Source organism: Echiichthys vipera, assembly GCF_963691815.1.
Source record: "Echiichthys vipera genome assembly, chromosome: X".
Classification (NCBI taxonomy): Eukaryota; Metazoa; Chordata; class Actinopteri; order Perciformes; family Trachinidae; genus Echiichthys; species Echiichthys vipera.
In genome coordinates this window covers 39,335,615-39,407,193 of record NC_139825.1, presented here as the reverse complement: position 1 = coordinate 39,407,193, position 71,579 = coordinate 39,335,615, and the positions used below count along the sequence as shown (strand labels likewise).

The 71,579-nt window shown below is 42.2% G+C and overlaps 4 protein-coding genes across 7 annotated transcripts in view; 1 reads left to right on the top strand and 3 right to left on the bottom strand.

Moving 5' to 3' along the window:
* Nucleotides 1-18,043: 18,043 nt before the first annotated feature.
* myh7ba (myosin, heavy chain 7B, cardiac muscle, beta a) lies at nt 18,044-33,703 on the top strand. The gene is made up of 44 exons (XM_083938860.1): nt 18,044-18,083; nt 18,380-18,539; nt 19,044-19,147; nt 19,242-19,385; nt 19,548-19,704; nt 20,043-20,070; nt 20,369-20,465; nt 20,973-20,996; nt 21,128-21,220; nt 21,343-21,406; nt 22,118-22,216; nt 22,301-22,404; nt 22,500-22,638; nt 22,728-22,846; nt 23,188-23,337; nt 23,581-23,751; nt 23,836-24,015; nt 24,103-24,235; nt 24,326-24,402; nt 24,719-24,806; nt 24,890-25,007; nt 25,110-25,233; nt 25,403-25,539; nt 27,643-27,898; nt 27,998-28,240; nt 28,372-28,548; nt 28,639-28,784; nt 28,871-28,961; nt 29,042-29,431; nt 29,534-29,660; nt 29,746-29,864; nt 29,985-30,181; nt 30,273-30,456; nt 30,637-30,802; nt 30,902-31,026; nt 31,146-31,261; nt 31,364-31,556; nt 31,673-31,876; nt 32,172-32,297; nt 32,423-32,593; nt 32,721-32,825; nt 32,963-33,058; nt 33,203-33,337; nt 33,581-33,703. The coding sequence occupies exons 2-44, from the start codon at nt 18,443-18,445 to the stop codon at nt 33,590-33,592; spliced, it is 5,826 nt and encodes a 1,941-aa protein (XP_083794986.1). The 5' UTR covers nt 18,044-18,083; nt 18,380-18,442; the 3' UTR covers nt 33,593-33,703.
* Nucleotides 33,704-33,853: 150 nt separating this feature from the next.
* Nucleotides 33,854-62,473, bottom strand: trpc4apa (transient receptor potential cation channel, subfamily C, member 4 associated protein a). The gene is made up of 18 exons (XM_083938861.1): nt 62,325-62,473; nt 48,474-48,602; nt 48,255-48,371; nt 48,007-48,064; nt 47,825-47,880; nt 47,495-47,623; nt 45,670-45,871; nt 45,366-45,551; nt 45,140-45,282; nt 44,909-45,040; nt 44,750-44,808; nt 44,477-44,662; nt 44,224-44,314; nt 43,983-44,123; nt 43,752-43,863; nt 43,216-43,328; nt 42,791-42,997; nt 33,854-36,596 (listed from the first exon to the last, which is right to left on the bottom strand). Exons 1-18 carry the CDS (start codon nt 62,448-62,450, stop codon nt 36,459-36,461), a joined length of 2,325 nt encoding a protein of 774 aa, XP_083794987.1. The 5' UTR covers nt 62,451-62,473; the 3' UTR covers nt 33,854-36,458.
* A 1,371-nt stretch (nt 62,474-63,844) lies between these two features.
* sla2a (Src like adaptor 2a) lies at nt 63,845-67,343 on the bottom strand (the record flags this gene model as incomplete). The annotated part of the gene is made up of 8 exons (XM_083938867.1): nt 67,231-67,343; nt 66,237-66,328; nt 66,028-66,127; nt 65,855-65,941; nt 65,537-65,640; nt 64,691-64,843; nt 64,469-64,598; nt 63,845-63,968 (listed from the first exon to the last, which is right to left on the bottom strand). The coding sequence occupies exons 2-8, from the start codon at nt 66,307-66,309 to the stop codon at nt 63,845-63,847; spliced, it is 771 nt and encodes a 256-aa protein (XP_083794993.1). The 5' UTR covers nt 66,310-66,328; nt 67,231-67,343.
* A 3,311-nt stretch (nt 67,344-70,654) lies between these two features.
* ndrg3a (ndrg family member 3a) overlaps nt 70,655-71,579 on the bottom strand; it is a 34,673-nt gene continuing 33,748 nt past the window's right edge. For 2 of the 4 annotated variants that reach the window (XM_083938862.1, XM_083938864.1), the window contains 2 exons: nt 71,388-71,426; nt 70,655-70,862 (listed from right to left, as the gene is read on the bottom strand). In XM_083938862.1, the coding sequence (XP_083794988.1) occupies nt 70,690-70,862; nt 71,388-71,426 (212 nt within the window). In that variant the 3' untranslated portion in view covers nt 70,655-70,689. The remainder of the gene's footprint in view (nt 70,863-71,387; nt 71,427-71,579) is intronic. The other 2 variants (XM_083938865.1, XM_083938863.1) reach the window with 1 other exon arrangement.

The window sequence follows — 71,579 nt, the reverse complement described above, 5'->3', positions numbered from 1 at the left end:
TCCTCTCTGTGTCCTTCTGGGTATTGCCTCACTCTGGGGCTAGTGCAACTGGGGAGCAGAAGGAGGGAGAAAATAAACCTGACTTCTACCCTGGGACAGGAAACAAGAGATTCTCAGAGAGTATCCTGACCCTGCTTTCTTAACCTTTCTTAACGTATCGCTACTCCCAAATTCTTGTGTGGCATCTCAGCGAGCTAAAGAGCAGCACAAAAGCAACCAAAACAGATTTTCTTCTTACCACGACAGAAAGAAAAATAAAGACGATCACAATTCTAATGTGACTCTTCCTAACCAAACAAGACCAGCCACAACTATGCTAGCAGCTCTGTGAGGCTGTACTTACACAAGACACAATGGTACTGTGAGCTAAATGCTAAAAAAATAAGCCAGCATGCTAAAGTGCTCCCACTGAAAAAGCTAACAGGCTGATGTTTAGCGGATATATTTACCATGTTCACCCTCATAGTTTAGAGTGTTAGGATGCTACTAAACGTAAAGTACATACAAAGGAATTTCAATAGCTTTGAAGGTATTTGGTCCTAAAAAAACGTACTAATTAAAATTTTGACTAAAATTAAAGGTTCCAGTTTCTTTGTCTAAACCTTTATTCTCCCTGTGTCTGAACTGCTCCCTGTTAGCGCCTGTGTCTTTAAATCGTCCTACTGAAAAAGTCTAATCTGCTCTGACTGGTCAGCATTTCCACACCTGAGATCTTGGCGTCCTGTAACTGCATTGTAGCAGCACTTTCTACTTACATATAGTGTAGTTGTGACATCGCAACCATACAGAAGTCCTGACGGCTCGTTTAAAAGTACAGTTTCTGAATACAGGCTGTGTGCATTTCTTTGGGGATTGAAAGTTTTGACACCTCAACCTCAACAGAGTCAGTAGAATTCATCCTCTGGACACAATTAATGTCAAAATTCAATTGCTATCTATCCAATGGCTGGTAAAATATTTCAGTCTGGACCAAAGTGGTCAGCCAACATCGCCATCCATGACGCTAGCATGGCTAAAAACAGAAAAAGTCACTGTATCCAGCTAACTCAATCTCGAAAACAAGTGGTGGATAGATTTGTTAACCTTTGACAAAGTTATGATGTAAAAAAGCACAGTCACCTGTTTGCCACACAGGACTGCACCTGAGTATTTTTTCCCAGGCAAGGTGCAAAAGGACGTTGATCTGTTGCCGGAGGCCTACTCAGGCCCTGACAGAGTATTATGAAAGAGGTAATGTAGATTTGTGCCCACCTGTTAGGACATGTCATGGTGTAACAGTGTGTAAACAGCATCAGGCAGTAGATATTGTCTCCCCACTTGTTCCTTACGTTTGAAGATTCTGATTTGTTGAAACTAAGAAAGCTGTGTGTGAAAAGGAGGAGCACCTACTCGGGCAAGTCACATCATGCCATGACTAAATGTGTCGCACACGAATATCACTGACAGGAAGAGGATTGCTAATTGAGTCATGATAGCGTCTGTGGTGTGTCATTTCCCATGAACAGCCTCACAAGTTCACAGATTCTTAAAGCCACACCGGTATGAGAGATAGAGGTGTCGAGTGCTTCCCATTTGTTCCAATTGAGATCAAAGCAGGTTAAGACTACAAACCAAGAACAGATGCATGGCATCAAAACACTCCTACACACAGTAAACACCAACAATCTGCTTCATGTACGCCCTCACACTACAACTGTCATATTGTCATAGATCACCCCGCATGCTGTCACAACTGTCTCCAACATCCTCAGATACAAACACAGACAGAGGTGAACACAAAGCGGTACACACTCTTCTGTGTGGGAGGCCTATGCAGCAGCTGGTTATGATGGAAAACACCCGGCACTTCCACCGACACCCCACAGGCCGTCCCTGTCATTGTGACGCACCAGGGGCTGCTGATTCCCCAAAGCCTCCGAGGCTCCAGACCTGGGGGTGAGCGGCTTATTCATCAGTGGTCCAGCTTTCAAACAACTCCAACCAAACAGAGAACCAGTTGATTCTGCACAGTTGGTTCCCAAACAATAGGCACACACACATGCACGCAGGCCAGCAAGGAAGCACTCCCGCAATCCCAATTCTATGCACGCACACAGACACATGCACACAGTCCTGCACATGCTGAAGCCATTATCCTGTTGCTTGTTAAGTCATTACTCTATAGCTTGTTATTTTCTCAAGCAAGAGAAAGCAATCTATCCACAAAGGAGTGCTGAGAGATTTGCCACCCGACTGAGCCTTGGGATATGGGAAGTTACCCTGAAATTTGAGGAATGTGGTGAGGTCTGAAACCTAAGGAACATAGAAAAAAGTCATCATCTGGAACAGTGAAGCTTCTTTCCCGAAGTCTCCAGGTTGTAGCTGCAGCCAAGACTGTATAGATGTCCACAGGGAGGGAGTATTATAGACATTACTGATGACAGTGCAAAAACCTTTCAGTCCACCAATGAGACACGGAGGAACTGACATAGTCTGAGAGCTTTGACATATTCATGGTGGATCTCGGACATCTGGTTTCCATTTCCCTCCTCTCTCTCTCTCTCTCTCTCAAGACAGTGAGCGCTGGCAGAGGGGCTTTTCAATGAAATCGTCTATTCCACTTCCTGTGCTATCAGTTTAGCATAAGTGCGTGCAGGGAAAGCGATGCTCAGCACAAAGGCTGTTAGTAGCACAGTGAACTGCATTGCTTTCCTCTAGGTTTTTTCTTTTTCCAGCTCCCCACCCCCAAGCCCTGACGCCACCCTTAGGGTTTATTAGCAGGAACACCCCATAAGCAGCCATTTTCACAGCATCCTCTCCACTCTGCTCCAAGCTGCGAGCCAGCACACTCTCACCACACTGCTAATGAGTGACACATGCCCCCTAGCTCCGCCACTGACACCTAAGATCAAAGCCCTGGAAGAGAAGGGTCCTGGTTTAAACATTAAACCAGGACCCCCCCGTCCCCATCCTCCTCCTCTTTGACACCCATGCGATATGTCTGAGGGCAGCCAAATGGTGACGCACCTGTCCTTTCTACATTTAACACAAGTAGCAGAGAGCAGCCTGGCCGTCTCATTCACCAGGACCAATGTCAGGGTGAAGTAATGTGTATTCCAGCTGTGTATGATAAGAGATCAGATAACACCACTCAGATACGTTGCATGTCAAAGTGAGACGTGAATGAGACATTGTGCACAGTCTAAACTATCTGCACTAACTCCTGTAGGCAGACAGATTAAGGGAGGGAATGAAATTGTGGAAATCTGATTGTAAAAGTCTGGATCAACACTGAATTTGCCCGTGATCCCCGCAGTCCTTTTCATTAAGTCACTCGCTTCACCCATCTCCGGCTGAAATATTGCCCGAGCAGTTTCCATACTGCTGAAGGGCGTTGAGAACAGAGTGGGTAGACAGGAGAAGGAGGGGGGGCAGCCAGGGCAAAGGCAGGAAATCCCAGTGCAGCATGAACTATTTTCCTCCATAGTTCCACCAGAACAGCTCTTTGTACCACTCCCCCACCCCCTCTATCAGGCCTCTGTGTCTGACAACCATCCACTGCTGTTCTACGAGGCAACCGCACTACTACCACCACCGTGAAAAAAACAATCCAAACCTCTGTCACACACACACACACACACAAACACACACACACACATGCATACACACCCACACCCACACACACACACACACACACACACACACACACACACACACACACACACACACACACACACACACACACACACACACACACGCTGTTCAGTTGTGGGCCGTTACTCAGCAGTGCTGGGGTTGTGGAGTGGGGATCAAAGCTTGGGGTTCCCCTCCATCTCAGTCCAAAGTCCCACTGTGGTTAGGCCATAGACAGAGAGGCACCTTATTTTACACAGAGCCCCCAGACGCCAAAAACACTCAAGTACACAAAAGACGGTGCACAAATGTACGCTGAAAACTCTTCGTTTCCTGCTATACAAATTCAAGACAAGAGGAAAATGATCTGTGGCAAATCAGGGCCTTTTTTTCTTTCTCGTCCTTCTCGTCAAACATTCCTTGGCAATAACTCTGAATCCCCTCACTGTATCACTTAATCATTGAGGACGCGCATGCTCTTCATGTGACTCCAATGAAGAGATGGTTCTCTGCTGAGGCACATCACAACAAAACTCAATTCTGTCCAGGACGCTCATTTCCCAGTGACACACATTCCACTTCATTAAGACTGAACGGTTAGAGGAATGAGAGAAATTCAGGTCAGTGACACCCGTGAAGGGCCGGGAAAGCAAATTTTAGTGTTTGTCTCCCTGCCACAACACGATACTCACTGAATGTGTGTTTCCATATTGCAACATCGAATCCAGACACAGTGCTGATTTGTTGCAGAGCAGGAACCAGGCCTGTGATTGACTTGGATTTATTTTATGCACCAGTGAGACCCCATGCAAAGACTAGAGGCCTCCAAAAAAGCCCACAGCCAAGTCTGTTTTTTTTCTTTCCCTGAGACAAACTCAAAACTGTGGAAGAAGCAAGTGTGAGTATAGTGGGTGGGAGCAGGCAAGGCACCTTGCAACAGCTGGTCTGAATTATCCGTGGGGTCGGGGGTAGTTGGCTCTGGGAGGTGGAGGGGAGGCGTGGAGACTCCTGGCGCCAGGATCGGGCCAGCAGGTCAGGGAGGATGACGATTACCAAAATACTAGCAGGCAGCCATGGCCCTGTGGAGAGGGGGTGTTCCTGGCTCACACCGCTAACAGCTACAGGATGGGAAGGCAAGTGGACGACCGTGGGGGTGTGTGAGAGAGAGAGGGACGCTCCTACTTCCACTTCCTATGAGATAGCCCCTTCCTGTCATTGAGAAACTTACAGAAATGCCATGTTGATGACTGTTAGGTGGACTTACCTTTATTCTATCAGTGACTACAACAAGGCAAGCGCATGAGGGTTTACATGAGCCCAACGCTGGCTTCCAACATGCTGATATACTAAACGCTTTAATCAGTAAAAATTTAACTTTTCTTTTGTTTCTGTTAAAGCTAGCAGCTGCTTGCAAGGTGCAGTTCACTCACAAGGTTCCTTTTGTGCTTCCTCTCAGATTGAACTGACCATGTGAACAGAGTCAGAGCATGAGGTTCATGGTCACATACAGGAACATGGCTCCCTCTGCTGGGGAAGATGTAGCTCTGCACCAATAGACATAGGATAAATGTAATGCTACAACATGTCTTATGGGGAGTGCTTGTGTCGCTTGTCTGTGGTAGCATTCATTTATAAAAAATGTGTTCAAATAATCCAACAAAACAAAACATGCAATGTCATCTTCGCTGTTATACAATCTCTTTGTCCAAATCAATAAAATAGGCATTTTCTTTATTTGTAGGGCTTACTCTTCCTTTTTCAGGCAACGATGAATTGTGAAAATGAGGCAGAAATGCAAAATTAAGTTTATCACTGAGAAAAGATAGAAAGTTTCACTCGTGGACATCACAGACCCTGGAGGCAAATCTCTTCATTACATGCACATTTGTATCAATGTCCAATTGTATCAAGTTTGTCTGGCTTGTTACTGAAATGAAAAGAAGGTTTTATAAGCTGTACAACAGTAAAGCCAGGAATTAGCCTCACTCCCTTCTTGTTGGGTAAAAACCAGGATTTAGGCCTAGTTATGGTACCACAACACGTTATACTATACTGCGGTACAGACAGTTATTTAACCCTGCAAGAACACAAAGTTGTAGTTAGTAAATATGAAGTAAAACAAAGTAATAATCTACTTTAATTCTCATATATGTGAAGATTCAGCTCATAAGAAATGAGCTGTAACCCTAACCCTGTGTTTTAATCTCACCTTAACCTTAAGGGAATACTTCACCCTCAAAATGACATTTTTTATATCAATTACTGACCCCATGTTACTTACTTATAGTAAAGTAAGTCAAGTGGTCACCTAATACTTCAATTCATTCTCTGTTTCTGGAATCTCTGTTTACCACGGACGCATGTTAGAAAACATTTTTCTTCAAGAATTCAAGGTAAAACAGGATGAGAACCTGATATAAAATGATCTTGATGAAGCAAGTTTTGTTCAGTATCTCGCTGCCTAACAACATTTTAACATCTTCTCTCTTTTTGACCGAGACCTCAATCTGGTCAACATGCTGGTTGGGGGTCAAAAGTCACAAGAGGAGTTTTTTTCCATAGACTGTAACCCATCTTAGTGAGATCCAGTTCAAACATCAGTTTCATTATGCGTATCATGTCAGCCATAACTTTGAAACTGAAATCAAATACAGGTCATGGCTTCTTTCAACAGCACATTTTTGTTCTTTGCTGGACTGAAAAACTCAAAATTCTGAATACTGAATAAGAAAGTTCATACATAACTTTCTAAACAATGTACCAAGAAAAAAAAAAAGACTAATTTAGCCCAAAATGTTCTTGTAGTGTTCATCATCTAAATTCGCACTGACATTGAATAATCCACTGACCCAAAACATGATGGCATGATAACACCTGGTGTTAATGCCTCCGTGTCACAGGATCAAAAGCTCAACAACCATTTTAGTGTTTGCTATTGTTCTAATATGAGAACAATTTTAACAAATAGCAACATCTCCTCCTCTAACGCAAGCGAGAGTCATGCCATGTAGATGTGTGGCTACGGTCATATGAATAAATAATAAAAATACTAATAGAGCTTTCATTTGAGACAAGTCATCATTTCATCTGGGCAACAATGAAAGTGGGACATGTGATTAAAGCTCTGTGGCAGCAGAGGGTAGCATTGGTCAGTTGTTTCACCAAAAGGGCAAATTTGATTGACATAAAGTTGACAGAAGGACCTGTAACACTCTCAGAAGTAAATATATTCCCCTCTACAAAAAAAATGCAATTTGTTTTTGCACATTCCCATTTTCTTTCACGTCTGTTCTGTCTTCAGCTGCAGGTAAGAAGACCCCAACCTCTGATGTTCTCACTATTCTGATACCGCCAATTAGTAGACGACAACAGACTGCTAACACACTCGTATTGTGTGCTAAATGCAGTGTGAGAGAAGATGGGGATTGAGACACACACCGTGCCAGCTGTCCAAGTGTCTGGCTTGCTGCCGGGAAGTAGCACTTCTCTGAATGCCAAGCTGATCCTTCTGTTACGTCTCGGTCTGAGAGTGAAGGAGCACAGGGCTTTCCCTCAGGACTCTCTTCACCTGCTCCTGCTCCAGCTTCTTACTGCTCAACATCCTGGGGCCCCACATAGCTCCGACTAGCTGTTAAATGTTGGCAGGATCTCTGAGAGGCCTGTGGCAGAAGCTTAAGGTGGGACTGAGGCTGATGCCCTCTACTGGTAAAGCTACTGAGAAAACTGGAGCAAAGCAGCCATTTGTAAATCTGAGCTCTTATTCTGGTAAAAGAAACATTTACATTAAACTTCTTTCTCAATTGCTGAAAATAAAAAGGAGAAATCCATGAGAGATGGGAGGAGGATAAAGGGCCGACACATGGCAGCCGCTCTTGGCTGGATTTAAACCTAGAATGCCTTGAAATCTGTCAGCTGTTCACGCCTTAAACCAGGATTCCCAAACATTTTTATTTTTTAGACCCCCCGCATTCACATGTACATCAAAGAATGGACAACACTTTTGGTTTAAATGGATTACAGTGAGTACAACAATGTAAGAAGAGACATATTTTCCATAGGCTGCAGGTGACATCATACTACACAATAAATACCTATAATATCAATCAATCATCAATAGAATCGCCCCACGTGAAAAACACAAAAACTGACACAAATCATAACTTAGATGACAACTTACAAGTGTCACAAAAAACATACTTTGACCTTCTTTTTCTTTTTAGGGGCAGCAGTAGCTCAGTCCATAGGTGGAGAGTCGCCAGTTCGAGTCCCTGTGTGGACCATGAATGGAGCGAGGACTGGTGGCTGGAGAGGCGCACTTCATCTCCTGGGCACTGCCGAGGTGCTGTTGAGCAAGGCACGGAACCCCCAACTGCTCGGGGTGCTGAGCCATTGGCAGTCCCCTCGCTCTGACATTTCTCCATTAATTGCATGTATATAGGTCCTGTCTGTGCATGTGTGTATTTCAGGCCTGTGTGTGTAACATGATTAATAACAGAGTGAAAAAAATTTAATTTCCCTTGCGGGATAAATAAAAGGAATTCTCTTTCTACTTCTTCTTCTTCTTCTTCTTCTTCCTCTTCTTCTTCTTCTTCTTCTTCTTCTTCTTCTTCTTCTTCTTCTTCTTCTTCTTCTTCTTCTTCTTCCTCTTCTTCTTCTCCTTCTTCTTCTTCTTCTTCTTCTTGTTCTTCTTCTTCTTCTTCTTCTTCTTCTTCTTCTTTAAACTTGTGGTGGTTAATTATTTTTCAAATGTGCAAAGGTCACATATTCTCATCCTGGTACCAAAGAATCTAAAGGATAACAAGTAGCAACACTGGTGTTATCGGTATTATGACAAATCACTGTATATAAGGAACAATTGGAGAAAGACTTTTAGATTTCATGTTCCTCACGTTTGATGTTCGCTTATGCAAAAACAATCTATATGTCTCCGCTGTGATGCCCTCACAAACTCCTGTCAATGTCCCATTGGCCCTGTCTCTGCATGTCTCTAACGTCTGCCTCCATCATAAAAAGTATATACATTAAGAATAACATGAACTTTATTATTTGAGACATGTATTTGTCGCTTAGGTTTCTGAGGATCCTGTTTGCTTGTTTTTCTTTTTTTGCTTTTATTTTACTGCTCATTCACTTTATTTAGTTTGTATTATTATTTTTTTTAACATGTTCAATAACGATTCAAATCAATCAAAGAACTCTCCTCTGTAAATGTATTAGGGAATTGAAAGAACAGGATTTTACCCTCTAAACTAAAACTAAGGTCAAGAGTTCCTACCTTAATAATGTCACCAGGTCAGCAGTTATGCGGAGGGTTTAGTCACAAAATTGTATCAGACTTTCTGATGAATAAGGAGATAGATGTGTATTAATGAAAAACATTTTCCCACAGTCTAACAACCCAACAATGGTGGAAGGCTTATTAGTATTCAGATATTTAATTTGGGTAAAGTCGCAGTACTACAGTAGGTAGTAAGTCCAGCATTCAAAATCTAGTAAAATTGCATTAAAATATACTTAAAATACCAAAAGTAAAGGTTCTCATTATGGAGGATGGCTTATTACTGCATTATAATTATAAATGCATTGATGTGTGCATCACATGTCATGGTGGCAAAGGTGGAGCTAATTTGAATTACTTTAAATCATGCCGTGTAGCTCAACCTATAATGATATTATATTTTTATAATTAATTATTGATTTATATTTTTTTATTAAAAACCTGAGTTTTCAAAGTAACTAAAGGCTTCAGTTAAATGTAGTGGAGTAGACGTATTAAGTAGCATAAAAAATAGTCAAGTAAAGTACCTGAACACTGTAATTGAGTAAATGTACAAAGTTACATTCTCCCACTGCAACCCAAGTGTTGTTTTTGATAATATGACTTATTAATGATGCAGCCTTAACAAATGATTTGTTAGCCATCAATAAGGCCATATTTGTAACTCTATAAAGTATGACTTATTAGAAAGCTGTTGTCAAGCTTGTCCATCCTTTACATTTTTATTTGTTCTTTGTGTTTACTCGAAGCGTCTCTCTGCTTCAGCCGGTATTTCAGAGTGATCTGTGTCACTTTGCCTGGCAACACAGTGAACTAATTGAACCCACAATTTGATGGTGTAACACGTGCTGCCAGACGGCCGCCTCTCTCTATTTGAGCAGTTGCCACGAGCGACAGGTGACGTCCTCTGGGGCGAGAAGTGGTGATAGTGTTTGTGTGTATGCATGCACTTTGGTGTATGCATGTGCATGTGTGTATAAAGGAAATATAGGAGGGCTCGGAGCCTGTGTAAACTGTGAAAGAGCTGCCAAGCAGCTCGCTGAAATACCTCTCATTGTGACAGCAACTCTGTCTAAACAGCAATTACACTACGGTCAGAGGGGGAGCACTGCCACCTGCACCCCTGCTGGTCGTCTTTAACAGACCCCCACAACGGGACTGACAGTAAATTAGGTGAAGCTATGTCTGCTCTGACAGTGAGATGCTGTAGGTCACTAACCGAAGGACTTTCCAAGCAGCTAGACAGGTTTCCGTCCAAGTCTATTTAAAGTCAAGCAGAACAACTGTGACGGTGAGTACGAATCTACAGTGAAAACACCAGTATGAAAGTGTCACTGGTGTGATAGTAAATCATATTATTTCAATTTTTTTTTTCTAGGTCATGGAAATAACATGTTTTTAATTTAGGTGATGTTCCCCTCTAACTGTTAGATCTACAGCAAACACATCACAAAGTCCTGTGTCAGCCTAAAAAGCTGTATTCTACCTTTAAAAGGGATAAATAAAGTGGATAAACTGGAGAGTTTAATCCTCACTACATCCCTGTCTGTTATCACACATCACACAACAAATGTATCTCTCCTTGAGTGGATTGCTCATGGAAGGAGGAAGCCTTGGAGCTCCTGAGTGATGTGTCTTAGTGTGTGCGCAGCCTCGTTAACCCTTTCCTTCTCGCTTTATTGGACAGGAGGGGCTGCAGCAGGGCTCTCACTGGGATCCTGGAGTGCGTCAGATTGTCTGCGGGCCTGTGTTTGGATAAGGCAGCATGCCCATTGTCTCTGATGCCCCAGCTGGGCTGTGGTATGCCTCCATGCTCCTGAAATAGAAAGACAGCTGAAGACTGCCATGCATACTGAGGGCAGGGCAGGCCGGGCCCACTGACCCAGACCACAATTTAGTACAATGAGAGACAGGGTATTGTCTGGAGCCAGAGGCTAATAGCTGAGGTATCAAACCCCCAAAACGACTCGCTTAAAGACTGATTAACCCTGCTGTGTGTATGGGTGGATGTCAGGAGGGTGGAGTGGGTGTGGAAGAGTAAATTGGGGCTTTAGAGTGTGTTTGTGACACGCGTCAGCCCGTCTCCACTCTGATGAACCGGTGGCTAAGACCTGAGCCCACACAGTTGCTGCAAGGTATTGTGGGCATGAGGCGATTACAGAAATATCCAGCCTGGATGAATGCTTTGATCCAAAATGAAACACTGCTCCACTGCCCATTTTTAGGTTACTGCTATAGAGCAAAACAAGGATCTTAATGTTCTCTGAAGCCAGCAAGAAAACCCATGTCGCAACTTATATCTTCCCCCAACCACTCAAGACAGATGGCCGTCCTCCACAGAGCTGGGTCTCTTCGACGTTCCTGCCTGTTAAAAGGAAGGTTTTTGTTGCCACTGTGTAGACAATATTGCAGGATAAATACTGTATACAATAATTATAATAATTATTACTCCTTTTTTTAAAGCTAGTGCAACTTGTTGCTGCTCATGGGGGAATTGTTGCGTCTCTGTAAATCATAAATAAGTCACAGAGTGTGGTCTTTATCTACTCTATATGTAAAGTGTGTTGTACTGTAAATTAAATTGAATTGAAAAAGAGAAAAAAACATTCATATTAGACACGAGCAAGACAATGTATAAAAACAGTGACAAAGAGTGCACAAAGCACAATGTATATAGTTATAGTAACATTACTTGAACTGTTGTGCACAGTTTTGACTTCTCTGAGAGTTTGTTTGAGGCAAAAAAAGAGTAAATTAACATTTTTCAATTTTTTAACACTCACTTTACAGATCTGAAACACACACACACACACAATAATTTAAAATTTTAGTTTTGAAAGAAGGAGAGATAAATAATAGTGAAACAAACATTATATTGTTATAAGCTGAAACATTCAAATGATGAAGACATTAATGTATCAATAATTAGAATCCAATATTATAATATAAATTATTATCAAATGGGCCATTCTGCAGAATGTTGCTTTAAGTATATTTTGATACTTATACTTTTGTACTTTTAAATGTAGATGTTTTATTTCTAGCAGAGTATTTCTACACTGTGTTATTAGTACTTTTACTATTTGATTTTTAACACTCACTTCACAACTCTGAAACACACACACACACACACACACACACACACACACACACACACACACACACACACACACACACACATATATTTATAATAATTTTAAGTAGTAGTTTTAAAAAAAGGACAGATAAATAATTGTAGTGAAACAAAAATCAAATATTAAAATACACACCAAAGGCACTTAGGGTAACACAGCTATAAAAGGCAAGCATACTGATATTGTTGATAATACAACAACATACAATAATACAACCTTCTCCATTTAACAGTGTAATCTTCCCCTCTGCCAGTCTTTCTATAGAAAACATGAGGCCACCTTTCCAAGTTCTAGGAACCGTTCCTCTTTTTCCGTCCCCTTAATAAAGTCTGTTTACCCAGCATTTTGACAGTTTGGATCAGTTCTGCATTTTCAACAGAAACAGACAACGAGACGAACACCAGAACTCCGGGAAATGAGGAGAAAACCCTTCGGAAGTGTATATGCGGATGGGAGAAAGTGACCACATTCAGGGGCTTGCAAATCCACCAGTGGAAGCGAAAGTGTGGGCAGAAGGGCCAACAGCAACCTTGCACTGCCTTGGCAGGTGAGGCAAGAGGGACCAAAAACCAGGTCGAAAAACCACAGAGCTGATGGACCCAATGTTGCAGAAGGCAATGACAGCACAGAGGAAGAAGGCGGAGGATGACCCCCCATGCGAGCTCCTAGACCCCGTCACCACCAACTCACACAGAGAGCAGTACAGTGATCCAGCAAAGAACGTCCCATTAGGAACACGGCCTGCACCTCCAGTTACTGAGTTCAACATCATGCCCCCGAAGCTCAGTGTAGTTAGGCAGGTCGTGAGGAAGGAAAGGTCGTCATCACCACCAGGCCCCAATGTCCCCTATATGTCCAATGACCCCTACAAGCTATAAAAGAACTGCCCTAAGGTAGAGCTAGAGCTGCTACGGTACCTCATGAGAACGGCCTGGAAAAAGCAACGCATTCCATCCAAATGGCAAAGAGCTGTAGTGGTCTTCAGGCTACAATGGTGTAGTGGTTAGCACTGTTGCCTCACAGCAAGAAGGTTCCAGGTTTGCATCTTGGTTTGGGGCCTTTCTTTTGCATGTTCTCCCCGTGTCTGCGTGGGTTTTCTCTGGGTTCTCCGGTTTCCTCCCACCACCCAAAAGACATGCACGTGTTAGGTTAATTGATGACTCTGAACTGCCCGTAGGTGTGAATGGTTGTCTGTCTCTGTTCGTCTCTATGTGTCCTGTGATAGACTGGTGTCCTATCCAGGGTGTACCCCGCCTCACGCCCAATGTCAGCTGGGATCGGCCCCAGCCCCCCGCGACCCCGACAGGGACAAGCGGTTGAAGATGAATTAATTAATGAATGTAGCAGTCTTCATTCCCAAGGAAGCAAACTCCAAAGACATCAGCCAGTTCAGGAACATCGCCCTGCTGAATATGGAAGAAAAAATATTTTTCTCCATGCTGGTTGAAGGTAGGCATCGCTATGGGCTGTGCCATCTCTCCCATCTTGTTTGTGGCAGCATTTGAGGTGATTCTCATCAGTGCAAGACAAATGATTGGAGGGATCAGGCTCCCAGCTGGGAAGAGAATGGACAACATCAGAAGCCTCCTTCAGACTGCAGCATGTACATCAAGACTGCTGAAAAGGATGGACGAGCTGATGTCGTGGGCTCGAATAAGGATCAAGCCCTCAAAATCACGGAGCCTGTCTCTCAGAAAAGGAGTCAGAACCGACAGCATCACCTTCATCGTAGAGGGAGAGAAAATTCCACTCCTTCCTGAGTAACCCATACAAAAGCCTTGGGAGGCATACATGGCAGAACTTTTGGACAAACGGATGGGGAGAACCGTGTTGAAACAGCTCTCAGAAGGCCTGGCAAAGATCGAACAAAGCCAACTCCCAAGTACAAAGTCTGGTGCTACTAGTTCATACTCTACAGAAGAGTGATGTGGCCGCTGAAAATGAGTGAAAAACCCTCATCCACCAAAAGTAAGATGGATGGAAAGGCCAACTCATTCATCAGAAAGTGGTTGGGGCTGCCATGATGCCTCTCTTAAATGGGCCTGTTCGAAAGGAACACCCTACAACTACGCTCCAATCCAACAGTTTGGGCTACAAGCAGGAAAAGACCAGTCCACCGACAGGCCAGACATGGAATGCCCAAACTGAGGTCGACAGAGCCATCAGTTGCCTGCAACATCAAGAGATTGTCGGCAGAGTCCAGGCAGGACTAGGGTGGGGAGAAGCACCATGGTTCTGGTCCAAGAGAGGAAGGAGATGGTGGTGGCAGATGTGACAAGGTTGTAGGAAGCTATAAGATCAAGGCCGTGTCACAAGGCAGACAAGGAAGCAGGACAACCTGGGAAGGAGTCATCAACCGAAACATGAGTTGGACAGACCTTTGGAAGATCCCGCAGGCAAGGCTCAGCTTCCGTATTGGTGCAATATATAAAACGCTTCCCTGCCCTCGGAACCTTCACCAGTGGTTTGGGAGCGAGGAATGCTGCACACTCTGCAACACCCCTAATGCAAACCTCCTGCTCATCCTGTCAGGCACCACCTGCAGAGAACCACAACTTCATCGACCAATCCAACAGGCCAAAAGAAACACCTAGGCCGTTCTCCCCTAACCAAGAGTGGAACATGAGAGTCATCATCAACAGGCAGCTTCCCTTCCCGGTCGAGATCTCTGCTACATCGCTCCAGCCGGACATAGTGGCGTGGTCCTCTAAGGCAAAATCCCTGCTCCTCATTGAGCTCACGGTACCAGCGGAGGAGGGGATCGAGGCAGAAGAAAAAAGAGCAGCAGCCTGGCAGAATATTTTAGAATAGTATTACGAGGCCTCATGACACAGTCTAAATATTTTTTTATGATATCAGAGAGCAGTTTAGATTGCTGAGGGGGTACTCTCGGACAGCCGAGCACAGTGGACAGCTTGTTCCTCTTTTTTCTTTCATCTCTAAAAGGCTTTAAATTTAGATGAAACAACTGACAACAAGTAAAAGAAAAGAAAGCAGCCAATACATATTTATCATTAGACTGTTGACTATTTTTTTTTACAGAAAAGAACAATAGAACAATATTATTCCAAACGTGAAAGCTGATTTTAAGTCAATTCAATTCAATTCAATTTTATTCATAGTGCCAAATCATAACAAAAGTTATCTCAGGACACTTTACAGAGTAGGTAAAGACCACACTCTATGACTTATTTATGATTTACATAGACCCAACTATTCCCCCGTTGAGTACAGTGGCAACAAAAACCTTCCCTATAACAGGCAGGAACGTCGGACAGACCCAGCTCTATTTAGTGAACATTGTATATTTCTTCTGATGAACAGTCCCACCTATGCAAAGAGAGATGACTATGCCGCCTTAATAAAGGCTGCTGAGAATGACTGCTGTCAAAATTCCCAATCTCTGTCCATCCCGCTGCCTAAGCCTGCTGGCATTCAGTGCATGATGAGCTAAAACAACTGTGACAGACCCCTAGATCAAGTCTTGATGCCCAAAATGTCGGCTGCTCACTTGCACATCACTAAACTGTCGACCGGCCAATCCACCAGAATGAATGAGGACTTTGCCGCAGCATTTTTGGGCCAAGGCCTACAGCCGGACGCCAGTCTGGTCATTTTATACTGGGAGGTAACTCAAAGCTGCACAAATGTCTGATAATCAAAACAAGAGCATTAATGGACCTTGCCACATTAGGGTCTAAATGATTTTGAGGAACACTGGGGATGTAAGGAGAGCTGTTGCTCTCAGAAGTCAGCTGTTGCAGTGGGCTGCAGTATAGCAGTGCAGAGAGATGTGCTGGGGGACTATACGCTAACACTGCATGCACTTCACTACGAGTTTGTGTGTGTGCCTGTTTACGTGCCGGGATATGTGGACTTATTTAAAGCCAGCAGCCCTGGGGACTTTGGGATTCATCTCCTCCTCATGTGTTATCAGCATGCCAGCTTTTCAAACGGTGCAGCAAGTGACATAGTACATAAACCAGCCTCTGCCTCTCTGAAGAGCCCCCTTTTCCCAGAATAGATTCAGCCCGCTCTATCTAACTGATGCCCAAGAAAGTTTGAGCCATCACGGAAACACCTCTCAGTCTGCCACGGCAACAGATAACAACGTCAACAAAGATGGCCGTCCCTTTAGGAGTTTGTTTTCTTGTTTCTGTGTGTGAACGCGTGTTGTGAGAAAACTAGAGAGAACCCTCTATGTCGTATTAAAAGTAGGTTTATCGCCTTTCAGGGTTTTTAAAAGTTGCAGTGTCTCAGTTGGCAGCAGACGACAGTCTTCAGCTTATCTACATGGCTTTTGCAGTATTCGACGCAGCCAACAGTTTGCAGTCAATCTCCCTATCAGGAATGCTGGACTCTGGCTTTGTCTATTCTGAGAAACTGTGGTCCCCTTTCCCTCCCCCCATGCTGCACTGTCACCCTGCTCTCATACCAGGCACCAACCTCTCCCCTTGCTCTGAAGGTCAGATCTGGTGGAGCCAGAGTGTGAGAGGCGCAGTGCTAATGCCAGAATTAGTGGATACACAAAATTACAGCAGCTATGTGTCACAATATAACGCAATGTGCTACCAGTGGATGGTTACCAATATACTTTTCACTTTTCATCTGAGGCCCAAGGTGCTAAAGCTCGACGTATTGCTGGACACAACTTCGTAGAAATATTACATTAAGAATCTTTCATCACATAAATGAAACGTCACTCATGTTTATTGATTTTAAATTAATGTGAGGCACATTACTGTTTGGGAAGAGAAGTGGTGGAAAATAACAAAGTACATTTACTCAAGCATTGTAATGTACAATTTAGAGAAGCATATATTTACTTAAATATTTTCATTTTCTGTTTCCTTATACTTCTATTCCACTAAATCTCAGAGGGAAATACTTTTTACTTTACATCATTTATTTAACAGCTTTAGTTACTTTACAGATTTAGATTATTAAAACAAAATAAAATCAACAAATGGATTGTGATGTAACATCATACATTAAACTACCGAGCCATTTATAAAGTAATTAAAATAAGCTCCATTGTTTAAAGCTTCAACATTAAAGTGATGAACATATTAATGTATTAATAATTAGAATCCAATATTATGACATAAATGATTCTGAAATGAGCCATTCTGCATAATAATACTTTAACCTTTGTTACTTTAAGTATATTTTGGTGCTAATACTTTTTTACTTTTAAATGCAGAACTTTTACTTGTAACAGAGTATTTCTACACTGTGTTGTTAGTACTTTTACTATAAGTAAAGATCAGAGTACTTCTTCCACCAGGGTACAAGCACGCGCCATGTTTCTCTCTATTAATATAAGGCTGTGTATTTATAGTAGCATGTTTAATGCCACACAGCTCCTGAAATAATCTCTTCTAAGGTTGCATCCTCTGTGAATACACACAATAGCAACATCCCTGTTTAACAGCACAAAAGCAGCAGGGCTACTACTTAGAGGCCAACATGAGTTCATAAGCATCAGTCACCTTAAGTGGGAAGAGTTCATTTTGTGTTTATCAGGAGGTCGATAGTGAGGAAAAACAATAACCAAGTACTATGTAGGCAAACTTAACACCATTGACTATAACTTTAACTTCCTTTTAATATTATATGCATACAATTTAGTAGTACTCCTGAGAGTATACCGTTGAATTTCCACTCTTTGTTTTTTAGGAGTGGACACAAATCCCTGTCCTGTCAATGATGCACTGCCCTTCACAATCCACAGAGTGAAAAAATTCCACCCTTGCAGGGATGCTTCACATGCACCTCTCTCCCACTCCCTCAGTGTGTACAGTGCATAAAATAACTGGGATACAAAAATAGCCGGCTTGGGTTTAGCGCAATGACAAAAACGTAGCTTTCCTTTTGTGTCAATTGAGACAGGCGCTCAGCACCAATAGGCGTCGGAGGAGGTGGCATATGCTAATGGGGGACAAATGTCCACTGACCGTGACCTTGAGAAGCACAGTATAAAGGAGGGCACATCTCACCAAGCTGTCATTTCGTTGTGGTCGTCCTGAGGCCAGTGGACACCTTCTTGCCTTTGTTTGGTAGGTTGATCACTGCGCAGTTTACGCGCGGGCTGGCTGCTCTTTAAAGCGTCTTGTAGAGTGATAATTTCAGTTACAGCAGTAAAGTGATACTGGCTACTTTTTTCTGGCACGTGTCAGTTAACAAGCAAAAGGTTTCTATATTTTTGTTTTCACTTGGTGATAGTGGATTTGTTCTTTACGCACAAGCAGTGTTTTCATGGCGGTGTTTGGTTTGGAAGGCTGAAGTAACAAAAACAGCTGTAACATATTAATAAGTACTGACCCTAACGCAAAGCTTTGTTTTCTCACCAAAGGGATTCCTCTCCTCGTCTGTCTCCCTGCTGTCTGGTTTTTGGAGCCGGTGAGGAGCTGCCACCATGCCGCGCTATGAAACCAAGGAGTTCGGGGACGCTGCACCGTTTTTACGCAAATCTGAACAGGACCTGATGGCGTCTCACACTGTCGCTTTTGACGGTAGGCCTAATAAGGATAGTTCAAAGAAAGGGAACATTGTAGGGAAAATCACATGAAAAATATTCATGTTAGAAAGTAATTCCGTTTTTGATTCAATCGTACATTCAAATCTGTTTTTAAATAAGGCAAAACTTCTGCCAGTGTGTGTGATTCTCCTTCGTCATTGCAGTTGCATCTGTTGCAGTGTTTTAAAGATATAATTAACAGCCTGAAACATGGAAAAAAATGACAAATTAAAATGTTACAATTTATCTCTCTTTAATAATAAACTTGTTTTGTGAAAATTGCTCTATTAAAAAGGTTTTAAAATAGATTCTACAATAACACACTTGTTGAGGTTTAATATTATCACCACATAGCCTAATCCAAGTAATACTTTTATTTAGAGATGGTTTGCCATATTTCTTTCATCTGTTGTTTATTTTTAACATCTCCAACATTTGTATTCTGGAGAGTTGTGCTGCTTCTTAACATGCAGGCCCTCTGCTTTACTGTTACTGTTAGGTAAGAAGCGAGCCTGGGTCCCGGATGAAAAAGAAGCATACATTGAGATTGAGATCAGGGAGCGCAGCGGTGACAAAGTCACGGTTGAAACCAAAGATGGGAGGGTAAGACATCACCCTCTATAAGCAGTATAGAAAGAATACACTATGTACTACCCCATGTTCCTCTCCTCATGTCTGCCTGCGTCCATCCCTTCAGACCCTGACAGTGAAGGAGTGTGACGTCCAGCAGATGAATCCTCCAAAGTATGACATGATTGAAGACATGGCCATGCTTACACACCTCAACGAGGCTTCTGTGCTGTACAACCTGCGCAGACGCTACTCTGCCTGGATGATCTATGTGAGTATCCCATTATGGACCCCCCCCCCCCCCCCTTAAGAGGCTTCATTATCAGATTCAGTGACATAGTTCATCTGTCAACCTTTCAGTAGCAGAATTGGCCATCTCTTTCTCTTAAGGTGATGCATCATAGTGGCCTAATGTCATGCCCTGTGTCCTCAGACCTACTCCGGGCTCTTCTGTGTGACGGTGAATCCATACAAATGGCTGCCCGTCTACACAGCCCAAGTGGTCAGCGGCTACAAAGGCAAACGCCGCTCTGAAGTGCCGCCACACATCTACTCCATCGCAGACAGTGCATATAACGACATGCTGCGCAGTGAGTATACACAAAGATATTATAACAGCATACAATACACACACTGATGCAATAACTAATGAAGGGTAAATTTGCAAGAACAGATAATAAATCAACTCTTTGTGTCCAGTCCAAAGAATATCAGTCAAACTGATGTTTGGTTGCTTTGACAAGAGATCTCTATTATTATTTTTCATGACTCCTGTCTTTCTTTATTGTACATTAAAGGGAATATCAATCAAATTGATGTAGGTTTATTCCTATTTAGAAAGGCTGTTTTTTTCAAATAAACTCTTCAAATATCAAAGCACATACATCAGTCGTATGTTACAAGCCTTGTGTTGTTTTTTCTTCCTCAGATCGCGAGAACCAGTCCATGCTCATCACGTAAGTATCACTTGCTTCAAATTAATATTGTCTTGTCACAAATTAAAGAAGAAACAGACCTCTTGTTACCGTATGAGCAGCCATATAACACACGTAGACCGTCCGCACACAGCCACTTTACAGACTTGATTTTTTTTTTCTTACAAAGTTTTTACTGAAACCTATTCTTCACTTTTTCTTCTTCTTTCTGTTTTGTAACATGCAGTGTAGTTATTTCCATTTTCACTACTTTTATCAGTTTTGTGACCAGTTTTTACCTGTTGTATGTACACTTTGTTATTTTTTCACACTCCTATAGCGGAGAATCCGGTGCTGGCAAAACTGTCAACACGAAACGTGTCATTCAGTATTTTGCCATTGTGGCAGCTCTTGGGGACACAACTGCCAAAAAAGGAGTAAGGCTGATGTGGCTACACTTTTGTTTCCCAGCTTTTTTTGCTGTATTTTTTTTTTTTTTTGGTCCCAGGAATCCTGCAGTGTATCCCCTTTAAACCATACATTTTCCTCACTGTCAAAATGGTGAATGTGAGAACTGATTAAATCCATGTCTGAGTCTTTCCCTTCATGTGTTGTGTAGCCCTTTCCAGCCACTTTACTCCTCTTTTGATTTTTAACTATTTTTCTTTTTCCCTTTCCATGTCATCTATTTTTTTTTGGCTCAAAATTTTCCATTATCTTTCCCTTTGCTTTGAGTTTTGTTCTGGACTTTTCTTACCTTTTTCTCCCCTGCGTTCACCACACTTCATCATATAAAACAAGGTGGCCATTCGTTTTTACCACAGCTTTAACAACCACTATCTAATTTTCCAGTTTGTTATATTTCCCTTTGCTTGTGAAAGCATCTTTCCATCATATTTTATACAATATGACACTCACAGGCTTCTCACCTTATTCTTTTGCAGCAAGGTCCTGCCACTAAAACAGGGGTGAGTTTAAGCTGCAGAAGTAAATAATAACGCAGCTATATCATGTTTAACAGAGATTTAAAACAAACTTTAAATTCAATTTAAAATGTGCCTTGGCTGCTTGACATTTTACGTTTAATTTTCTCTCCCAGGGGACTCTGGAGGATCAAATCATTGAGGCGAACCCTGCCATGGAGGCGTTTGGTAATGCCAAAACCCTGAGAAATGACAACTCATCCCGTTTTGTGAGTACCTGTAAAATCCTGTTTATAGTACAGTATATACATGTATTAACTTTCAATGGGTTTGATAATCCTGTCATTCATAGGTCGATTTATGAAGCATTTAAAATATATTTCTCCCACAGGGAAAGTTCATCAGGATCCACTTTGGACCGACTGGAAAACTGGCCTCAGCTGATGTTGATATATGTGAGTTAATGGTCAAACATTCATCATCATCATGTTTTTCTCTTGCATGTAATTGATTTACTATATATTATATTACACTACTTTTTTTCACATGTAAGGAATCGAGAGGTGTCTACGTCACCAAGTCAGGGTTTAAATCTCCGTTATGATCCGCTCGCTCCACATTATCCTGCTTATTATCACTAATAAAATATTAATTTAAAAATGATTTTATTGATTTAAATATGGTCCATCAGAGTTAATGATCCGAACTGTGACCAATGAATAAAATTACGTAACTGACCAGTGAGAATCGAGTATTCACCAAAGCCATGTACTATATATCGTATCCCATACCATCATAATTTATCATATTATATTATATTATGTTAATATGTTCTGATTTCTGATGTTTTCATAAATAAAGTTATTTACATCTCTATATTAATGCAAACAAGTGCCATATTGAATTAATCATATCAGTCTGGTGTACTGTACACTGGTAACATAGAGTTAAACACTGCAGCTATAAATCACTTAACCATGCGATTTTTGTCTCCATATGTATACTTTTCTTTTTATTCTATTTTCATTTTTTTATTTATTATTTTACTTTCCCTACAAATCTGTCCTACTGCTGTCTTTATGCTGCTGTAACAGTTCCTCTAGGGATCAATAAAGGTTTGTCTCTCTTCTTAAAAAGAACATGCCACTCTCCTTTCTGTCCTTCAGATCTTCTGGAAAAATCCAGAGTGATATTTCAACAGCCCGGTGAGAGGAGCTACCACATCTACTACCAGATCATGTCTCAGAAGAAACCAGAACTGTTAGGTTAGTCATCGCGGCTGTTTTTGGATATTTCATTACATATTTCTGCAGGACTGTGACGTGATCCTGTCCACTTTCTCTTTCCAGACATGCTGCTGGTGTCCTCCAACCCGTACGACTACCACTTCTGCTCGCAGGGCGTGACCACCGTGGAGAACTTGGATGACGGACAGGAGCTGATGGCCACTGATGTAGGAGCTTTTATTTCGTGCACACAGAGACAAATCCAGCTACAATGAGTAGGTTTGTGATGTAGTGAGATGACTTTTTCTTTGCCTCTTCACAGCATGCCATGGACATCCTCGGCTTTATGTCTGACGAGAAGTATGGCTGCTATAAAATAGTTGGAGCCATCATGCACTTTGGCAACATGAAATTCAAGCAAAAGCAGCGTGAGGAGCAGGCGGAGGCTGACGGCACTGAAAGTAAGAACCAGCAACACAAGACATCTGGCACAAAACCAACCATTTGATTTAAAAGCAAGGTTTTGATTTTTGTCCTGTTTGGTCACCAGGTGCAGACAAGGCCTCATACCTGATGGGAGTCAGTTCAGCTGACCTCATCAAGGGCCTCCTGCACCCAAGAGTGAAGGTGGGGAATGAGTATGTGGTGAAGGGACAGAATGTTGAACAGGTGAGGAGATGAAACGACTGCCGTGTTGGTTTGGTTTCATTATTTTAATAATCTGAAAAGACAATGACTAATATTATTATTATGCAATATGAAGTGAGGAAAAATGAGGCACAGTATATCAGAACTGCGGGATCAAACTGACTTTAAAGGGCAGAAAAAATTAAGCTGATGTAGAACGGCTTCTTAGCCGTCAAGTGGACTGATACACTCGCCACTCTATATGTACTAGAATAGTGTACATAGTAACAGGGGCTATTAATGTGAATGACAGCTGTATTCTTTCTGTGTGTGTGTGTGTGTTTGTGTGTGATTGTATGTGTGTGTGTGTGTGGGCGGTGTAGGTTAACTATGCCGTTGGGGCTCTGGCCAAAGCCACATATGACCGCATGTTCAAATGGCTGGTGGGACGGATCAACCGCACCCTGTACACCTCCCTCCCTCGCCAGTACTTCATAGGGGTCCTGGACATCGCTGGGTTTGAGATCTTTGAAGTACGTTGATCAATACTGCAATTATTTTTCAGAGATTAAAATTCTATTACTTAAGAACTATTACCATTAAATTATTTCCTGTTTGGTAGTATTATTAATGTCAACAGGTGCTCTGTTTGTGCCCTTGTCACCCTTCTCTTATTGTAAGGACTTAGTTATACCGCAGAATGAATCTGAATGCATGTTTTTCATGCTGCTCACTTCTGATGCTTCCTCTCAACACCTGTTCTTCTTTCACTGCAGCTCAACAGCTTTGAGCAGCTGTGCATCAACTTCACAAATGAGAAACTGCAACAGTTCTTCAACCACCACATGTTCATCGTGGAGCAGGAGGAGTACAAGAGGGAGGGCATCGAATGGACCTTCATTGACTTTGGGTTGGACCTTCAAGCTTGCATTGATCTCATTGAAAAGGTTAAAAAAAAAAGTGTTTAACTGATATTAGAGCAATCATTAATGAGTTTCATAAGAGACTTAACCCCACCGCTCTTCCTCCAGCCGCTGGGAATCATGTCCATCCTTGAGGAGGAGTGCATGTTCCCAAAGGCCACAGACAGCAGTTTTAAAGCCAAGATGTTTGATAATCACATTGGAAAGTCGCCCAATTTCCAAAAGCCACGACCGGACAAGAAGCGCAAGTACGAGGCCCATTTTGAATTGGTGCACTATGCCGGAGTGGTAAGTGTGTTCTCCCTACAGCTGTGCTACAGCGTTCATTCTTAGATACAGAATTCAATAATACGGATGTCCCTGCTGCTTTTACAGGTGCCGTATAACATTATTGGCTGGCTGGACAAAAATAAAGACCCGCTGAACGAGACGGTGGTGGCGTGTTTCCGAAAGTCCTCCAACAAGCTGCTAGCTTCTCTGTACGAGAATTATATTGCCTCTGACTCAGGTACAGTGAACAGGATTCTGCCAGAGGACTACAGCGTAAAGGGAACACCTTAAGGAGGTCGAAATAATCCCTCTGTTCATTACCTCACAGTGTCCGAGCACAAGGCTGGAGGCAAGGAGAAGAGGAAGAAGGCGGCCTCTTTCCAGACCGTGTCTCAGCTTCACAAGGTGAGACGGACACCACAGGGTAAATTGGTCCATTACTGATGCAGGTGAATGCAGACAAATGTTATTCGTTGTGTGAGAAATTGTGGGCATCACTGGACAGCTGGGACGGAGGCAGTTAAGACTTGCAGTGATGTTTAGGGCAATGATCACATGAACATCACTTTAAGTCTGTGCTGGCTCCTCTCTCCTTTACATCATGGATTTCACATGTGAGGAAATCCTGCAGAATAAAACATTTTCCTTGAAGATTTTGTTGTTCTTTTTTGTCTAATTTTTAATTAGTTAAGGTGCTTTCATGTCATGTCATTTCATACAGGAAAACTTAAATAAGCTGATGACCAACCTCCGCAGCACCCAGCCTCACTTTGTCCGCTGCATCATCCCTAATGAGTCCAAGACTCCAGGTAACACACAACGCAATGATCAAAATATCACCAGGAGCTAAAGAAATGGGACCAGACTCATGTTTGAAACTTGTTCTGCGCAGGAATCATGGATGCATTCTTGGTTCTGCACCAGCTGCGCTGCAACGGCGTGCTGGAGGGAATCCGAATCTGCAGGAAAGGCTTTCCCAACCGCATCCTCTATGCTGAATTCAAACAGCGGTAAACATCTCCTTCAGATCACTTATCATGGCATTGATTTGGGGTTATAATACAGTTACAGTTATAATCTGTCCTAAAATACTGTTTTGTTCATTCATTCAGCTACCGCATCCTGCACCCACATGCCATCCCAGATGATAAGTTTGTGGACAGCAGGAAAGCTGCAGAGAAGCTGCTGGTCTCCCTCGATATCGACCACAACCAGTACAGATTTGGACACACAAAGGTAGAAAGCAGCAGCTTGTGTAAAGCAGAGCTGTGGCTGGCAAAATAATCAGCAACAAAAAGCTAAAAATAAAAATTGGATGGTGTGATGAGTGTTTTTCTTCTTCTTTTTTTTAGAGATCTGATGTTAAAGCCTTAATTCTATTTCTTTGCGTCTTGGCTTTATGTAGGTGTTCTTCAAGGCAGGCCTGCTGGGTTACCTCGAAGAACTGAGGGATGAGCGTCTGGCCAAAGTCCTAACGCTGCTGCAGGCAGCCGCTCGTGGCAGACTCATGAGGAAGGAGCTGAATAAATTCTCAGAAATGAGGTAAGAATGGGGCACCTGGTCGCTCAGTGGTTAGAGCAGGCGTACGCAGAGGCAAAAAGTCCTCGCCGTAGCGGCCCAGGTTCGATTCTTACCCATGGCCTTTTGCTTAATGCTGCCCCCCTATCACTCTTTCTCTCCCCCATTTCCTGTCAGTCTTAAGCTGTTCTTAGAAATAAAACCATGAAAAGGCCAAAAAATTAAATGACCGACAATGGATCTAAAATGGATTAATAGGCAGAGGAGAGCATTTGAGCTTTGAAGACTTGAGTAGAAGAAAGAAAAAAAAGAAGAGAGCCCCCTCCCGACAGTTGCTTCTCTGAACAGGTTCAATAGCAACACAATCAGCCTCGAGCCTTTCAGCTTGTGATACACTACACCTTAGTGTTCACTCCCTCGCTCTGGTATGTGTGGCATGCAAGGGCAGTGTCATCGGCGTGTGTGAGGCGTGTGCTTGCCCTTGTATGGTTACCAGGCATGTGTGTGGCCCTACTGTTAATAAAGGCCCCATCCCTCTCTCTCTCACACACACACACCACTCTCGCAGGTCTTTGACCATTCTCTCAATCCACTCTCTCTAATTTAAACAATGCTGACGGTGTCCTCAGAGCCAGGTGGCGACATGTGTCAAGTGGCAGCTGCTCGGTCCCTCCCTAAAAATACAACCCCCGGCCCCCTCCCTGGATACCCGATGGCCCCTGGCCCCTTTTGTCCGCGGCGCCTGTACTTCTAAGTGAGTGCATTGATGGGATATGTGGCGGGTGGCAGAGGATTAAAGTGGGGCTGTTGGACAGAGGGCTTTAGTTTCTAAATAAACACAGACGCTCACCTTTGAGAGGCACCCGGCATGGAGTCATGTCAAAAATGCAATCAGCTCCCCCTCCCTCACCTCCCACCCCGGCGTGTGCACACTCACTCAAGCTCACCCTCAAAACACGGACAGGGAGTCCTTGACAGGTCTGCTCCGGGTCCATATTTAGGGCTGCGAGACGCCGTTCTAGTGAGACTAAATCAATCTGGTAACCCTTTTTGGTCACAGTCATGAAACATCAAAAGCAGCATTAGGTGTATGATTTCATCACCCTGTGTATGATTAGATACGAGAGAGTGGAGGGCAGCAGGATTAGTGCCAAAATAAGTAACTAAATAAATAAACGGGGAACTCCGGGATAAATCTTTTTGACCTTCTTCTCTTCACTTGATCTGAACTTCAGTTCCACTGGTTTTAACTGAGGTGAACTTGAGTACTCCTTCAACAATACAACCACCATTCATATTCTAAAATTGTGCGATTGTATTTAGTTATTTCATCATTATAAAAGAAGTGGATGCAATATTTTTCATACTACTGAAGTTGTGTCAGTGTTTAATCAAATGTGCATGTGTAATATTAGTGGCAGAAACATTTATCAATTTATTTATCCAAACTTTTAGCTAACTAGTTAAAGTGTTAATCTATAAGCTAACTGTTGGTAATAACCAACCATTTATCAATTTCTTTGGATAACTACTTCAACCATTGTTTCATCCAGTACTCTTAGCTTCTAGTTCAACCATTTATCTGTTATTTACATTACATTGATCATTTCTGCTCATGTTAACTAGTTTTCAGGCACTCAATCCCAAACTTCATTGTTCAGCTGACAGTGTATGTATATATATATATATATATATATATATATGTATATATACACCCTGTGTCAAGGTTTTCTAGTCATAAATCATAAATCATAAATAAATAATAAAAATTAATCTTATGTGAGCTAACGTCATCACACGTGAATACAATTGGGCTCATTGAATCCACAAGACTCTCAGCTTTCAATTCAAATACACCATTTTAGATAGGTGAAAATAACACATTTAGACTGCATGAATAAAACTGCATGGTTGTATCCCCAATGGTGCAAGTCAGGGGGTTAATTACTTAAGCTACTCCTAAATTTTTATGTACACCCCTGCCAATTCCAGAAGTATCCCCTGAAGTACAATTTAACCTAGTTAGGAATCATTGGTCTTCACGCCATTTTAGATTTGTTTTTAATCAGGCCTGTTTAGTGGTAAAATCCTCACTCTTCAATCCTTTTTATTTCATCTTGTTTGTAGGGAGGCTCTGATGATCATCCAGTGGAACATCCGGGCCTTCAATGCTGTCAAGCATTGGCCCTGGATGAGGCTCTTCTTCAAAATCAAGCCTCTTCTGAAAAGCGCCGCCACAGAGAAAGAGCTGGCTGCTCTGAAGGAGGAGATGGCCAAGCTGAAAGAGGCTTTGGAGAAATCTGAGGTCAAGCGCAAAGAGCTGGAGGAGAGGCAGGTCAGCCTGGCACAAGAGAAGAATGATCTCTCTCTACAGCTGCAGGCAGTAAGTGGCACTTCTCATGTATTCACACATTCAGCTTTTGGAAAGACAGTAGTGTGTGACTGCACTGAATGCATACTGTTTTTTCCTTCCCCCCTGTAGGAGCAGGACAATCTTGCCGATGCCGAAGACCGCTGTGAGCTGCTCATCAAAACTAAGATCCAGCTGGAGGCCAAAATGAAAGAAATCATGGAGAGGCTGGAGGACGAGGAGGAGATGAGCTCTAATTTGCTCGCCAAGAAGCGCAAGCTGGAGGATGAGTGCGCTGAGCTAAAGAGAGACATCGATGATCTGGAGATCAACCTGGCTAAAGTGGAAAAGGAGAAACATGCCACTGAGAACAAGGTAAGGAAATCAGAAATGGAGCGAGTGGCCGAAGATCCAGAGCACATTCAGTAGGTTGAATATGTAGTGTAATTTCATGAGTGTCAGATATATTATTTATATATGTTTATTTATATTATTCTGGCTCGCAGGTGAAGAACCTGATTGAGGAAATGTCAGTTCTGGATGAAACCATTCTGAAGTTGACCAAAGAGAAAAAGGCTCTCCAGGAGGCTCACCAGCAGACTCTGGATGACTTGCAGGCAGAGGAAGACAAAGTCAACACTCTGACCAAAGCCAAGGCAAAGCTAGAGCAACAAGTAGATGATGTGAGTTTATTTATCATCCAAAGCAAGCACAGGTAGTCATCAACATATAAATAATATGTAACATTTTAAAACATTGCTACTCTGAATCAGCTGGAGGGATCACTGGAACAAGAGAAGAAGCTGCGTATGGACCTGGAACGGGTCAAACGTAAGCTCGAAGGAGATCTCAAACTCTCAATGGAGTCTCTTATGGACTTGGAGAACGACAAGCAGCAACTCGACGAGAAACTAAAAAAGTAAGTTCTCATATATCCCCAGAAAAATATGATCTTGCTATTAATTAATTAATGATTAACAATGATTGCCAAATATTTTCTACCAGGAAAGACTTTGAAATGAATGGGATGAGCGCAAGGATTGAAGATGAACAATCCTTGGCCAATCAGCTCCAGAAGAAGATAAAGGAGCTACAGGTGAAACCTAGTCTCTTAACCTCTAATAGAGCAGTTATAACATTATTTTGATAAAATAACTGAAAATGGCTTTCCTCCAGGCTCGTACAGAGGAGCTGGAGGAGGAGCTGGAGGCTGACCGGGCTTGCAGGGCCAAAGTGGAGAAACAGCGTGGTGATGTGGCTCGAGAGCTCGAAGAGCTGAGCGAGCGCCTGGAGGAGGCTGGTGGGGCCACCTCGGCCCAGATTGAGGTCAACAAGAAGAGAGAGGCAGATTTTCTGAAGCTGCGACGAGACCTGGAGGCAGCCCTGCTGCACCACGAGTCCACGACGGCGGCCTTGCGAAAGAAGCATGCCGACACTGTGGCAGAGCTGAGCGAGCAGATCGACAGTCTGCAGCGAGTCAAGCAGAAGCTGGAGAAAGAGCGGGGTGAGGTCAAGATGGAGGTCGATGATCTGTCGTCTACTGTGGAGCAGCTCTCCAAGGGCAAGGTAGATATAAAAAGAGAATAGACACACTGAAAGATTTGAAGTAGTATGTGACCAAACTAGATCTACCCTAAACCAACTAAAATGTGCATCTCCTGTCTGCAGGCCACTTCAGAGAAGATGTGTCGCCATTATGAAGACCAAATGAATGAGGCTAAAGCCAAGGTTGAAGAGCTCCAGAGGCAGCTCAACGAAACCAACACCCAAAAAGCCCGTGCTCAGGCTGAGAGTGGTAAGGAGCTTTCATGTCATCGCAAATCTTTCACAAAACAGATTTCAAAGTGAGTTATACGGATGTCTATATCTCCTCCATGTAGCTGAGGTGGGCAGGAAGCTTGAAGAGCGGGAATCCATGGTCTCCCAGCTCCAGCGTGCCAAGTCTTCCTTTGGTCAGAATGTCGAGGAGCTCAAGAAACAGCTGGAGGAGGAAAATAAGGTCAGCTCTATGTCACTCAGTCACTGGTGGTTATTTAAAAACCAGTAGCTACCTTGGCAGAAATTCATATTTCCTCCACTTTAACTAACTGCTCTCCACCACCATGATTGGTCTCTTTAGACGAAGATTGCCCTGGCCCATGCGCTGCAATCATCTCGACACGACTGTGATCTTCTGAGGGAGCAGTACGAAGAGGAACAGGAGGCTAAGGCTGAGTTACAGCGAGGTCTGTCCAAGGCCAATGCTGAGGTGGCTCAGTGGAGGACTAAGTATGAAACTGACGCCATCCAGAGGACTGAGGAGCTAGAGGAAGCCAAGTGAGTGAGATTGTTTTTTAAATTACCAAATTCAATGGTACTGAATGATCATTTGAATGCATGAGTGCCAAATGTGTGTGTCTCCTGTTAGGAAGAAGCTGGTGACGCGTCTGCAGGATGCCGAAGAGACGGTGGAGGCTTCCAATGCCAAGTGCTCCTCCCTGGAGAAGACTAAACATCGTCTTCAGACAGAGATCGAGGACCTGGTCATTGATCTGGAGCGTGCCAATGCAGCAGCTGCTGTCCTGGACAAGAAGCAACGCAACTTTGACAAGGTATTAGCTGATGGCAACTATCAAGGGAAATCATCCTAATTAGTCCGATGAATAATAGTTAATTTGTGCATATTTCTTGTTGCATTTTGACTTGGTAGGATTGGGTACTGGTGTCATGTACAACAAGGCCAACTCATGGCTTTTGCTTCACTTTCTGCAAAAATGTATTGTTTCCTTTAGGTACTGGCGGAGTGGAAACAGAAGTATGAAGAGTGCCAGGTAGAGCTGGAGAGCTCTCAAAAAGAGTCTCGTGGCCTGAGCACAGAGCTCTTTAAGCTGAAGAACTGCTACGAGGAGACCCTGGATCATCTGGAGGCCATGAAGAGGGAGAACAAAAACCTCCAAGGTACCTGTCATTATAGCCCACATCATGGATACCTAATTATAAGATTGCATTAATGACTTTGTTTGACTATTGACTATTTTTCTTTCTCTACTCCCCCAGAGGAGATTGCTGACCTGTCCGATCAAATCAGTCAGGGGGCAAAGACCATCCAGGACCTGGAGAAAATAAAGAAGGGCCTGGACCTGGAGAAAAGTGAGCTTCAAGCTGCCCTAGAGGAAGCTGAAGTAAGCAGTTTGCTGAGATTTCTTACTTTCTCCTTGTGGTCTGGGATATTTTTTGACAAAGGTGACCCAAAGAATAATTTCAAGCATTAAGTGTCTGTCTGTCCTCCTGTCTGTCTCAGGGCGCGCTGGAGCATGAAGAAAGCAAAACTCTCCGCATCCAGCTGGAGCTTAACCAGATCAAGTCTGACGTTGATAGGAAGCTGGCAGAGAAGGATGAGGAAATTGACAACCTTCGGTGAGATTTGTTGATTGCTCTTTTCCTCCATTTATAACAGATCTGTCATTCTGTCCCATCAACCGCTCCGTACAAACAATTTTCTCTCCATGATCTCTTCAGCCGTAACCACCAGAGAACACTGGAGTCCATGCAGGCCAGTTTGGATGCTGAGGCCAAGTCTCGCAACGAGGCAGTGCGCCTGAGGAAGAAGATGGAGGGCGACCTGAATGAGATGGAGGTGCAGTTGAACCATGCCACTAGGCAGGCCACAGAGTCACAGAAACTCCTGAGAAACCTTCAGCTTCAGATCAAGGTTAGTCCATCAGCAGCCAGTCAACAAACTCACCTGAAATGTTGAATTAATTAGCACATGGAACAAATCCATCCATCCATCCAAATCTTTTGCTTGTACATGATCTGTGACTCCAGGAGATTCAGTTGGAGCTGGATGAGACTATTCACATGAACGACGAGCTGAAGGAGCAGATGGCGGTGACTGACCGCCGCAACAACCTGCTGGCTGCCGAGGTGGAGGAGCTAAGGGCTCTGCTAGAGCAGAACGACCGTGCCCGCAAACTAGCTGAGCATGAGCTGCTTGAGGCCACCGAGAGAGTCAACCTGTTGCATTCTCAGGTAGGCAGTGCAAAGTGTAATCACTTCAAATAAATAAGTTATAGGATGGTCAATTACTTTCAGTAGATGGGTATTTTCGTTTTCCAAGCTAGCTAGTCCTTGTGGTTGTTAGCAGAAGATATTCTGCAAAAGCAAGTATTTCTATTGCCAATGTGTTACTCTCTGGTTCAGCTGCTCTGATAACTTGATCCTAGCTAGTGGTTACCAGTTTTACAAATGAAAGAAACCATATTAAAAAACAAGATAAACGATTTAAATCCGGAGGTCATTCTTGAAAGTGACTCTTTTACTGCAGAACACTGGATTGATCAACCACAAGAAGAAGCTGGAGAATGATCTGGTCACGCTGTCAAATGAGGTGGACGATGCTGTGCAGGAGTGCCGCAATGCAGAGGAGAAGGCTAAAAAAGCCATCACTGATGTAAGATCTGGAATAAATGGAGTACATGATATGAGATATTTACACTACAGAATAACACAAAATTGATCTACAGGGGGTTTGCTAATAATCTGTGGTTTACTATGTGATCCTATGAATTCTTGTAGGCAGCCATGATGGCAGAGGAGCTGAAGAAGGAGCAGGACACTAGCGCCCACCTGGAGAGGATGAAGAAGAACATGGAACAGACCATAAAGGATCTGCAGATGCGTCTGGACGAGGCTGAGCAGATCGCCCTCAAGGGCGGCAAGAAGCAGGTCCAGAAGCTGGAGGCCAGGGTGAGAGATGAGACAAATGAAAATCATATGCAGTCACTGTCCCAACTGATAATCTTTGTAATGAGTTTTGAGTTTTGTTTGTGATTTGTAATAAAGTGGACTGGTCATTTTCTGATGTTGCTGGTAGGTCAAAGAACTGGAGAATGAAATGGAATCTGAGCAAAAGAAGAGCCAAGAGTATCAGAAGGGCGTGCGCAAGTACGAGAGGAGAATCAAAGAGCTCTCCTACCAGGTAAACCACCAGTCAAGACATGCTTGGTTGTAAAATACAAATTTTTTTTTGTTTGTTGTTTGGTAGATCTCTGTTTTGATTTTTGGGAGCCAAAAATACAATATATGTAATGAACGCCCCCTCTGCTCTGTGTGCAGGGTGAGGAAGACAAGAAAAACCTGGCCCGCCTGCAGGACCTCATTGATAAGCTGCAGACCAAAGTGAAGAGTTACAAGAGACAGGCTGAAGAAGCGGTGAGTCCACTATCAGTAGTTTCTTATCATCTTCACCACATCATTAATCATAGCTGGAGTGGTTTATATAGAGGAAAAATAACTGAAGAGTCTCTCCAGGTCGCTGTACACTAAATGGGTTTCTTGGTTCCCTCCTCTCTGCAGGATGAGCAGGCAAACACCAACCTCACTAAGTACAGGAAGCTCCAGCATGAGCTTGATGACGCAGAGGAGAGGGCTGATGTGGCCGAAACGCAGGTCAACAAGCTCCGGATCCGCACTCGGGATCAAGGTAGCAAGGTTAGTCAACTAAATACATTTCTTATTACAGTATGCTGCCGAATTGTATGACCTTTAGAAGTATCTATTAAAATAAGCCAGCAGACTTCATAACAAGAACTAATCTGAGAGGAGACTGGATGTAATCCTCTGTTGAAGATGACCTCATGTAGCCCTCTCATGTGATCTCTTGTGCGGTCATAAGTTACTCTGTGACACTGTGTATGTGGTTGCTAATAAACATCCCTGTCTTGTGTATTTCAGCATGCTGACTGACGTGAGGCTGAACGCTGCGGCCAAACATATCACAGCCAGCCAGCCAGCTGCAACAGCTGTGCTCGACTGTGACGACACACCCAAATAAAGACTCCAAATATTTACTTTAAATATGCCTTTGTTTTTTTTGTCCCAGTGTAAATGTGTGATAAAGATAGAAATCCCACAAAGAAGGTCTAAAGAAGAATTTATTATATTATTAATTTGACAAACAACTGTTAAATAAGGAAAATGAAGTTCAATACCAGCATTAGAGGAGGGACTTGTGAGTGAAAGTTGGTTACAGAAGTAGTTATAGTAGAAAGTGAAACTTAAACATGAGTCTTTTCTCTGTTAGATGGTCAAACAGGGTTAGAGGTTAAGTGGTGAAGAGGTGAATTTTTAACACAGCTGTGAGAAGTGATGCATTATTCAATGCCAACACATGAAAAAAACATGGGTTATCTAAAATAAATGAATGATTCAGATTTTACACCCTGAATATTATCCGCTGTCTGCATCTCTTCAAGGTATCAACAAACAGTGGAGGTGCTGTTGATCGTGGTGAGGTTCAACAATCATATTTGATCAAAAAAAGCACCACATGGTCTGAACGGAGTGAGAGTCCTAAGACCGGATGCAAAATGTGACTGATAATATCCTCATCATGCCAAACATTACACAAATCTCCACATAATAAAGTCAAAGCAACAGGGATCTAAAATAAAAACCAAATAGTGTCGTGTTTAATACTGTGCAGCATGTTCTTGGCCAAGGGGAAAACATTTCACCATTTTCTATACAAACTCATGAATGAAGTCTAAGGCCTACTAGGATCATCACACCACATACAGCATTTAGTGTTGAGAACCAATTCTCTTGTGCATCGTACAGAGGGACCTCCCTGAAATTCAGATCACAAAGCTACAGAAGTCAGGGTTTAAAGATCGTTTATATAGAGTGCTCACAACATTCATGTTTTCTACCAATAGCCTCATTGACTTCCATGTTGACTGGAGTGATACGAGATTTGGATTAATGATAACATATGATCAGTACTGAGAGTGTAACACCACTGCAGAGTCACCCTGTGTCAAATTACATCATATTATCAAAAAACCAAGTCATTATCTCGGGCATCCAGCAAAGAAACTGAGAATTTGTAAGAGAAGCACTTTAAGTGTACTTGTATCAACTTCATTGCAAAGCACAAAAGATGAACTAATTCAAAGTATGTGCACACCCATCAAGAGATTTAAGACATGCTGAATGAGAGCTAGAAACAACAAAAGGAAACATTTCTGGTTAATTAGCTTTAAAGCAAATAAAAGGCGTTCAAAGTGTAAAGGACGTTTTGTGTTTGCATCCCAAGGCGGCATAGCACTAGCAACTCACAGCATCAGGGGCCAACTGTAGAAATGCCCTTATACATTCACATGAACATTTATTATGACTCATGACATGCTGGGAGTAAAACTGTACACTTGTCATTAGAAGTGGTTTGATCTGAATAGTGTCAGGATAAAATATGAGGTAGCTCATCCATTTTACTTATCTCAGGTTGGATCTGTTTAATTGAGACACCAAATCAGCTCTCCATCTGCCATTTCCATAAAACAGCTGCACATTCAGGCCGTGAACACAACACCCCCGTCCCCACTGCTTCATCTTTATCCAAACTAAAGATCAATTGATACCATGCAAAAAGAGCCATCACATAGAAAGATTGTCATTCTCAGCTTGTAGGTATAGATTTTAAGAGACCAGAGAAAGTTGTAGACCTCCAATCCTGTGCTGATGATCTTGGGCAGAAGGCTAATTCACATGAATTTTGCGTTGACCGTAACAATGAAAGTGGTATGTTAAAACTAGCGCCTGCATAGTTTATTCTCTTCCCAAAGCATCTCTCACAACATGGATACAAAGTCTGTTAAAAAATGAAAATGTTTTTAATCAACAAATGTGATAAACAATAAAAACAATCTAATCAAGTTTTATTGTACAGAGCTAAAAGTATGAACAAGACAAAGGTAAATAAAATTTAAAAAAATAACCTGCTAAAAAGAAACAAGTCCCTGGATGAAGCTTCTGGAGCCACATCAGAGTGGATGATTTTCAGTGAGAGGAGCCCAGTGGGATTTGTGAAACAAACAGCCGGCCCAAAAGCTACCTAAATGTGCCGAGTAGAGCCAGAAAGCACCAATTAACAATAGCCTCCTAATAAAATAGACCCATAGACAGGGTTAAATTAAAACGCTGTTCATTTAGAGGACCCCTGCAAAAACTCCAATATCACCAGTTTCCCCCACAGGTCAGGCAGTGGCGTGGCATGGAGTCATCAGAGGGTGTAGGTAGTGGGTGAGTGAGGCCGGTGACTCACCACTGACCTGCACATCTGGGTAACGGTTTAAGCTGTGGCCATTACCAAACCAAGTCCATGTTAAAAGATTTTTTTCCTTACATATACTTTGTTGAATCATACATATTTTTTCATAGAATTTTGTATAGGTCATATAAAAGGCTCTATTTGAGTTTCACCTAAAGCAAACAACCAACGCAGGTGTCATTTCATTTCATTAATAGTCTGTAAAACCATGTGAGCAATCTGGGGTGGGCGTACAGGTTTCCTCCTCTTCCTCTGAAGAAGAGGTCGGTAACTTAGTGAGAAGATGACAGCCAGGCAAATAACGTCCCATCACATTCGTGGTGACGGCCTTAACGTGAAGGTACAGACAGAAAAAAACAGGTGAGTCTTTACATCCAGAACGCAGTCACATGGCGCCCAGATGGCTCTGCTCAGTGGAGTCATCACCAGCTTTAGGTGTCCATGCTCCCTGTGACGTCTGCCCTGCCCCACTCCCAGCACACTGAGCGCACACACTGGAGGTCAATCTTCCAGTAGGTCTCTGTCCAGATCCATGAAGGGCTCATCAATGTAGCTCGCTATGGCACACAGAGAAGTCTTGTCTGAGCCCAGCAGCACTGACACCGTCTCCTTCCAGTAGCTGAAGGGGATACAGGAGCTCTGAGAAGAGGGACAACAGAGAGGATTTAGGACCAATAAAGATCATTTTGACTTGGTGCTTGTTACTGATTGCCTCTCAATTAAATGCTAATCACAGTGATAATCGTTTGTAAGTTACGTGTATACTAAGATGATAATTTCACCATTTAATAATATGGTAAATAAAGTTATATCAAAGTGATCGAAACCCTGTGTCAACGTCTACAACATGTATATGTATATACTTGAAAATTTAAGGAAACATTGTTAATGTTGAAGCAGCCATGATGTGTGTTTTCAACCACTTGGGGGCAGCAGAAGAAGCAAATACACAACAACATATAAAGTTTCCTATTAACACATCCAGCAGTTGCAGAGCACCATTAGCATTTATTTTGTGTTTCTGACCACCATGTAAATCTTTTGGTCCCCAACACCTCTTGAAAAAAAAATCTGGCTTTTTAGCTGCTAAATTTAATTTATTTTTATATATTTTATTTCACTTAGTCTATTGCTTTTAACCTTCTTCTTACTTTTTTACTTTTATTTTCTTGCTTGATTCTATTTCACCTGTTTTTATTCTATGCTGATTGCTGATCTTAATATTGTTTTCTTTTTACTTATTTTATGCATTGTTTTGTCAAGACCTGTGTATTCTTGGGCTCCTTTTATCTACTGTCCTGCCCAAACCTGATTTCTTCTAATGTAAAGCGCTTTGGGTCAACTCCTGTTGTATTTAAATGTGCTATATAAATAAAAGTGACTTGACTTGACTTGAATAAATGCTCCACTATGTTCACCATTTAGTCACAAGCTTCATGTGTGTGGCGTTTGGTGCTGGGCCAGTAGCGTACAGAGCTTTCACACTGAAAACATCTGCATGCTTCGCTCTATATATTGAACCGTTAGCACAGGCAATCAGACAGAATAAGAAAGGAATTGATATCAAAGGACAGGCACATACAATAAGTCTATTTGCGGATGACATTTTAATATATTTAGACCGCCCTAACACAAACTTTATTCAATTAATGCACCTTATTAATGAATTTAGTGACCACTCAGGATATTAAATAAATGTAAATAAGAGATACTGACCTTTAATTATGCCCCAACCCCCAAAAAAAATCTAACCTACCATCTTAAATATCATGCAAAAAACTATAAAATATCCTGGTGTAACTAACAAAACAGCTCTCTGACCTATACAAAACAAATCATGATCAGATCCATCTCCAGATAAGTAGAGACATAGAAAGATGGTAAACATCGTCATTAGATTTCAACTCAAGAATTGAAGTAATAAAAATAAACATTTTCCCCAGACTACTTTCTCTCTCTTCCCATCAAGATTCTCCACGAAAATTTCAAAATCTGGGATAAAATGATCTCCAGATTTATATGGAATGGCAGAAGACCACAGATAAAACACTGTACGCTACAAATTGGAAAAGAAAAGGGAGGTATGAGACTCCCAAACTTAAAATATTACCGTGCTGCACAATTAAGACCAATAATTATGTGGTGTGACAAGGACTATAATGCAAAACGGAAAGATATTGAGAAGTTGGTGGCAGACGCACCAACCGAGGCCCTGATTGGCAATTTAAAAGCAATGAAGCCATTACAAGAATGGATAGACCGAGTAACTCTACACACACTGATTATTTGGTTTGATTATGTCAGACAACAAAAATTAGAAAGAGATATAAAACTGTTAGGCTGGTTTGCTTATGATGATGGATTTAAACCAGGTGTAAATTACTACAGCTTAAGGGACTGAGGCAGGAAGGGGCTCACAGCAAAGTGTAGACTAATGAAGAACTGGCACATAATGAGCTTCCAGGAGCTGAAAACGGACTACGGTCTTGAAAACAGAGACCATTTCTCATTTCTACAGCTGCGGGACTATTTTATAAAAGAAATACAAACAGTAAAAAACCTGAATTGTGTACTTGATGTAATGATCAGGACATACAATGGATCAGTACTGTACCGATACTTAAGAGACTCAGAGGATGTCTCCACTCTGTACATTAAGGAGAAGTGGGAGAACTAATTGAAGATCAACATGACTGTAGATGAGTGGCAGAATGTGTGTGAAGCACAGCACACTGCCACAAATTTGAAATAAATATGGCGGGAATTTGGTGGAAAAACCTGACCCGTTTCTTCATCACTCCTAAATTAAAAAGTAAACAAACAGGCTCCCAGCATGCGTGCGTGCTGGCGTATATGTGAGGAAAGGGAAGCGAATTAGACACACATTTTCTGGGGATGTCAGAAACTTAACCCATTTTGGGAAAATGCACACAACATAATTAAGGAAATCCTGGGTTATGAAATACCTAAAGAATGTAACGTTATGTACCTTGCAAACTTGAACCACTATGTCCTGGTCAAAGACAGATATTAAATAAAAAATATTACTGGTCATGTGTTAAAAAAACCATCGCAAAAATTGTATAAGGCCGAGCCACCAGCTGTGAACAAATGGTTAGAAATCATAAGAGAATGACTTAAAGACTTAGAATGAAGGAAAACTAAATGGGAGAAGTGGACGCGATCGGACACGGTTGGGAATACTTGAAATGTATCTGTATACGGTGTAATCAAATAGTAGACACATGTGGCCACAACTGTTGTACTTTCTTTCTTTTTGTTCTTTGTTCTTTTCGGTTATATTTGATTTTTGCAGCCGCTCCACACGTAGAATGTAATTCATGGATTTATATGTATACCTTGTTGTTTACATGTGGAGAGGAAAAATTTCAATAAAAATTTCAGTTATAAAAAACGAAAACATCTGCTTGCTGCAGCTGGAAACAAAGCTGATAAGAGCCGTGAAAGTGAAATAACTGAAGTTGTGGGCCATAAAAACAAAACAGAGTTGACGAAAACATTCATGTTACATATAGTCATTTGACTAATTGTTAATATAATAAGTGATTAATACAAGGCTAACAAGTACCAAGTATGACAACATCCCCATGGGGAAATGCAGACCACTGCTCCTACACTGCCAGTGAGACTCAACTACACTAAACTCAGTTTCATTCAACGAAACAGGACAGACAGTTACGAGCCCAAACACTTTGTATGTTTTAGCTGACTGGGAGAAGTTGTCTTAAGTTTCAGAAAATGTTCTGCTCATAGAGGCTTAAGCAAAGTATTCTGTATCAGATTAACTGACAACACTTCTCAACACACCTTCACTTATGTTCTCCATTTGTCTTTCAAGGCAAATTTTAGGTTTTCTATGTGCAACCGTGTCCATGCACATACATGAGTATGATTGTAGTTCCCCAGTGATGTGTAATCCGTGCATACATCATTACAGCATCATGCTCATGACTAGGGCTGCCACTAACAACTATTTCTCTATCAATAAATCTATTGACTATTTTATTGATTAATTTAAACAAGTCATTTTCCTCCCAAAAATCCAATTGCTTCATTCATGTTCATTTTATTTTGTTTGTCATTGTTTAATGCAACAAAAGAAAAATGTAAACAAATGTAGGTTCAAACTGGCAACATGATAACCAAGAAACCTCAGTTGAGTATATTTTTAACTATGCATGTAAGGTGACTTTGAGCGTCATGAAAGGCATCCTCAAATAAAATGTAATATTATATCATTATTAAAATAAAAAAAGAAGGCTTATTATTTCACTTTGGTGAACCAAACCTAACCCATTCTACCACCACCACACCAAAATGTCTTTTAAAATGTAACAATATAAAGCTTCTTTAAATATTTTAGTTTTTTTTTATTATCAGTTGTTAGATGCACAGCTCTACTTTTAAAGCAGGTTGAAATGTTCCTCCGGTTATTTACTTCTTCCAAAACAACCCGTCACTACCGAGCCTATTAACCATTATCAATAATGCTATGTTAACTTCACCTGTCTCTGCTCTCCTCCGCTGTACGCAATGCCCACGCGGAGTGCCGCAGCTTTTGTTCAGCAGCTGTTTATTCTAATGGACGCACTCTGCAGCTCTGTAGCGGGCAGCAGCGGCAGACTTCTGCCGTGTATTTCGCCACCCGTTACAAATACGATACGATAAATAAGATAGCCTTAATCATGACTGTGTAATACAAAACAAAAAGTTAAATTACCTTCCACCTTCTCTTCCCCTCTCAGTCTCTCTCTCAAACGCACTCACACTTATCACTAATGAGCAAAGCCAAGAGGACTCTTCATAACTGCAAAGCTGCATTCTTAATCATCAGACAAGGGGTTAAAGTGATTTGGAACAAAACTGATTGGCAGTTTCACAAATCAGTGTTTCATTCTGCAGCGGTGGATTACTGCGAGTCCTGAATGAGACAAGTGTCTGCGGTTCATTCACGTCTGTAATAACAGCAGGACAGTGTCTGTTATCTAAAGTGCGGTCAGTTTAACCGGTGAAGTGAAGATAATGGGCATCATTTATCAAACTTGCGTGGAAACGGGTGCAGATCTGAGCGCATAAATGGTCGTAGGAAAGGACCCACGTGTGATTTATGAAACATTCGTATCGGACCAATCTCAGCGTATGAATGGGCGGGCCTTGATAAATGCGGCGGCTGAATTCGATCGTCTTTAACATGTTACGCCCCTAAATATTCCTGGTTCGGATGCCTCGCCCACTGAGGTCAAACACGGAGAGAAGGAACGCAGGTTAGAAAATAAACTTTTCCGACACACAGATCGGCATCCTGACATCCGAGATGGAGCAAAATAAAGATGTGTTTTTTGTCAGTCTTAAGAGTAGAATAAAAGGGGCCCATAAAAACGCTGTATGGAAAAGAATAACGGAGGCAGTCAAACCGAAGCAGTGCTCCACTGTGACCCGAGTGCGCCTGTGCGCACTGTTGGACAGGTGTTGTGCCGTACTCAGCACCCCTGCTGTGAAATGCACCCCCTCGCATTATAGGTGATATTCAAAAGATCCATTCAATTCATTTTGTAATTATGGCTGCAGTTTATTTCCACAGAACATACAAAAAGGTGTTGTTTTGTGTTCGCTATTATCCAAGTTTGTGATTTTAACTCTTTAAAATAGTTTAAAGACTGTAATTAACCAATGTTCTGACCGTTGTGGGTTACCTGTATATAAACTACTCCTATAGGTGGAAACAACAGCCTTCTGATCCAGAATATCACCTATAATGCGAGGGGTGCATTTCACGGCCAGGGTGCTGAATACGGCACAACACTGGCGCTACCGGTGGGGCATTAGGTATTCCGTAAGAGAATACCTTTGTCACCTAGAAGAACCATACCAAGATGTTAATCATCTGATACCTTGTTTGATTTAATGCAATTTATCGAGGGTAGCCACGAACCGAGGAGCTGCTTTGGCTCTGCAGTGCGTCTTGCTGCAGCCGCGCACCAGCACATCCATTCATTATTCAATGTTGGGGTCGCGGGGGGCTGGAGCCGAGCTGTTTTGAAATATAAAAAGAATCGTGTGTGTCCCCCCCCCGGCCACCGCGTTTAAAAGCGATAGCTGAGCATCACACATCACCTGTACATTTATCGTGTGGTAGTTTTGGCGATTGATGAATGCGTAATCATTCACAGATGGTTCCTTCAGACGCACATGAGTACAATAAATCGCTCCAACCACAATTTTTATATTTTTTTTTATCCGTTTTAAGAATCCGTTTTGATCTGTTCCTAATATGTGACTGCTTATGCTTGCTGACAGATGAGGTTTGTTCATTATTTTCAGCCAGATTTTGCTGTGCTGCACCGCAAATGCACAGGCTCAAATTTGCGTACACGATCTCAGACCTGACGTGAGATTTGATTGTAGCTCCCGCTCACGTCCAAATTGATAAATGCCGACGTTTGCCAGGAAATGGTCCTACGCATGTTTTTCTGCCGTACGTTCGTTTGATAAATGAGGGCCAATGTGTTTGTTTTTCATGAGATAATAAGATAAAAGATTGTTTGAAATCAGTTTGATACAAAAAGTATTGGTTTGGCTTTATTAGACTGACTGAAATGACATTTTACACAGCAATAAGACTAAATAAAAAATTGCTGACAAAATTCAGGGAAAACATCTATACTAATAGTAAAACTAAGTTGACTGAAATGTGATGACTTTTCACAACTAAAACACTTTAAGATGTCCTTGACTACAACTATTAAGGGGGAAAAAAGACTAAAATAAAAGACAAAAACTAAAATAGTTGCCAAAATTACCACTGTACTCACATTCTCCAGGCAGGTGCTGTCTTTGTCCTTGTTGAGGTAGTGGCGCTGCCAGAAGCGCAGTAGGTTGTGGAAGTTGTTGAGCAGGCAGCCCGGGTACTTCTCAGCATACTCCTTCTCCCGCAGGGCGTTGAGGTAGAAGGGCAGCTTAGCCTTTCTTCTGGCCAGCATCAAGATCACCAAACTGGTGTTTAAACAGCTCACATTCTCCTGCAGGAAAATGGGATTGATGGATGGATGCCAACAGGTACAAAGTTTGAGAGATTCATCATTTAAAATCCCAATGCACACGTAGTTAAATAAAAAAATATTGTTGCTAAGTTTACATTAAAATAGTCTTTAAATGATTTGGTTAACTCTAATAATTTCTTATTCTTGAACTGTGAGTTTCTCAGAAAGTGTCTGACAAAGTGAAAATGAAACAACACCTGTGTGAGTGTCTGAACATTGATGATGTTGATCAGTCGAAAGAGGAAGGACAGCCTGTTCTCCACTCTGGCCATGTAGGACAGCAGACAGCATTCCGAAAGCACCTCCAAAACTGAGGAAAATACACTGAAATCAATGCTTTACATGGAAAAAACTTCCATCTATTTGTGAACAGGAGAGTAAATATATTATTAAATTTTTTTTAGCGTGGTCATCAAACAGAAAACAACCTGAAAACACTATAGTAAATGGCACTGATTCTATTTATCTGGCCGTCTTTGAGGATTTTTTCTTCCATTCATACATATCACCCTATTTTACATTTTGTCAAGCAACCATTTGACAAAATACTTCTATCATTTCTTATGCTTTTATCAAATTGAAGTTCCAAATGGCTCAACAAAACAGAAACAATGCCATAATCTAAATAGTCAAGAATGAATGATTAATCAATCCAAAATAAGAAACTCTTTCAGTAACTTCTCCTTTAAACTCTCACTAATCAGCTTGTCTGCAGTGCTCCATCTCTGCTTACCTTTGACATCTTCAGTCTGGCTTTCGAAGCGGTCCAATGAAAGGACAATGCAGCGCACCAGCATGTTAGAGTCCACCAGGGAACTATTGATCTGCGTCAGGAAGGTCTGAAACTACAGAAGAAATATCAAACAATGCTATCATACACATGTGTTCATCCAAACCAATCTGTGAAATGGTTGTAAAATCTGAGAACACACGTTTGAATCACATTTAAAGTGTAGATTTATACCTTTTCTGGAGTGTTGACATATTTGTTGAATCTTTTGAAGGCATCAATGTTAAACTTCATGAGCTCTCCAAGCAGATCAAAGTAGCTCTGTAGGACATCTCGTGATGTACAGCCACTGTCTATGATGCAAAACAGGATGTGCTGTCGAGGGATTGAAGCGGAACATGAAGAAGTCAAAATAAAAAGGGACAGATCTGTGCGATGTGATGATAAGAAAAACAATGTGTGGTTGTAGTTTTACCTCTAATAGTCCCCTCTTCAGGAGGAACATTTGGTCTGCATAGGAGGTGGCTCCTCTGAGGAAACTTTCGACTGCCCTTGCCTGCCAGAATCTATATACAAAACAGAAAGCTTGAGCGAAAGTAGAAAAAGCAGAACTAGACACAAATCTAAATCTTGAGAAATCTCTTTAAAAATAGCAGAGTCTGGTGAGAAGTAGAATATTGACATATTTTATCTCCTGCATCTTCATCTTTGGGCTATGAGACGCTGACCTGAATGACGAGTCTGGAGGCTCCCTCTTCATGACGGTGAGGAGGCGTGTGAGGAGGCCCTTCTTTCCGTCACACACTAGGCTTCTGTCTGTGTTGACCAGCGCTTCCACCTCCGGGATGTTAGCCTTCATAGATATGGCACTCAGTTCATTCAGCTCCTGGCTATTCAGCAGGAGGTATTTGTTCCTGAAAGACAAGTAAGAACAGTTTAAACAACAAACAAAGTGAAAATGAAAGTAGAAGAGAAATCCTTGGAAATTCAATTACACTTACTCATGGTGATCACTGAAACTCTGAAGTAACCGCAAGAACTGGATTTTGAAGGATATCTCCTGCACAAAAATAAAAAGTGTTAATGGTTATATTGAGCTTGAAAAGGTTTCATTTAATGACCCACAACCAGTTTCCAAGGAGAGTGATGAAAGCTCATACAGGACTACAGTCGCAGTTCTCGTTCTGGCCATGAACCACGTGATTTGAGGCAGTGTATTTCCTCCAGATCAGCTTATCAAACAGGTTATTGAGCCCCGGGATGAGACGGAATTCAGCCAGCATCTTATGGACCTGTGCAGAAACACAAAAGGATCAGTGAAATACACAGTTTAACTTAGACCCAACACATGTCAATCTCAAGGGAGAAAAAAGGTGTGTACTGTTAAGTACCTGGTTCCTCTGTCTGCCCATAAGAAGGACACACAGCACATAGAGCACTTCCACTTTATACATTATCTCATGGACGATCTTCATAGACTGAGGCAGTCGATGTCTCAGAGGGCTGGTGGCCAGGGAACTCTCATCTGATGACTCTGGAGGTGAGGGAAAGACATTTTAATCAAAGCTCATAAGATTTAAGCAATGTGAAGAGCCAGCAGTGAAACTCTTGTCTCACCTGTACTGCTTTGTTCATTCTCCTCAGTAGCCATCTGCATAAGGGCGTCTAGGACCAGAGCGTTGTCCAGCCATGTGTACCAGTCCTCAAGCTCCTGCAGGAAGTTTGCTCCTGTGGCCTCAGAAACCTTTCTAGTGGCCAGCTTACACAGCCGCTCAATGAAGCCAGGGATGTTCAGCAGGGTTACTATTGGAGAAATGGTAAATAGCATTGACAGATCAAGACTTACTGATCCAGTCCTTTGCAATGGAACAAAATACATTCCAGTATGGACTCAGTACTGTGTGCTCTGAGGACAACCTACCCTGGTTGACCTCTGCCCGTGAGGGGCTAGCATTGCGTTTCTGCTGTGCATTTTTGGCCAATAGGGTGTGCTTGTCATCGTTTCCTACATCAGGTTCTGAGATGGTGACTGATAGGATGCGGCAGAAGTTGGCTAGCTGTTGTTGGTCAAAGCTTTGGACCAGGCCTGACAGGTTGGGGATGCCCTCTAACTGGATCATCTCCTGGAAAATACAAATATATGAAACATCAAACAAAGCACATAGAGGTCAAATTTTTTACATTTATACACTCAACAAGCTGTGAGATGGACCCTGACTGAATCTGTTACCTGCTAAACCTGTTGCTGTTTTTTAAAATATATTTCAATACACGTTTATGTATAAAAACTAAAAAGATATTTACCCATAAAACATACATAATATAGCTTTGACTCTTCATTTAAAAACTAACAACAACAACAATCAAAATTGTGTCCTGTAAACGTTTATCACGCATACATTATCTTCTCTCTTGAGCTTGTTTCACAAAGAAGAAAACAAACAGAGAAGAAGGTTGATTTACACAAGGATTGAAAATGTCTAACTGGAGAGGTGATGTGATTCAGGTAAGTCTGATGTGACTTTGGTCTAATCCGCGTCATTTTCTACATCCTACACACTCCAGCCAGGCGCTACCCCTCGCCTAAACCAAACAGTGTCTTTCCAGTAAGTGAGAATGTAGGATTTTATACACTAAATGCTCTGTTGCTAAGAGTTTTTGAAAATAAGAAATTATTTGCAGATTGTTTTTATTCCATTCCCCACCCCAACCTGAAAAGCATAATTCAATAAAGAATAATCTGATGTTGCAGAGGTTATATTATATAAGTCACCATTTAAAATGAATTTAAAATGTCAAGTGTCAAGTCATTATAAATAAAATGCAGACATGCTGTGCGCTATCTGCCTGAAACACTTCTATCGACTTTCTCTCACTCTATGATATTAAGTGGGAAGGTGGTCTGCACTGGAAATACCATTGCTAAATCACAAATTATTAATATTTCATCATTTCTAACTGAAGAGGAAACACTTTTGTCAAACTGCTCTTGTTTGTCTTCACCGCCAAGTAACACTAGGATCAGAAATATATACATGTAAATTAAAAAAACACCCACCACAAAGCAACCCCATTTTTCAATATACAGAAATCTCTGACATATAGGAAATTAAGTCATTTTCATTTTTGAAGAGATGCACAAGCTGCAAACTGTAGTGTCTACAAACCCTCCACATGTAGGCACAACAACAGCTTGATGGAGTAGCATTGTTTAAACTTTTAGATGTATTAACACACAACACATCCAGGTTCAAGAAAACGTAAAAAGAAAGTAAAAACAATCTTCACAATGTTTGTCAAGTGTTCTGGTAAATTACAAAACTTTCCCTATACTGAGCTAAGCAAAAATAGTGATTTCTTTTCAAATATTATGTCAAGAGAAATTCAAGCGGAGCACAATGATTCTAAAATTAAGGCATGGGTGTGACATTTGGTTGTTCGCAGCTCTGCTAGGCAAAATCATTCTGGCATTAGAGGTGTCTGTACGTGGACAACAGAGCCAGCAGATGACAAAAAACATTTATCGTCAGAGCTAAGAATAAAAAAGGATCTTATTTTCACAGAAGAATTAAGATTAATGTTTAAATTTGACTGGCTATTAAGATACAGGCCCAGAAGATTACTGGTTTGCCAAATGTGTAACACCATTAATGACAAAGCTACTTCATAGGCCTTTTAACTCTGGAGGGGCCATAAATAATGTTTACATGCTCCTGCTGAGAACTTTATACAAGTATAATTCTGACCTTTTTGACTCCAAGAATATCCTCAATTAGAGTAGCAGTCTGCAGGAAGGTCTTCTTGTTTGTCATCAGGGTGAAGAGAAACAGAACAAAGTCATCCCTCGCTGCCAGGCTCTTTGTGACACCCTCCGTCTATGAATTAAAAGAATTAGATTTGCAATTAATTAAACCATGCCCGTTCCTGTTTGTAAAAATGTTTCCATACAATATAAAAGCACAAACCATCTTCAAGGAAAACCCTTCTAGTTTTACACATGCATGCGCTAAACTGAAGCAAAGTATGATGCACCTCTGACATTTCTCTGGTATGTTAACACGTAATAGGACACTTACACATATACAACAGTTGTAGAGAACACTAAGGCAGTCCTTGACCAGGTCATCGTTCACTGTTGTACAGTAAGAGAAAAACAGACGTTAGTCTAATTGCAAATCATTGAATTGAAATCAATTATCAATTATAATTACCCTCCCATTAAAGCAGATATATTGAGATCTGTGATGTCACTGCTTACTATTGGGTTTTTTCTTCTGCATAGTTATTGTGGGTCTCATCAGGATCTCCACAAGCAGCTTCAGGGAAACAGAAAAATCAGTGCTGTGAGCAAATCTTGTATTTCTCTACAGCCATTATTTTATATCTACAGTTTTTCTGTATCAGTTGCATAAAACATGACAACTGATTCTCCAGAATCAACAATATTCTCAGTGTCTCCAACTTCAATAATTACAGAGCATGAAGCACTAGGAATGTCAAACTTACATCGACTCCACCAAAGAGGTCAAAGGTGTACGTGTTGGGGAAGGTAGATTCCTGAGCGGTCTTCCTGTCCTCCGTGACAAAAGACATGGCCTCCATGGAGAGCTGTGATGATAATACCTAACAAAAAACATTGTCCACATGTTATTCACATCGCCTAGGCTCCAAAATAAAACATTCAAAATCAGCTTCATTGTTGGGTGAACTATTGCTTGTGGCTACCTTAAGAAAGCTGTGGGAGAGGGAGAGGTCACTGTTGGGATGGCTGCTCTCGTAGAGCCTCTGCAGCAGAGTAGGGATGCCATGCCACTTAGCCCGTTTATCTCTTTCTTGGAGCAAGCCTTCTGAGAGCTAAGACAGATAACAGAGCCAACATTAAAATGTGCAATTTACATAGCAAAATGGTATGGTTATTTGCATTAGGATTCAGAGAAGTTTTAAAAAGGTATTTTTTGCTGTGAAAAACTAACATATTAAGCCTGTGAATGTTCTCATTTGTCCAGGTCGTCGTTATCCTCAAAGCAATTTCAGTCAAAAGCAACTGGACTTGGCTATTTGTCTAGGAAGACGTTTCATTGTGGTCTTAAGAGCATGTTTCATAAAAAGGAAAGCAGTGTGCATAAATATATAAAATGTATAAATATGTGGTCAATAAAATTGCGGTTGAAAACCTAGTCTCAGCAAATCTTCCCTCCTAGAAAACATGTGCACAACTTAAACCACAAACAGGTCCAAGGGAAGATTGTGAGAGTCTTCTTTTAAATGAGATCATGGTCAGGCCAAACCGTAGGTCATATAGCAATAGATGACTGCAACAAGGAGAACAGAAACTAAAAGTAATTTCAGCAGATTTTTATTTCATCCCTGTAATAATAAAACTCTAGAACAAGAGATTATTGGCCTGGTTTAGAGTCACCCGGTGCAAGTGTATTGTGGAGCAAGGCTATAAAGGTGCAGCTGAATCTTAGAGTTGACCCTGCAGCATACCAGAGGCCAGTACAGTGATGTGAGCATAGGTGTGCTGTGCTGAGTTTTTCTCACTCAGATTAAACGCTTGAGGAAAGGTCACAAAAGAGGGCGTTTCCATATTTACATAGAGTATTTATTGACTCTACAAGTAATGAATGCATGCATGCATACATTTTCGGTCTGGTTGTCACAGCAATACTCACTGTTGAGACCCTTTTAAAAATAAAAGGCTCTAAGAACAATGTGACTTTAAAGATATCAGGGTTTTTTCTGCGGGCAGCCGTCTGTCGCCATGCTGGAATCTTGATTGAAAATCAATATAGTCCTCCCTCTCACCACCAAGAGGGAGATTTTTCAAAAATGTATTACAACAAAATGTATAAATTGCTTATGAATATTTTGGGAAATAATTTGACAAATGTAGTCTATTACAAGTATTTTTGATTTTTATTTAATTATTTTTGAGGCCTAATCAACGCAGGTTCACGGAAGTTCCGTTGTCAACGTCAGGCAGGCTTATGGTCGCTGAGTAAAGAGGTTTCCTGCTCGTTCCATCAGCAAACATCCATGGCAGCAGCAAACTGGTAAATTTACAGTCTAATGACAGAACGAGGAGGAAATATGGAACAGAAACGCATTTTGTATTTCTTTGGAAAACCAACACCAGGAGAAGAACACCAGTACCGCGACCACGACAACAGTAAGCCTGGGAGGCCCAGCACCCGCAACCCAGACTAGTGTGATTGGATTAGACAAACCTTTCCAGTCAACATCCAGTTTCAAATTTCCTGCACGCCGGGATTCACGTGACCAGCTGGACAAGATGGCAGCTTAGGCTTTTTGCGCTTCCCCTACTCTCCCCGTTTTAACTAGTTTCTCTCTTCAGGGCTATCTTTATGCAGATATTTGTGGCGCCCTTAGTTACCTGAACAAAAATGACTGAAGCTGGGAAAAAAGAATAGTGCAGCTGGAGCCTCCACAAAGTCGAACAAGGGAGCTTGTGCTGCTGAACTGGATGCTGTTGCAGACACGCTAATGGAAAGACAACGGGAATGTCTAAAACCTCGGTTTGCTCAACTTCAAGAAATGGGTAAAGACACAGGGGATAAGCTGAACGTGATTCAGTCTGATCTAGCCTCAGCGAGTATTGGTGTGATGAAAGCAGACATTTCGGCTCTGAAAAGCACTGTCAAGGAAAACTCCATGGCAGTTGCTAACCATGAGACGGTGATGCATACACTTGAGCTTAAAATGGTGGAAAGGAATAGAAGTTGTAACGTTTGTATCATCAGCTTGAAAGAGGGGGTCGAGGGGTTGAACAGTGTGCAATATCTGAACCGAGCACTGTGGAGTGGTTTCCGTCCCTCCAGACTGGGCAGCCAGAGATGATGCAGGCCCACCGTATCTACAATGAACACCCTGCCCATGACCAACCCAGCACTCTCATCTTCAACATCCTCCGCTACACGACCCGGCAGGCTAGTCTCCGAGCTGCGAAGTAAGACCAGGGGCCTCATGTACTAAGAATTGCGTGGCTTTCTTACTAAAACATGGCGTACGCTAGAATCCAGAAACTGGCGTAAGCACAAAAAAATTCAGATGTATCAATGTGTGCGTACGCATGGATCCAAGCACTTTTCCTTTGTACATCCCAATCAACGTGGAATTGAGCGCACATGCAGAAGTGCTAAACTCCTCCCTGTCCACGCCCCCATTTAAATATGCAAATCAATGTAAATAGGGCCTGCACCGGGGATTCCCTCTCTGCACTATCAGATTTAAACGATGAGTAAAGGTAAGAAGCGCAACTTCAACGAGTCTAAGCTCGAAATTTTATTAAATGAAGTGGAGACCGAAGAGCGGTTTTATTTGGTAGCCTCTTTACAGGGATAAACACAAAGAAAAAGACATTTCTGGGGAGTGTGTGTGTGAGGCAGTGAACGCTGTTGGGTCGGAGCAGCGCACAACCACTGAAATAAAAAAAAAAATGGTCCGACGTGAAGCGGAGGATTTCGGCCCACCGCCGAAGTATCACCGCAACGGGCGGGGTGACAGGAGGGGAGGAACTGACCCCCTTTGACCAGAGAGTGGCGGCTATTGTGGAGGGAACAGCTCTAAGCGGAGTTGTGGGGGGCCATGAAGGCGACACAGATCATCCTCAAGGTAAATGTGTTAAACTCAGAAATGTCATTATACTAGGCTGCTCACATTACACATGCTCGTGCGTCAAGTTGCCAGGATATAAACACATTGACTCATGTTTAATTACTTCATTTTTTTTAATTATTATTTCTCAATAGACGATGAGACAGGAGAGGGCTCCTCCCTCTGCACCGTGCGCCCTGGCGTCTCCACCGGCACCTCCAGCACCACGCGCCCCGGCGACCCCACGCCAGCTGTCCTTTCACAAGCTGTGCTGGAATCACAGGAGGAAATATTGAGAGCCATCCGTGGCGTCAGTGATCTTCTAGATCAAATTGTCAATGCACTGGGAGATATTTATCATGCAATAAATGCACGTACAAAGTAAATCGTGTCCTTGCCTCTTTACATCATTGAAATCAGACGCTGACGGGCCCGTATCGCTTTGCGGGGTGGGTCGAGGTTGACGGGTCCGGCATCCGGTTCCTCCGGTGGGGGGGGGGGGGGTGCTCTGGCAGTGGTATGCCATGGCGGTGTGCCAAGTTGTGCAGGACACCATAGGCCAGCACGATGCGGCACACCTTCTCAGGTGTGTACAGCAGCACCCCGCCCGACCTGTCTAGACAGCGCCAGCGCCCCTTCAATAGGCCAATTGCCCTCTCCACCACTGCCCGAGTTCGGGAATGACGGTCGTTGTATCTCCCCTCTTGGTCGGTGCCGGGGTTAGTGAGAGGGGTCAACAGCCACGTTCTCAGGGGGTAACTATATATATATATATATATATATATAAATCACACTACTGTTCGCGGGAAAACAAACAGGACAAAATAACTGCATTACAAGGATTGACAAGACTGATCACACTTATATTAATGACTGCAGAGGTTCCAACTTTACGCACGCGTTTATTGAGACGAATAATGAACACAAGGAGACATTCTTTTTTCACCAGGGAAAAAAACAAATACACATATTTGAATGCGCGTGTCCAAACGGGCATTGTGCTGGTTAAATTCGGGGCGCATTAAACGGATAAATGATTTACTCACCGAGAAGCCACCCATCGCGCACCGTGCCAGCCTCCAACCTGTTACCAACCATGCTATTGTTTAGATTGAACGTGTCATGCGTTGCCAGAAATCCCAGAGTGGTCAGCACATGTGTGGGAATGGACAACCCCTGGCTCCTGGGCGTGTGTCGTTCTAAGTCTGTCCGCGGCTCCGCGCACAGCTCCAGTAACACTGGCCTCGGCAACCCGAAACGACTCATGAGCCAGTTGTCGTCATTTGCAAACAGATCTTCCCGCTCTCTAAACACCCTCTCACGGCTGACATAACCATTTGCGATGTCTTCTAACAAGGCCAAGGCTGCCATTGTTAATTCCCTTTTTTATTAAATTGCGCATGCTTTTATATCCTTCTCCTTATTTTATATCCTTACGATTGCAAACACGTGTGTGTTAATTGTCCATTAATGTGTCTCTGATGCGCACATTACACTGAGGATGAATTGTTTTCACATAACTAACAGTTTCCCAGCATCACCTCTAAGTGTCGCCAACGAAACAATAGCTGTAGAAACGTGCGTACGCCAGCCATGAAGTTTGCGTGGCGCACCGCACATTTCCACGGTCATTTCACTTTTGATACATCCGAACGTTGGCGTGGAAAATGGCGTACGCCACGTTTTTGTGCGTACGCAACATTGATACATGAGGCCCCAGGTCACCGTGGACGGCAAGAGAGTGAGATTTGCCACTGATTATAGTAATTACACAGTCAGGACATGGACAACGCGACAGAAAGAATTGAATATTTTCTCCTTTACCCGGCGACACTGAAAGTCAAGGACTGGACGGATTATTGTGTATTCAACGCTGAGAAGCAGAGGATTTCCTCAATTCCTGGCCGATGACAACGCAGGAGAGGTCCCCGCGGGCTCCTACTAACGAGGCAGTCAGCCGGCATACTCGGGCCAACAGCACGCAGGCAGCGGCGGAGAACTCAAAACAACCGCTGATCATTTCCCTGATGCAGAACTGCAGCTTCTAGATGGATACATGTATTGTCAACTCATAACTTTCCTTAAGTACGTTAGTCCGCGGGCTGATTAAGATGACTACCTTATGTTGTTGTGTCTGTTTATCATCAGGTTTGGATGTCTCCCTAGATGCAGGTTTAGCCTGCAATCGCTCCTGGAGATTCTGGCTTGTTTTCACTGACAGCCTAAATTGATCCGTTTAGTTTGTTTTGTTTTTCACAATTATACATAATCCCCATCCGCGGATTATATCAGGGTGGTGGTTTCTATTACAAATTAGATGTGCAATGTTATCCGCCTTGGTTTAATTTGGTGTTGTACCATCTCACTGCAATCATTTTTGGTAGCTTTGATCTATCAACAGCTTTATGTTATCATATGACTAGCTGAGGAGCATTTCTGTTAAGAGTTATTCCACATTTTAGTGCAGGTCTCAGTTATACTACTTTCTGCATGGTTTATGCATCTGGTTCTAAGTATTAAAGGGATGTCTTCTTGTAAATGTTTTGTTTTGCAATTTTACCCGCAAAAGAGTAAGCACTCTTGGTTTATTACGCAGGAGGAGAATTGACATTGCATTAGTACAGGTGACCAATCTCTTGGCTGCTGACATTCAACATCTTGCGGATAAACATGATCATGTTATAGCTTCCTCTGCATCTGGCATGAAGACCGAAGGTGTGGCTATTGTAGCCAGACGTAGCTTTAAAATGAAAATCCCGGACACAGTCTGATACAGAGGGCCGGCTGACAATTGTCAAGACAGAAATGAGTTACAGGAAAATAGCCTTCATTTCGGGGTTTGTACCAAACTGTTTTGATAGAGCTTTTTACGACATTTTGACAAAAAGTATGCTGGAGCTGAGTGATTATTCCTTCATTGTGGGGGTCTTCAACGCAGTCTGGAGGGCAGCTGTTAACAGGACAGGCAAATCTGAGACAAGGGATCAGACACTGGCGTCCACAGCCTTACAGGCTTGGGCTCACAACCTAGGGCTCACAGATCTGTGGCGCTCGATGAATCCATCAGGCAGTGACTTCTGTTTTTCAGAATGACACAAATCTTGTTTAAGAATTGACTACATATTTGCATCCCCTAAACTCTTTGAAAATATTCTCAATGTTTCTCTGCTTCCCATAGCACCTTCCGATCATAAAGCTGTGCTTTGCTCAGCGGTGCTCAACAGCGCCTCCCACGTGCACCAAAATGGCGCCTCAACACAACGCAACCCTGTTTAAATAAGAGGAATTTAGGACGCAATTTACAAAAAAGCACAGGGACTTCTTAGAGTTCAACGTTGACTCGTTCGATGACCCTAGAATACTTTGGGACTCAATTAAAGGTTCAATCAGGAGTAATGCTACACTGTTTGCCTCTAACCAGTGCAAGGCTCAAGACTTCTAAGCTACAGGAATTGAAATGAAAACCAGCAAAATTAGAATCTGCATTGTCAACAAATTTTTCAGAACAGGTTGTTACACAGCTTGAGGTAATCAAAAAAGATATTAACATCATCCTTAGACGCCAATCAGAGTTCTTAATCCACAGGACCAGGCAACGGTATTATTTTCATGGATCAAGGCCTAGCCACCTGTTAGCGATGAAGATCAGGTCAAATGAGCAGTTCTCAGGTATCTCATCAGTCAAATTGGACTCAGGAGTCATCACCACTGACCCGACACAGATCAACCAAACTTTTAGTAGTTTTTACGCTGACCTATACAAATCAAATGTATCTCTCGACAATGACAGTTGTGGTAACTTTCTGACTCAATTGAAGCTACCTTATCTGCATTGAAGGAGGTCAATGAATTAGCAAAATCAATTTCTCTTGAAGAACTTAAAAAGGCTGTGCTCAGTATGCAAAAGAGCAGATTACCCGGGTTCGATGGCATACCACCAGAATTTTACGCAGCCTTTTGGGACCTCCTTGGCCCGTTGCTTCTTAATATGATCCACTTTTCATTAGGGAAAGGTGCCTTCTCCAGGGAAGTCCATAAAGCTGTTATAACCGTACTATTGAAGAAAGATAAAGGCCTAACAGAGTGTGGTAATTACAGACCCCTTAGTCTGTTGAACGCTGAAGTCAAAATATATGCCAAGGTAATCTCCCGCCGCCTACAACATCATGTATCATTGCTTGTTCACTGTGACCAGACCGGCTTTATGAAATCACACCTGGCCTCTGACAACGTCCGCTGACTGCTGCATATAACTGATGCAGCAACAGACATTAAAACCCCGGCAGCTGTTCCATCCCTGGATATGATGAAGCCGTTTGACCGCCTTGAGTGGTCCTTTTTGTGGTCGGTTCTGGGGGGGCTGGGTTTTGGAAAAGGTTTTATAAATATGACACAGTTATATTTTAACCCTTCTGCAAAGGTCCTTACAGGCAACATTTGTTCTACTCTGTTTCCAGTGTCTAGATAATCTCGCCAGGGCTGTCCCTTGATCCCAAACGCTGTTTGCTCTATTGCTTGAACCCCTGGCGCAGATGATCCGGTTGTCATCGGTTATTAAAATCAGAACCATCCATGACATGCACCACAGCTTGGCTCTTTACGCTGATTACATTTTGTTGCAGTCTGCCCCTCACCTTCTATCAATTTTGGATGAGTTTGGCGCGCTATCAGGTTTTAAAATCAATTGGTCAAAGTCAGCTTTGCTACCGTTGAATGAAGCAGTCAAGACCTCTGCTTTACCTTCCAATATTCCCCCTCTTACACTTTTAAATACCTGGGCATTGAAAAGTTTAACTCTACATCTTATTGGGAAGCACAATTATACTGAGACACTAAACAAAGTCCTGGGTGATTTATAAACATGGGCCAGCTTGCCCAACTCACTCCAGGCACGTATTGCTGTTGTCAAAATGAACGTAGGTCCCAGAATACATTTTGTCAGCTCCACGGTCCCCCTCTCACCTCCTGCTGGATACTGGGGTAAGCTTTACGCGGTTATTTCAAAATACATATGGAAATGGATGAGACCCCGCCTCAGATCTGCCACTGTCCAGCGCAGGAGATTAGATGTGGGATTAGCGGTGCACAACTTTAAACTTTACTACTAGTCCTACACTCTTAGGCCACTTGTCACATGGTTTGACTTTCAGACGGCAGTTTCCTGGCGTACATCGGAAGAAAGAATGGTCTTCGGCAGACGTCTTATTTGCAAATATCTCTGTATGGCAGTGTCAATTACGTTGCAGCCAAATTGTGACCCATCTGATCCAGGTTTGGCGCTCAATGGAAAGGATTTGTGGTATATCCTGCAAATGGCACCTGCAGTCTCCAAGCACTGCTGAGCTGATGGCACTTATTTCGGAGGCAGAGCCTGTGACCAAACCAGTGTTATTATTAAATGATATTAATTAATATTAATGAAGGTTGGAAACGTTTCATGTTGGCAGGTTTAACGGCAGCTAAGATGATGATCTCGGTACGCTGGAAGCCCCCCTCATAGTTTGACCATCAGACAATGGGTTTTAAATTTTCTTGACGTTACATTTATGGAGCTGTTGACGGCCCGTATAAATGGGGCCAGAGAGGTCAATGTGTATATGTGTCTCACTACTGCTGAAGCACTGAGGGGCTCAGTCTAATCCTTGTGGTCCGTTGTGTATCTGATCTTCCTCACTTGGCATCTTGAATCATCAGTAAGGGCTCACTCACACTGTCCTTCCGCACCGCACCCCGGGCTTTAGGGTACTTGTCCCCCCTCCCTCTCCCCCCGCGCCCCAGGCCCGTTTGTACTCACACTGCCTGGGCCTCGCGCAAATGCTTCTCGCTGTCCATACGTCATCACGCCGTAACACGTCAAACACATTGATTGACGCCATCGCGATGTGTCGCTTTGTTTACAAATCTTTCCATAGACCTCGGAGTTTTTGTGCGTCTTGTCGACTGTTTTTGAAAATTTTAATCCGACCAAATCTGCAGTAAACACTCCACCTCCGCATCACACCAACGTGAACCTTTCACCGCCATTGTTTTAAATGTCCGCGCATGGTCCATCCTTCTATTTTCTATGTCCGAACAGGCGCACATAAATGACGTCAGAACCGCCATAGGCATCGTGCTCGTGCTCTTACACGTGCGTGCGCTCGTGCATGTGCAAACGCGCTCTACAAAAGCCCACCTCTCTCAGGCGGGCCGTGGATGGCCCGCTGACCGCAGTTATGCGCGGAGCGGGTGCACTCACACTGGTCAAATGCACTAGGCTTTAGCTGAACAAACGGTTTAGGCCCGGTGCGGAATGACAGTGTGAGTGCGCCCTAAGCCTATATGACCTATAGGACCTAAAGTCCAGGTCATACCACGGCACCCTGCCTGTAGCTCAAAGTAAGTAAGTATTTATTCATGCAGTTTAACGTCACACTAAAGTATTTTTGCAAGGTGATGGTGACGGAGATGGAGTGTTATTTCGATCTTGTGTTCTTTGCGTAATGGATGTGGAGAACTGTTCAATAACGTGCTTAAATAGTCGGAGATTATTTCCTTTTGGGTGGGTAAAAAGGTTGGAGATTGAGACAGAAAGTGCTATTTTCTGCGTGTTCTTTGCGTAATGGATGTGGAGAACTGTTCAATAACGTGCTTAAATAGTCAGACTATTTCCTTGTGATATGCGTAAATGGATCTTGGAGCTTATAAAGTCCTGTGACATAAACGTTGATGGTGCAGTGACTCAGGTTCATGTCAGCTGACCAAATCTATTGCATTGTTATAGCGTTACTGTGAAGTTTAATTAATAGCGCATATTCATCTGAGAACTGATGGCATCTGTGTGTTACAGACCCTGGCTGTGTGCATTTAAGTGTATATGACAATAAAGTAGTGAATCTGAATCTATTTATTTTTTAAATGTATTTTAAATAGGCCTATATGCTCATAGGTTTTTTATCCAAAAAAACAGACAGAAAAAAAGTATTTTTTCACAGCATCTCGTTCAAAATGACTTCCAGCAGCCCTGCGTGTGACGATTGACCAAACAAAACGTGCAAGTATCATAAACGTGAGTCACGGATAGGTTTATTTTATTTTCTGACGGATTATGCGAACCACTGTGATGCTAAATTTCAGCGTTTTGACGTCCGCCCTGGCACAGTCACTGCTCACAAATAATAAGGGTGGAAACAATAATAATAAACAGTAAGCGATATTTTGTAGGGAACTGTTTTGGTCCTTGGGCTGTGGGTGACAGAGTTGTATGAATGAGAAAGGACATGTGGGCGTGGTTTTGTGCACGTAACGTTATTTCAGTATTCAGTTGCTGAATGCGTTTCTTGACAAGCGTGCATGTTTCCCGTGCAAATTTTCTGCTCCCCTGCCTGCCTCAGCCCAAATTCTGACCAGAAAAAAAGCCGGATATCCATGAGAAATTGATGACAATTCCTCCCCTGGCATGCAAAACCGATTACCTAGTTAAAATTCCATTCCCTTGATGACAGAATAACTTCACATGTGCGTAACTAATAATCAAGTTTATAATGCTCATCTGTATTTAACATTGAACTAATGCAGAGAAATGTGTCACGAAAGGTTCCCTCTCCATGGAACAAATTGTGTTGCAAAAAGGACAGCAGCAGTAGTGTTGTGAATAATGTGTTGGAGTACTTAACAGCAGCTTTTGGCATAGTAGATGACCGACTGCATGGAAAGCACTGATTTAAAAATATTGTGTTTTGCAGTGTTCAGCTTATGGCAGTTGTCTCAACACTGAGCAGTCTGAGAAACCTTGTCAGGTATATTTACAGATTTAAGGAGGCCTGTATCACACTAACATTTAAGTTTAGCACTGAGACAAGCTTACTAACTTGCCTTGAAAACTGCAAGTCAGCAGGAAGGTAAAAATCACAACACTGACTGCACAGGAATAAAGGTTTCAGGATTACAATTCCAGGGCCAAAGTCATGAGGGTGTAATAAACAGCAAGGAATAGGGGTGATGTACATGAATGTCAGGACAGGTGCGGCGTTCATTGGCCTGTCATAACAAGCAATACATCAATTAACCGCATGATAACTTTTAATGAGCGTGATAACTTTTCCAGCCGCCATAATTTCCATTTTTCCGCTTTCCTGGCGTCCCTCTATCAAAGAGACTTGAGGACAAGAGTTCACACTCCGGAGAGTCCCTTTTATTGATTGTTTTTTGTTGTTTTTGCTCATTTACTTTGTAATGTCTTACAGTTCTAGTGATAAATATTCTTTAGAAATAAACGTTTATTGATCTTTGAAAGGGTGTACTTGCATTACTAAGCCATTATCATTATATTTGTGAAAAATGTTCTCAAAACGGCAATATTATCGCTTATCACTAAACCCTGAGGGAGCAGGTTGTCCAGATGAAGAACAAAGGGACGACCCGCTCCACCATCAGAGAGAGGTTGGGCGTTCACAGTCTGTGATTTCAAGAAGATTGAAACTTTACAAGGATACAGATTAATTTATCTCATCTCATCTTCATCCGCTTATCCGGGGTCGGGTCGCGGGGGCAGAAGCTTTAGCAGGGGACCCCAAGCTTCCCTTTCCCAGGCCACATTAACCAGCTCTAACTGGGGGATCTCAAGGCGTTCCAAGGTCAATGTGGAGATATAATCTCTCCACCTGGTCCTGGGTCTTCCCCGAGGCCTCCTCACAGCTGGACGTGCCTGGAACACCTCCCCAGGGAGGCGCCCAGGGGGCATCCTTACTAAAAGGCCAGTCGTCCACATAAAACAAGTGCACAAGAAGAAAGGATTATGAGAAAACACTCAGTGGGAAATCGGTTCAACACTGCAGCTGGAGTTGCTTGCCAGTTCAGTGCTGAACAGGGCAAGGATCTGTCTCTGCACACAGTGTCTCCTCTTTAAAGACTTTTTGGACTCAAAGCCCACTCTGCAGTGACCAAACCTCTCATCAGCAGAATATTGAAACAATGAAATGGCCAGCCCAGAGTCCAGATCTAAACCCCATCGATATTCCCAGGAAAACCATTGGCAACTAAGGGTGCACTCACACTGTCCTCCCGCACCGGGCCAAAACCGTTTTTTCAGCTAAAGCCTAGAACGTTTAAGCAGTGTGAGTGCACCCGCTCCGCGCATAACTGCGGCCAGCGGGCCGCCCACGTCCCGCCTGAGAGAGGTGGGCTTTTGTCGAGCTAGTTTGCACATGTAGGAGCACGAGCGTGCGCACGTGTACGAGCACGAGCCCTACGGCGGTAGCCGTATGTGCGCCTGTTCGGACATAGAAAATAGAACGACGGACCATGCGCGGAAATTTAACAACAACAACAATGGTGGCGCAAGGTTCACGTTGGTGTGATGCGGAGATGGAGTGTTTACTGCAGATTTGGTCGGATGATAATATTCAAAAACAGTCGACAAGACGCACAAAAACTACGAGGTCTATGGAAAGATTTGTAAACAAAGCCACACACACGCGATCAATGCGTGTGACGTGTTACGGAGCTATGATGTATGGACAGCAAGAAGCATTTGCGCAAGGCCCAGGCAGTGTGAGTACAAACAGGGCTGGGGCGCAGGGGGAGAGGGAGGGGGGACAAGTACCCTAAAGCCCGGGGCGCGGTGCGGAAGGACAGTGTGAGTGCGCCCTAAGGGTGCACTCATACTGTCCACCCGTACTCTGCCCAGTGCTTAAGGGTACTTGTGATGAAAGAAAGAAACTAGTGATGTCCTGTGGGCGCAGATGTGCTGAAGTCATTTAAAGCTGTGGCCTCTACACTTTCTATTCATTTTTTAATCCTATAGCCCTAAGAAAACGTTTGTTTTCGGTGACTGTTCTCTAATTTTGCTCTGTTTTTTTACATAATAAAGGTTTTTGTTGAAGTGCCTTGGTTATTTAAGAACATGCTAGGGCAGCAGTGGTACAGCCACAGATATTCTATCAAATATCAAACAAGTAACAGCATTTCAGAATATATAAAGTATTAATACTTTGTTCTCTAATTTTGATCTTGAGTGTACATTATTATACCAAGAAAATACAGACAAGGCTCTTGTGTTCAGGTGATATATTTACAAGTACTGGTGTACTTGCATTATTATGCCCTTATGATTACATCAGTTAAAAATTGGTCTCAACACGACAAGAGTATCGCTTATCGCAATAATTTCTGGGACAATTTATCGACCAACAAAATGTGTTATCGTGACAGGCCTAGACGTTCGTGTACATTAGGAAAAGTCCAAATCCAAAGAGTTTACGTCAACCAGCCGTATGTTGAAACTAACAAAACAAATGTATGCGCCAAGAAAGGTACAAATATCGTGTAAAGTGAAATGTTTGCTGGCGTGTAAATAAAAATAAACTTGCTGGGATGTCCAAACAGCTGTTGTGGCCTATCCATGTATGGAGTCGACAGTTATTGTGGTTTGTGTGTCGTTACGTAATCACCTGAGCTGTTCAGCTGGCTTAGCTAATGCTAATGTTAGCTGACGGTGCTAACAGGAGCAAACGTTGCTGCCGTCGAGTATGTGATTTAAACGCTTCAGAAACTGAACCACCGGCTCTGTGATTACCCCCAGTGCCCGATAAAACTACAACAACAGACTATGAAACCTGCAGATCAAAGCGTCCCTGACTTGTAGTTAACCACATAATGCTATGCTAACGCGAGGCTAACAACAAAAGACCCAGTTAAAGCGGAGCCTGCTTCGTGCCGTGGTGCTGAGGTAATTTTGCCTTGTCAGCGAGCAAATATTAACTTGTGGCACCAGTGTTTACGGTTTTTGTTTGAAACACATCGTCACGGTACCTATCCGAACCGCCTGACGGGAAATGTATCCACCTGGGCGGCTACATGTCCAGTCAGGTCTCCACGACAACGTCCTCATTCTCAGGCTGGTTCACAGCGCGAGTCCCCGGTTTCAGTCAACCAACTTTCGGATGTCTTTACAGTCCAAACATGCATCGATTTTCTTACCTGCGTCCCTCGACTGAAACCCTGGCCAGTAATTTTACTAGCCGTGAACTTTGTGACGATATTGCCGTTGCAATGTCTTCGTTTTCCTCCCGTACAGGGGGACTCGGACCCCAGCAGCGTCGCCATTCTTTCTTCTTCCTGAACCGTGCTGGTCGGGCAGGAAGTGGAAGGCACACTGGAGCTCAGCACGAGAGGACAAGTTATTAAAGGTTGGACATGTAGACGCTTTATTTAAAGCTATAGGGTTTTTTAGATAATACACCCACGAGGCGTTTTGAGGGGAATGAAAGTATAGCTTTTTAATAAAAAAAGTATTTAGTCTGAATTTATATATTTTTTTGATTTGAGGGGTTTGACAATGACTTTTTGTAACGTTCTGTTTACATTGTACCAGCCAATAGAGGCGGCATTGAGGGTTGCTAGGGTTGTCTGTTGTTCGGTGCAGCTACTTGTAGGCTGGCACTGGGTGAAATAGAGTTTGCCAACCCTGCAGCTGCTTATTTGTCCCAGCAGCTGAGTGACCTTTAATGTTTACAACTTTGACCAAACCTCTCATCAGCAGAATATTGAAACAATGAAACAACAAATCCACAGTCCAGATCTGAACCCCATAGAGAATCTCTGGAAATCCTTAGGAACAAAGTAATGTCAAAGAAACCCACTGCAGTTACTGAACCACGGAAGAGACTGAAGAAGAATGGACCAAGATCAAACCAGAGCAGTGTCAGAAACTAGTGATGTCCTGTGGGTGCAGATGTGCTGAAGTCATTCAAAGCAATAGCCTTTACACTTCCTATTCATTTTTGAATCCTATAGCCTTAAGAAAACATTGTTTTCGGTTACCGTTCACTGTTCTTCACAAAATAAAGGTTATTGTTGAACAGCCTTGGTTATTTAAAAAAAAACATGCTAGGACAGCAGTGGTAAAGCCACAGTGGATATTCTATCAAATTATGAGCAATAAAAAAAACCACAGAAATCAGTATTTCAGAATAAATCAAGTATTAATAATTGTTGTCTAATGTTGATCTCTAGTGTACATTATTATACCAAGAGATACAGATGAGACTCTTGTGTTCCGCTGATGTATTTGTATATGTCGCTCATCCATGACATATCAAACAAAGATTTTTATTGGATCCCAATAGTATAACCATGACAACAGCCATATAACAACATACTTATTATATTTCATATCTCATTCCAACAGCATGTACACATTGGGTTATAAATGAAGAGGAACATTCAACTTTTGAAACCAAATGAAACCAAATATCTCACTGGCTCACACTGTGTGCCTCTTTAGACACAACACAGTCATCTCGCTGACATACAGTATGTCACAACTCCAAACACTGTAGTGTCTCAGCCCTCCTGCTAGTCCTGGGCAGTCTGCAAAGACTACATTCGGGCGGCCAGATGACCTCTTCTGACGGCGTGCCCAAACTAGAGATAAGACAGGACAGTGTCTGACTCTCTCTGTCTGACATCTTTCTCTCAGACTGATCCACTGTCTCTCCTCAAGTGTCCCAGCTGTGATCGTTGCCCTCTGTCATTTGAAGGTAGGAGGTGATGGCTTCCCTCAGCCCCTCGCTCACTAAAGAGTTGCCTGACTCTGTTCTCTTCCTCCTAAAGATCACTGACCTGGAAGACACAGAAAAAGATTTGGATGAGTAAATTGCTCATGGTATTGCCAGTTGTAAAGTGCTGCAAGCTTACTTTTGACATATTGATGGATTATTTTTAACTTGCATGTAAACATGGGTACAAGTTGCACTGTAAGTAACTTTAATCTTTTGTAGTCTACATTGCCTTTATTCACTTTACACTCATGCTCATTTCCACGAACATCCTGCTCTACACTTACACGTTACACACACCTGGCAGATATCCAGTATAACCACAGTCTCATCTGTTGGCATGTATGTTGGTATTGTGTGTACTCAGTTTACTCAGTGAATCACAAACGGCTGTAGAGTTGAATCAATGCCTTTCTGACGCAGTGTCAACACAAACTGTAAATAATAAGCTTCAGAAAAAGATTTATCAATTGTTTTCTAACCAGGATGCAACTTTGCGCTCATGCTTCACTTGTAATAGAGTGACATCTTGTGGTAGTAGTGAGGCTAAAAACAGTACCACACCTGCTAATGTCCTTCCAGTTGATTGTAGGCCTCCTGATAATTGTGGGTATAGGCCTGGCCTCTCTAGCGTTGTCAACACCCTGGATGAAACAAGGCCCGGTCAGCCGACTGCACAATCCGTCTGCAAACTCTGTGAGAGGAAGCAACATTGTATTATCACTCTTTTAGAGGTGTCTCTGGTATGCTCATGCAAGAAGTCTGCATTACATCCTCAGTGCAAACCTGAATAGTGTTCCACCAGGTGATGCAGGGAGGGGAAGGTAACTCCCTGAGATATGTAGACCCAGCCGTTTTGGAGGTGAGGGATGCGGTAGTGTTTCACACAGTCCAGGTATGAAGAGTTGGCCCTCTTCAGGACAGACAGCGAGTAACAATCTGTACATAAAAATAGCACACAGATGCAGTAGTTAAACTACACAGCTCTTGATTCTTAAATTTGCATGACATTTATGCCAGCACTGGTTCATATTCCTCATCCTACCTAAACCATAATGACAGTTATTTCTAAGGTAAATTAAAGATCCCATATAATGCTCATTTTCAGGTTCATACTTGTATTTTTGGTGAGAACATGTTTACATGATTTATTGTCCAAAAACATTATTTTTCTCATACGGTCTGTCTGAATAAACATGTTTTCACCCTCTGTCTGAAACACAGTTTTAGCAACCATCTCTTTAAGCCCCCTCCCAAAAAAGCCCAGTCTTCTCTGATTGGTCAGCATTTGTGGCAGCAGAACTTTCTACCTAAATATTTAGTATAGTTGTGACAACATAACCTTACAGAAGTTCTGACAGTTGGGTTAAACACACAGTTTCTGAATACGGACTGTGTGCATTTCTCTGTGGAGATAGAATTTTGATATTTTGACAGTACTTTTTACATATAATAGGACCATACAGCCATTCTTATGGCTTACAAGAAAACAGAAGAAACTGCATTACAAACAAAAAAATGATCCACTGACACCCACCACACATATTTTTTACATTGTGGTGCCACACTGTTCGGTTTGGATTGAACATGTTTAAATTCAGAGCATAAAAAAGAGAGAAACTACCCTCTAACCTCTGTTTGTCTCTGACTCTCGGATCAAAAAGGCTCCACTCTGGTTATTAGGCTGCATCAGAAGCTCCACTGCTTTGTACCTGCTGATGCCTGTGAACAGCCACCTGAACAGAGAGCAGATATATTGGGACAATAAGATAGTGTTGTCAGAAATACAATACAATCCTCTGCTATCTTACACACACACACACACATACACACACACACACACACACACACACACACACACACACACACACACACACACACACACACACACACACACACACACACACTAAGACTGATATCTTAACACGTGTTCTCATGACAGTGACCTACCTGTGTGTAACCTTGGCGGTGTAGTTGGTAGGAATGTAGCTCTCATGGCCTGTTACTGTGGATCTAACCATCATAAAATCACCGTCACTGTTGGAGAAAATAAGCAGTCATGACTAATTGTGTCTTGGCGAAAACAAGGGTGAGGGTGAAACATTGGGAGCTAAATCACATACTCAGATATGATGGTGAGTCGTTCCCCAATGCACATGGTCAATTCTGTGCCCTCAAAGGACGGGTAGTTACAGAGGGATACAATCATGCTCTCCTGGATGTCTGCAGATAAAGAAGGGGGACACATATAGGTGATAAATCGAGGTCGGACCAGTGTTACATTTTCCTTGGTTTCGATGTTGTGTTCTGATGTCTTCAGAATAAAACCTACGTGGTGATTCAGGTTCAGGTGGGTTTTCTAGGATTGTCAGGTTGGACTGACATCTGGTGGGGCAGGTCCCCATGTTCTTTGGCTTCTTGTGGCTGAAAAAAAGAGACACAGGGTAAGATGGAGAGCATAATTAGAAAACTGTCTGTGTTCAAAAGCCTTCAATAACCATTACATTCATAATTTATTTACCCCCCTGGTCATTGCATTATGACTGCCATCAATAAAACAGCTTGCAGGTGCTGCACACTTTATTGTAACCTGGCAACAATAGATGGGACAGGAAGGCACCTAACCGCAACAAGAACCATTAATATCCTGTGTTAAATTTCCATGCAACTTGTTTGCGAGGGGGAAAAAATCCACTTCACATGACAGTGATGAATTAATAAAATGGATATATTATATTCTTATCGTGCATATTACTTTGGTGGTGGTGGAAAGTACATTTACCAAGCACTACTTAAGCAACATTTTCAGGTACTTGTACTTTACTTGAGTATTTCCATTTTATGCTACTTTATACTTGTACTTCATTACATTTTGGCATCATTAATTAATTAAAGCATCAATAATAAGAATCCAATGATATAATATACATTATTCTGAAAAGGGCCATTCTGCATCTATTTTAAATCTATTTTAATCATATACTAACGTACTTTTACTAGATTTTGAATGCTGCTCTTTTACTTGTAATTGTGTGTTTTTACACAATAGTATTGCTACTTTTACTTAAGTGAAAGATGTGACTACATCTTCCACCACTGCTTTTTCACAATAGCAGCAGCAAGTTGATAAAATATTTAAAATGTAATCTATAAACAAACAAACAATGCATTTTAATTCAACTTTATTTCATATAATACAAGCAATAAGGCAACAGGTTTACTTATATTTTGGAGGTAAAAGTCAAGTCATTGAACAAAATAAATAAATAAATAAACAAAACTTCTTTCAAGACAAATACCATCATCAGAGCAAGTACCAAACTCACCTTCTTTCAATTTCTTTGTTAAAAATGTTTGATTGTTCTCAGATCAAATGATAAATTCCAAATCTTCTTGATAAAAAAATCCTTCAGCACACACACATATACACGGATGCCTGTTATGAGTGTCCAGACTCAGGTTTCTTCCCCAGGCCTGTTGATCAATGCAAATGACTGCGTTCCCTCCTCTGAGCTGTTCCCATGAAGACCACTGTGTTTGTACAGCTGTTTAAAGTGGGGGCTGATTGCGACAAGGCATCCTGCATGTCCTTTATGTATGTTACCCGCTGCAACTTCCTGTGACGCTCAAGACCTTGACATCCTGACTCCGAACCGCCTGTGTGATCTCTCGGATGAAAAAATGTTTTGAACTGGGGCTATGAGTGCATCACTTGTTTATGGAATGAACTGTACGCTCACGTAAGCAGCATTTACATATGCACATAGACTACATGTGCATGCACCTTGTGGTGTAATGTTGTGGTTTGAAGCTGTGACATCATTTCACAGTTTGTGTGAATCAGGTGCACACTAGTTCAAACTACATTTTAACTGCCTTTGGATTTTGCAGCTAAACCATGATCAATGGAAAACCTTGACCATGTCTTCCCTGTCAGTTCAGTGCTCCCATTACAGTCAGTCACTGTCAGTCATGATAAAATCAGAAAGAGTCATGCATGACGAAGGTCCCCGTGCCAGCCCACTCCTGTTCTCAGTTACCAGAGAAGTTCACCCATCATGCTGCTACTGCAGAGTCAGTGGAGCATTATCACTGGCAATGCATGTATTTTGTACTTGCAATAACTTGGATGTAAAAAGTTTGAGGAAAATGAACAGAGTTTAAAAATGAATGATTTATTCAGTGTCAACTGTGCAGCCCATAGCTTTGCATGTTTATGTTTGTACGTCAGGGATAGCAAAAGTTTCAGTTTCTGCTTAGAGACATGTTTATGCTCACATATGTTAATTAGATAGACCATAGAAATGTTCTCTATGTGTTCTCTTCTTGTAATAGTCTTTATTCAGATGAACCGTGAGTGTGAGTGTGTGGATGGAAATCATTAAACAATCTTTGCCAGAACTAACTGCAACTTAGAGCAGATGGAAAAACACTTGATCTGAAATGTGATCATTCCATATCAGTGTGTAATGGTTCATCAAATATGGCAGATGTCCTATTTGTAAATGTGTTAAGTCCACATTAAGTTTTGGTAAGGTAAAATATTGTGTTTGGATTGCAATTAAAGGTCCTATATTAAGATCATTTTCAGGTTCATGCTTGTATTTTGAGGTTTTACTATAACGTGTTTACATGCATTAATGTTCAATAAATACATGTATTTTCTCGTGCTGTCTGTCTGAATAAACCTGTATTCACTTTGCATCTGAAATCTTCCATTGTAACCCCTGTCTCTTTAAGCCCCGCTCCCAAAAAGGCCAACTCTGATTGGTGATTGGTCAGTTTCCAGTCTTCTTCTTGCCCTCTCTGCACCGTCATTGCAGCCGAGGAACGACTGTAACAGCACTGTAGCGGTACTTTCTACCTATAGAGAGGCGAAGTCCCTACTCTTCCGGTGTCCTACATGTGACTTCATTTCGGAAAAGAATATGTATGGTAATTAACTTGTCTCAAAATATACACATCACCTTGTTTGCGTTTGCTAACTTAGTTATGTTCCACTTCACAACGTTATCTTACCTGATGTGTTTTATCCAGCGACTCTTTTCAACAGCTGGTAAGCAATAGAACGTGCAACACCTGTTGCTCTTGTGAGTAACCTTAAATCCCGGTACGAAACACACAATTGCTGTTAGCATGTCAGTGATTGTCTATATTATAGTGTTAAGTGATGTGACATCACAACTGTACAAAAGTCATGACGGCTCATTTAGAGGCAGTTTGTCAATATGTTTTGTGTGCATTTCTCTGTGGATTGAGTTTTGATACTTTCACAGTATTTATATAGCACATTAACATGGTTTATAATAGAAAAAAATTCCCTTTTTACAGTATGGGACCTTTAAATTAAAGTTTCATCTGATAGTAGGTCAGTTAGTTAGCTAGGATTTTAGTGCACAAGGTGGAAAAAGATCAATCAACAAAAGATCTCAACAAAAATATGGACAGACCGTATCTATAGCAGGGTTGTTGCATGACATTGCATTATAGATATTACAGTATTACTGACTCTTGCAGTCTTTTCCATCAACTTAGGCAAATTCTAGTGTTGCACAATGGAGAACCCAGCATGATAAGAGAAGCTTGTGTGCGACACATCAGATTAACATTTAGCACTCTGATGGTACATCTTTTTAGTTTGAAGTCAATCTCATTATATGTTCAGAGCAGCTGACCACTGTTTGCTAAATATAGATGGCGTCATATGTGACAAAATAAGAAAAAATAAGAACAAGTGTGGTTGGAAACTAACTCACCACAACCACCTCACTTTTCCACGAACAAGAGAGGAAAAGTACAAGCACTCACTGCACTATACAATACTTTCTCTTTGTCTCACTCTTGTTATTTATGTTCATTTGGTAGGCATTGGCAATGGACTGATGAAATAAAACACCAGACATGTCGTCGTGTTGTAGCTTTATTCTGTGGTAATATAAATGAGTTGAATCAGCAGATAGTGAGAAGCACCACTGGGCCCACTTGTTAAAACATCACTGAAAAATCTATTCAACTGAACAAAAACACCAACACAAAGCAGAAAGAAAAGGAGAGTCCAGATACAAAAAGAATACAAAATAAATGAATGTATGTGAAGTGAGAGTTGACACACTGCTGCATGACTTTTCCTTAACACTGAATGATCAAAAGCAGCTCTCGCTACAGTTTAGTGCTAACAGTCTGCAATGGTCCCTCGTGTATCACTTTACCTCTATTTCTGCAACTACAGGAGGCTGAGTGATCCCTCTGTATACTTTGTGACTAATTCAGCCACACATTGCAGCGAGTTTGGGATTAAAACACAAAGATACAATGACTCAAAATCAATTCAGCCCACAAGTTTAGAGTTCACAACAGGAAAGATCAGCTTAGACAGGAAAAGTATTGTACTGTGCGATGACAAAAATGTGTCAGTTTAAACACATGGAGGATTACTACAGTGAAGACATTTAAAATAAAGACAATGTGAAAAAAAATATAAATACAAAGGGGGTTGGACAGTTGAGTCAATCATATGGTTTGACCATTTGAATATCCAACATGTCTGAATGTAGTTATGGTTTCTGGTAGGAATGTGACTGACAGTGTATTCAATATTTAATAATATGCATCTGTTAATATATTTAATACATCCTCTTTTCTAATCACATAGTTTATTACAGATCCTCCTGGCGTTGAGTTGCTCAGGAGTGGGATGAGAGAGAGAGAAAGAGAGAGAAAGAGAGAGACAGAGAGAGACATGGGGGGGGGCATAAGTTACTATGGGAGTGTGCAGGGGTCTGGGTTTAGCAGGAGACTTCCATGGTCTGGGGTCCGGCCTGGTTGTCCAGACCCCCGGTGGCGCTCCCCTCCAACAGGCTGTTGAGATTGTTGCGGCTGCGACTGCTGTCCATGGAGGTGATGCTGGAAGAGGAGGCGGTGCGTGAACGAGCCAGACGAGTCATTCCTGCTGACGGCACTGAAAGAGAGAAACACGCATTAATATTCCACTCACACAGCAGCAGCACAGAGACTCAGTGCAGTACGAGCACACTTACGTAGATACCCAGATGCAAAGACAACAAAAGTGCTTATCATGCAAATAATTCTCAAATATGGAGACTACTCAAATAAAAGAAAACTATTGCATGTGTACCTGCTGCTGAAACAAAGTAACACGAAAGCAATACAACAGCAGGACACATGATTTGCAATCCAACTGAAGTGACTGAGGAAGCAACACTAGCAGGTCATGCAACAAAATAGCACATTGAGGACAGAATCCATGCTAACAGGACAAACTGAACTTGTACTGGGACATGAATGTGTGTCAAAATATGCAGAATGATCTCACTGAGTATAATAGTAACTGTATCCACCACAAAGAGCTGCCAACATGAAACAGTGCTCTCTGGAGACTTTCTGCATACATTGACATTCATCCAATGTGGAGGCCTTTGGGTTCAAAGCCTTCTAGTCTGGCAGCTGCTCAAGAACCCTGTACCTGATTCGTTGCTCAGGTGACTGAGAAGAACGTAGGGAACTGTAAGCCATGATTAAAGAAGAAAGAAAGAAGGAGAAAGGGAGAAGTGTTGAAAAATGTAGCTCTCCTGTTGCTTTATCCCACCTCAGTGTATTTCTGATTTCGGTTTCAGGCGCAGTTTGCTGGTTGCTGTTTGCTGAAAGGTAATCCTAG

Excerpts from the sequence above, each read along its gene's own strand:
- myh7ba (XM_083938860.1), top strand. The coding sequence starts at position 18,443 with ATGCCGCGCTATGAAACCAAGGAGTTCGGGGACGCTGCACCGTTTTTA. Across the intron at positions 23,752-23,835 it reads GCATTGATCTCATTGAAAAG|CCGCTGGGAATCATGTCCAT; the intron begins GTTAAAAAAAAA and ends CTCTTCCTCCAG. Across the intron at positions 29,661-29,745 it reads CCGTGCTCAGGCTGAGAGTG|CTGAGGTGGGCAGGAAGCTT; the intron begins GTAAGGAGCTTT and ends TCCTCCATGTAG.
- trpc4apa (XM_083938861.1), bottom strand. The coding sequence starts at position 62,450 with ATGGCGACGCTGCTGGGGTCCGAGTCCCCCTGTACGGGAGGAAAACGA. Across the intron at positions 45,552-45,669 it reads ACGGGCAGAGGTCAACCAGG|TAACCCTGCTGAACATCCCT; the intron begins GTAGGTTGTCCT and ends TTTCTCCAATAG. Across the intron at positions 45,041-45,139 it reads TGGGCAGACAGAGGAACCAG|GTCCATAAGATGCTGGCTGA; the intron begins GTACTTAACAGT and ends GTTTCTGCACAG.